This window comes from Xenopus tropicalis, chromosome 4 (assembly GCF_000004195.4).
Source record: "Xenopus tropicalis strain Nigerian chromosome 4, UCB_Xtro_10.0, whole genome shotgun sequence".
In the NCBI taxonomy this organism is placed as follows: domain Eukaryota; kingdom Metazoa; phylum Chordata; class Amphibia; order Anura; family Pipidae; genus Xenopus; species Xenopus tropicalis.
In genome coordinates, this window is record NC_030680.2 from 122,850,068 (window position 1) to 122,922,156 (window position 72,089).

General features: G+C 39.5%; 1 protein-coding gene across 1 annotated transcript; it reads right to left on the bottom strand.

The window, feature by feature from the left end:
- Window positions 1-15,888: 15,888 nt before the first annotated feature.
- cdc42ep1 (CDC42 effector protein 1) lies at window positions 15,889-41,829 on the bottom strand. The gene is made up of 3 exons (XM_002934216.4): window positions 41,603-41,829; window positions 24,750-25,578; window positions 15,889-17,578 (listed from the first exon to the last, which is right to left on the bottom strand). The coding sequence occupies exons 2-3, from the start codon at window positions 25,168-25,170 to the stop codon at window positions 17,034-17,036; spliced, it is 966 nt and encodes a 321-aa protein (XP_002934262.2). The 5' UTR covers window positions 25,171-25,578; window positions 41,603-41,829; the 3' UTR covers window positions 15,889-17,033.
- Between the last annotated feature and the right edge of the window lie 30,260 nt (window positions 41,830-72,089).

The following is a 72,089-nucleotide window of genomic DNA, read 5'->3' on the forward strand; positions in this document are numbered from 1 at the left end:
GATGTCACACTCACAGCACCCATCCATGGAACAGAATGCTCACTGCGCATGACAGAGAAATGTCAAAATCAGGTGATTGCCATATAGCAGTGATCCCCAACCAGTGGCTCGGGGCAACATGTTGCTCACCAACCCCTTAGATGTTGCTCCGAGTGCCCCCAAACAAAGTAGTTATTTTTGAATTCCTGACTTGGGGGCAAGTTTTGGTTGAATAAAAACAAGATTTCCTACCAAATAAAGCCCCCTGTAAGCTGATAGTGTGCATAGAGGCCCCTAATAGCCAATCACAGCCCTTATTTGGCTCCTCCATGAACTTTTATGGTGCTTGTGTTGCTCTCCAACTCTTTTTACATTTGACTGTGGCTCACGAGTAAGAAAGTTTGGGGACTCCTGCCATATAGTGACAGGGGGCTGTCGGGAGGGGCATTAAAGGGGATCTCCATAGGGAGTTGACAGATATGGGTCTGAGAAGTACATTCAGTAAGGCCTTAGTCAGAGTGTTGTTGCCATAAGCACTGTATTCATGAAGGGAAGCGCTGGAGGCTTCAAGAAGGACTCCCTATCCTGCTCCCTAACTCATAAATTCAAACATTTAAATAATCAACCGATTGACAAATTAGACCGCAAATTTACATCCTGAAACTACCCTGATCCACCTAAACTCCACTTACTTTCCCATACGTTTACACCCCTTTTCAGGTCAGTGATCCTTGACTGTCCCACAAAACACATGACCATTGAGAGGTATGCTCTAATGCAGGGATTCCCAACCAGTGGCTCAGGGGCAACATGTTGCTCCCCAACCCCTTGGATGTTGCTCTCAGTGCCCCCAAACCAGGGAGTTATTTTTGAATTCCTGACTTGGGGGCAAGTTTTGGCTGAATAAAAACAAGATTTACTACCAAATAAAGCCCCCTGTAAGCTGATAGTGTGCATAGAGGCTACCTAATAGCCAATCTTAGCCCTTATTTGGCAACTCCATGAACTTTTCACTGGCTCAGTGCAAGGTAGCGTTAACATTTCACCCCTTTAAAGTAGGACACTTATTGAATACATAGTTACATAGTTACATAGTTACATAGGGTTGAAAAAAGACCATTGTCCATCAAGTTCAACCCATCCGAGTAAACCCAGCACACAACCTATACTAACCAATCTATACACTCACATACATAAACTATATATATACAACCAGTAATACTAACTGTAGATATTAGTATCACAATAGCCTTGGATATTCTGCTTGTTCAAAAACTCATCCAGGCCCCTCTTAAAGGCATTAACAGAGTCTGCCATTACCACATCACTAGGAAGGGCATTCCACAGCCTCACTGCCCTCACCGTGAAAAACCACCTACGCTGCTTCAAATGGAAGCTCTGTTCCTCTAATCTATAGGGGTGACCTCTGGTGCGCTGATTGTTTTTATGGGAAAAAAGAACATCCCCCAACTGCCTATAATCCCCTCTAATGTACTTGTACAGAGTAATCATGTCCCCTCGCAAGTGCCTCTTTTCCAGAGAAAACAACCCCAACCTCGACAGTCTAACCTCATAGCTTAAATCTTCCATCCCCTTTACCAGTTTAGTTGCCAGTCTCTGCACTCTCTCCAGCTCATTAATATCCTTCTTAAGGACTGGAGCCCAAAACTGCACTGCATACTCAAGGTGAGGCCTTACCAGGGACCTATAAAGCGGCAAAAATATGTTCTCATCCCTTGAGTCAATGCCCTTTTTTATACAAGACAGCACTTTATTTGCTGTAGTAGCCACAGAATGACACTGCCTGGAATTAGACAACTTGTGATCTACAAAAACCCCTAGATCCTTCTCCATTAAGGATGCCCCCAACACACTACCATTCAGTAGATAGTTTGCGTTTATATTATTCCTACCAAAGTGCATAACTTTGCACTTATCAACATTGAACCTCATTTTCCAGTTTGCTGCCCAGTTTTCCAATTTTGTCAAATCGCTCTGCAAAGCGGCAGCATCCTGCATGGAACTTATAGTTTTGCACAATTTAGTGTCATCAGCAAAAATAGAAACAGTACTCTCTATGCCCACCTCCAGGTCATTAATAAACAAGTTAAAAAGCAAAGGACCAAGGACTGACCCCTGCGGTACTCCACTAACCACACTGGCCCAATTAGAAAATGTTCCATTTACCACCACTCTTTGTACTCTATCCTTCAGCCAGTTTTCTATCCAATTACAAATATTATGTTCTAGGCCAATATTCCTCAATTTGATCATTAACCTTCTGTGCGGTACTGTATCAACGCTTTAGCAAAATCTAAGTAGATGACATCAACTGCCATTCCAGCATCAAGGTTCCTGCTCACCTCCTCATAAAAGGCGACTAAATTAGTCTGGCAAGATCTGTTACGCATAAAACCATGCTGGCACAAACTAATAGTATTGTGAACTGCAATGTATTCAACTATCCTATCCCTTATTACCCCTTCCAGAAGCTTTCCTACTACTGATGTCAGACTAACAGGCCTATAGTTTTCAGGCTGAGAACGAGATCCCTTTTTAAATAACGGCACCACATTAGCAATCCGCCAGTCTCTCGGCACCATGCCAAACCTCAACGAATCCTGAAAAATTATGTGAAGAGGCTTGGCAATCACAGCGCTCAGCTCATTTAATACCCTGGGATGAATCCCATCCGGTCCTGGACCTTTGTTTACCTTTACATGTTCAAGTCTCTTTTGAATTTCCTCCTGAGTGACCCATGCGCCAGTAGCTAAATTACTAGCACTGGGTATATTAAAAGGGAAGCCTTCATTATCTGGCTCCTCAGATGTATAGACAGATGAAAAATAAGAGTTCAAAATTTCAGCTTTTTCCCCGTTCTCATCAACCAACGTACCTCCCCGTGATAATAAAGTTCCCACCCCTTCTTGCTTCATTTTTTTACTATTCACATAATTAAAAAATAATTTTGGATTCTTTTTACTCCTAGCTGCAATATCCCTTTCCATCTCTATTTTAGCTTGCCTGATAGCTTTTTTGCATGCTTTATTTGCTTCCTTGTACCTGATGAAAGTTTCCGCTGTCCCAGCTAACTTGAATGCTTTAAAAGCACGTTTTTTATTACCAACCTCGACCTTAACTCTTTTATTCAGCCATAAGGGTTTTGCTTTGCGATGCCTCTCCTTGCTTACAAGGGGAATATACTGTTGTGTATACCTGCAAAGCAATGTTTTAAAGATGTTCCATTTTCCTTCTGTGTCTAACCCCATGAAAAGCCTTTCCCAGTTGACACATTGCAGAGATGCCCTTAAACTGGCAAAGTCTGCACGTCTAAAATTGAGCGTTTTAGTTACTCAATACGAATGCTGCAAGTTGGATGCATAACTGCCCACAAATTCTTGATCCGTGCATCCAACTTGTAGCTTGTGTATTCAATAAGTGTTATACTTTAAAAGGGGTGAAATGGTAACCCTAGTGCACAGGGTTAATTCCCTCAAATTCCCAAATGCAATTGCTCTGTAAATGAGCACTGAGGGGCCCCTTATAGCTCTAATTCTTGCAACATTGCATTTGGTACTACTACTCTTTACTACTCTTATTTTATGTTACCTTTTAGTAGGAAGAGGACTGGATCAGTACCACATTGATGACATGGGGCAAGTGGACATTGATCCTATAAAAAGAAATCCATGCATCTGTATATTTAGCTCATTTGTATTAAAGGACATCTACACTTCTAGCGTAGGCTAAGGTGCTTGTATTTTCAGCTGCGGTACGTATATTCCAAGGCAGTGGGAAATGTTCCAGGTTTGAAGCCTTTTAGTGCTGCCCACGTGCCCTGTTCCGCAGGAGGGTGAGCCTCCCACTGCGCGTGTGCCCTGAACAATGCCCTGCATTCTGTACCAGCGGATAAGTGAATTGGCTACCTTACCCTGCTAATGCTCCATGTAAATAAGGGCTGATTGGGCAGAAGGCGTACAAGCAGAAGTTAAACCCTGGAAGGAAAATCTGTGTAATGCTATGTTTGTGCCAGTGCAAAGGCTGGCAGCTCGCTAAGAGCTCATTTAATTCATTGCCCTGAGTGCAAACTTTTCTCCTGCCGGAGCTGTGTCAGCTTAAAATAGAATTTTCTGTAGGACACAGTGTATGAGTGATTTTCTCAGCACAAAGGACTTTGTTGGGGGATGTGAGTATGTTTGTTCAGCTCTGTTTCAGTGTCAGGATCCCGGCATAAAGGGCAATGCCCAGGCAGCCTTGTGACTTCACCATTCTGGTATGTCTCTCCCCCTCATACTCTCATCCTGTACTGAGGAGGAATGGAATTAACCACTTGAATGCCCAACCAACTTCCAACTTTTGATATTATACTGACGCTACAAATATGCTGGCTTTGCATCTGTATAAATACCCTTGTGTGGGAATTAAAACTGAGCCCTTTTATGGAAGTTTATTTCCTATTCATGGAGTCTGGGTCAGGGGGATATTAGGGACTGAGGTTTGAGAATGCTGGGTGATGGCATATTGAAAATATAATGGGCATAAATTCAATGTTTAGACCAATATGGAACCTCAGCTGCCTGAAGTTGAACTTATCACAGATTTATTAGGGCAACATTCATTTTCCTACTCTGGATTAGATCGGAACCCAGCCAAGCATTAGCAAATCAAGAAACCTTGTGCTCAGTAAGAGTCCTCGGAGGCCTGTAGGGTTGAGGGTCCAGCCATGCTGACTGATTTTGATGTTCCTTGGTTTAATTCTTGGAAATCCTTGTGACCTTGGGGAATATAAATAACTGACTATAGGAAGCCGTTATGAATTTGCCCCAAAATGGTGAGTGCATATTAAAGGGCAAGTAAAGCTTAACTAAAGAAATAGGGCAGAAATGTACATTATGGTTTAGACTTATGTACCCAAGGCAACCACAGCCCTTTAGCAGGGAAGATCTGTGCCCCTAAAGATGCCCCAGTAGCTCCCATCTTCTTTTCTGCTGATTCCCTGCACATGCTCTGTGCTGCTGGCAGTTACCTGAGCTTAGGTACCGGCACAATATACTGTATATATAGAATATAAATATTACAATATAAGGCTGATACGTTAGTATTTAGTTAGTAATTAGGCTGTCTCATTACATGACAGCTCTGAAACCAGTGCAATTAGCATCAAAATGTAATAATCAGCTCTGTAGAATCAGCTTATATACTGTAGCAGGCAAGCCTCATTTTCTGATTGATAATTTGCTACGACCCCTAAGCTTATCTTCTCAACAGCTGCCCAGAGCCCACTGAGCATGTGCAGTGTCACTGACATTCCTAACAGAATCCAAGATGGGGATTAATCCTAGGAGTAGTAATGAGCAAATTTGTTTGGCAGGTTTCACTGCAAAAAAAAGCCCATAGTCTTCAGTGGCTGCAGTAAAAAAAAATGCACAGTATGAAAAAAGTTGGTGTGAAAAAACATTGGCTTCAATACGTTTCACATATTTTTGCTGTTTCACAAATGTTTTTATCTAAAGCGAAACGGGACAGATTTGCTTAATACTACCTAGGAGGCTTTGACTGGAGGGGATCACAAATTACTGTAATGTCCATCCTGCATCCAACCTGGTTGTGTGAGTACTTCATACTGATATTGTTTTTCTGAATCAATGGCCTCAATCATTAAGTGTACCAAGGGAGAACCTATTCTGTTTAATAAACCCTCAGGCAGTCCCTGGAGGGGCTAAATCTGCAACTTTTATTGGCCATTGTGAGGCCAGCTTAATACGATGGGACTTACTCCAATTGGTTTGTAGTGTCTACATTAATTAACAGTTTTCGTGACACAGGCACTTCTATAAAAGGTCATTGAACTATATAGTTGCTTGAACAAAGCAAGCCATTGGCTCACAACACTCAGGTTTACCAAGAGCTCAATAATGTATTTATTTATAATGCCTGTGTCATTGGCGGAAAATACAAATATGCCATACAAATTTATGTTGTCTGTGTAACACTGATGTTTGTTAGATTGAAAGGGAATAGCTCTACAGACATTTAGATGTGCTCACAGTCAGTTGGGATATCTAAATACTGCTCTAGGCATCTAGTAAATAAGATCCTTAATATAAAGGGGCAGCAAGGTGCTTCTTACTCGCGTCCTGAGTTTGAGTCCAGACTGGGCACCATCCGCAGTTAATTTGGATGCTCTTCCCATGTACACACGAGTCTCCTCTGGGCTCTGCAGCTTCCTCCCACCGTCCAAACAGGGTAATTGAACGAGGTCTAGCCACTGGTGAGTGGCAGGTAGGTAGGAGCTGATGTGCTGAGTAACCCAGAATGAACACATTAATGGCTGGATAATTAGCGGAAATCTTTGTAAAGTGAAATAATAGATTTCATGAGCAATATAAGGAAAATAAACAAAACCGGTAGAAGTACAGCAAGGCCCATAAGGCAGGCCTAGATCAGTGGCAAGCAGCAGGCAAGCAAGTTTGAGTTAACAGGCTGGAAGTCAAATCAGGGAATCCACAGAAAACGGGTACCAGGTGGGGACAAGAGAATAAGGAACAAGGCAGGGAACACAGGAACCAAGAATTGCAGGCTAGATCAGGCTCGTGGGCTTAGATGATCAAGCAACTGTGGGTTACAAAGAGCAGGCTTATAAAGGCCCCTAATTGCTTAATTAGTTACATATGATGCAAATAAGGCAGAAGCAGGAGACTGTGTGGAAGGGAGAATTACTGAGAGAAAGATTAGAGAAGATAGGCAGTACAAGAACTGAACCCCCTGAGTGACTCAGCTCTGTCATGTGGAAACAGTTAATCACACAGTACCAGGGTTCTATTCCAGACAGTTCATGACATATAGGGAACCAGTTGGCCTCCCCCTTAAAGCTCAGTAGTTGTACCTAGCAATCTACATGTGGCACATTAGCAATAATGTCAGCCTAAATACAAACAAACAACTCCCCATGGCATTTATTGTATCCATTAGAAAAATGACAAATTCTGACTGGATATAGATAGAATTAATGTATTATTGGTGACATTTCCAGTTCTCCCAGCAAAAAAATGCTCTGGTCACTTAGGTGTGAACATATCTACACGCAGCCATTTCCTGCAAAGTCCACTGCTTTGTTTGCTGTGTCTGCTGAACAAAGGTAAAAAAACATACTTTTTAGGTGGAAGTTGACTTTTTGGCTTTTTACTAAGGGGCCCATTAACTGATGTTTGTATTTTTTGTGTTTGCACGAATCATGGTTTTTTAGTGCTAATTGAAAATTGAGCAAAAAAAAAAAAAAAATCCAAAAATAAGACAAAATTTTGCCAGCTAAAAAGCTGTCGAGGTCATTTAGAAGTCAATAGGAGCTGTCCAAGGCAAACAAAAAAAAAAAAAAAGGTTTTTGTGTTCTTTTCATTTTTGTTCCACATTTTAATTCATTTGTTCGAAATTAGTTCATTTATGGTATCAAAAAACTCTAAAACCTCTAAAATCAGAATGTTGATAACCATCGAATTCCACCACAAGTTCATTGTGTATAGTGTTTTAATGGGCATAATTCTGCACCCAGCAATGCAATTAGTGTTCTAACCTCAATCTATATTAGATGTTTAAGATGTTTGCTTTCAAGAAGGTGACCAGTAAATTCTACTTGCTGATTGGTTGCTATGGGTTACTGCTCCTGGGCAAACTTAGTACTTTTCATTACATAACCCCACAAATGAGCAATTTTATGCCACTGTGGAAATGAAGGGGCTTACCTTGTGACAAGCTTTGCTGACCATTCATATCATAGTAAGCTGAGAGTAAACATTGCTCCTTTTCTACAACGCCAGAAGTTACATTGGTGGATAGATTTTCCATAACCTTACTAATGGGAAATCGGCCTTTTATTCACCTGTAGTGGGACTGGGGGTAGGTGCACAGATATGTCTGTTGATACATAGGCCTATGGAGTTCATTTGTTTAGAGATGTAAATTGTCAGTAATTGTTGTAAACTCAAAAGAATTTTTAAACTGAGACACTGACAACAAGAAATCCTATTATCCCTTAATATCTATCTCAAGCACATTACGCAATGCTATTTGTTGTAACAATACTGAGGGATATATGATAGAATATATAAAGCACATAAAGCAGATAGATCTGTAACTGTTGCTCAGTAAGCCTGAGCGACAGATGTAAACCCAAAGAATGGACATTCTGGTACATTATATATACAGTATATATATATATATATATATATATATATATAGAGAGAGAGAGAGAGAGAGAGAGAGAGAGAGAGAGAGAGAGAGAGAGAGAGAGAGAGAGAAAGAGAGAGAGAGTTTTTATATATATATATATAAACTACTCTATTTTTCTACACTAAGCCCTGTGAGTGCGGCATTCTTCCAATTTTGCTCTCTAAACTACAACTCTAATACTGCACCCAGGCGATCTGTGATTCCATCAGACATGAGTGCCTGTTGCTTGGACTTCTATATATTATTTTGCAGAATATTCTCTGAGATTATCATAGAGACCATGAAACTGCCCTTTGCAGAGCTTTTGCCCTTTGAGGGGGTCATCCCACATCCTGTTCTCAAGATGTTGCTTTTCTCTCCTTTTCCTCCTTCTTTCCACCCCCAGACGCATGCAGGGATCAAAGGCAGGCGCCTCACCAACATTTTCCATATCCAGTGACCACTGGCTGCAGAAATATTGTTCTTTTTTTTGTCAAACTGTTTTTATTTATTTTCAAGTAGAAGAACATAAGTTAGGATGCAACAATTGACAAGTTACCATTAAGCAGATCAATAGAATTTGCAGAAATTGTGTTACAGTATTCCGAATATGCTGCAATTACAGCATATTTTTTCTGTGTGATGTCGTGACATCTCTATTAAATATGAAGGAAGGCAGAGAGTCAAAGGCAAAAAAGAGAGAAAGAGAAGCAAGGTAGATATAGCAGAGAGGGGAGCAGGGGCTGGCCACCTTGCCCCTGCACCCCATACATGCACAATACCGTACGCGGGGGGAGCTGCACAATGGCAATCGGTAGGGGGAAGGGTGTGGATACTAGGGGAAGGCAGGAGAGGTACCTGCTCGGCACCCCCCATCATTGCACTTTAGGTAGGTGCCTTGTATGCCTACCCCTACTTCTGGCCTGGAAAGGGATGAGGAGGAGAACGTAGAGAAGGAAAAATTCACATGACTTTGTAGTATTGGACAAAGAACTTTTAAATTACTCAGAGTTTCCCTAGGAGATTGGATTCTGCCCACCATTTAATATAATGAAAGGGAGCTAGCAATTTATGTTTCTGGTGTTCCAATATCTCTGGGTATTGATTCCAAATCTCATAAAACAATGAGCCTTTGGAAGTGCCAAGACCCATTGGAGTTGCATTGTATATAATAATTTACTTTTCCACAGTTTTGAAAGGGGGTTGTGTGGCAGTCCAACATTCCAAGTTATAAATGCTGTAAAAACAAGAATTTCTGCTATTGTTGCCATTTATGGTATTATATGTGGGTTTAGAAACGTTGTTCTTTGTTTGTACAGTGTCAACATCTTCCTCTGAGTTTTACATTAAAAAAATCCATAAAACTTTGTAATAGACTTAAGTAAAGCTTCAAGGGGGCACATTATACCCAAGAGGTGGGGGGCGGGTGGTGTCACTCAGACGCGCAAATTAGGCAATTGGACCCTGTCAGGCTGGTCTGTGCCTCCTGGTGCTGTGCTCTGCTCTTTGCATTGGAGCTTGTTACATGAGCACTAAGGGTGCTCTTTTGTGCCCCTTATTACCCTAGCACTAAAGTAAATCATGTGCTGTAATGTAAATGGTCCCTAATAGATTTTATGAAGTGTCCTATTCTTAGTAACTTTTTTGTCTTCATTTTTTAAAAATAGTTTTTGAATGATTTGCTTTCCTCTTTCCTTTGTTTGACACTGGCAATCAAAAATCTGTTGTTCTTCAAGGCAGCAAATGTATTGTTCTATAATCTATCTATCTATCTATCTATCTATCTATCTATCTATCTATCTATCTACCTATCTATCTATCTATCTATCTATCATCTATCGGCAGCACAATTATATGATTGAGGAGCTGAACTTCTATTGTTACCCACAGCTATTATGTTCCTCTGTTAATGAGCCAAACTTCATTGTGATTGTGAACTCAAAATCACTTCATGTCCCCAAAGCTGCTGCTTCGTGTTTGATGCTCTTATTACATTGACTGACTATATTTTTTAGCAAAAAAAAATCATTGGCCTTGTTTTCTATGAGTCGGATTCTTAATACAAAGGATAAAACCTTCCGCAATGCTCTGAGTAACTGCCGTCTGAATTGTAGTTTATTTTGAAAGTGTTTGCTGTCAGATAAATAAAAAGCAACCATGAGAAAAGCAGAAGAGATAGAACAGCTAAATTTATCCCAAATTCTGTCTAGATACGAGCGGACAGTAAATATATCTGTAAATACAAGCAGGGCGCTGATTATGCTTTACTCTTGTTAGAGTCTGTGGGTTGACTTAGCCAACCAAGACTGTAACTTTCTGAATATCTTTATTCTGGGAAGGCTTTGTTAGATGTGCGGCTCTGTTTGTTCCACATGCATTAGATGTCAGATTTTGAGCAGTGTGCATCAGAGCAGCAGGAAAGTGTGAAGAAGGCAAACACAAATACGAGTGTACAATACAGAGAAAGGCTGCTTATAAGCTGGGTCCCCAGCCTGAGAGGGCTCACTTTTTAGGATATGTTAGTGATATGTTAAGGAAATGTTAATAATAATGAGTTAGATGAGGAAACATTGATAATAATGTGTTAGAATATATACATCAGGAATGTCCTATCTGCAGTCCTTCAGCTGTTGCTAGGTTGCCGGGAGTTGTAGTACAATAATAGCTGCAGGATAGAAATCCTGTTCCAAATCTATAACTCTGGCCCTTCTGCAGCCTTTACTTTTATATATGACCCATTACAACTGTATTTATGGGTTGGATTTATATATATATATATAATGGGAATATGGGATAATTATTTTGCAAACAAATTAATGCTGATTTTAAAGGAACAGTACACGGAAAAATGAAAAAGTTGTGAGTTTGCATCAGAAACCCTACTATAGTTTATATAAACAAGGCTGCTATGTAGCTACAGGTACAGCCATTCAAACTGGAAAAAAATAGAAAAGGCACAGGTTACATAGCAGATAACAGATAAGCTCTGTGTGACATACCTAATCTGTTATCTGCTATGTAACCTGTGCCTTTTCTCCTTTTTTTTTACCAGACTCCTTTATGCTCATTGGGAGATCCCATTACATATAAAACTTTAATGATATAGCAAAGTCAAAACTGATAACTTTGTTTAAATCTATAACTATTTTTGTCTGTTTTTTAAAAGAGGAATTCTGGTTTCCAAACCTTTATTTGTTAAAGAGCCCCACACAACACAGAAACTCCTAATATGTTAGATTGGAGGAAATCTTGGCCGGAGAGGAGGGACTAAAACACTGATGCTTCAAATTGTAACAACTTCCTCACAGCTTACAGACAGCATGCAGGAGCTACTTAACCCACAATGCATTGCACTGGACATTGCATTGCACTTGACATGACGTGTGCTGGGTATTATGTGATTTGGAGGATGCAGGCTGAAGGCAGGCTGAGGACAGTTGACTACTGTTACATTTTTTGAGTCTAAAAGTAGTCAGACAGTTCAGCATGAGAACAGGGGGCGGGGCTTAGGGAACTGTACCAAACCATATTATTACATTAAAAATCATGAAAAGGCTGCATATTTTTTATTGATGTATATTGCAAAGTTGCTTGATATTATGTTTATTTTTCAAAAAGTTTACGTTGTGTTTGAGTAGAGTTCCCCTTTAACGTAATATCTGAAATCATTGATGGACGCTGTCTATTAACCACAGCAGTGAGTGTGTTGTGTCTAACATCTGAAAATGCCACCAGAGCAGCTGTACATCCATTTATATTTTGATTTTTATAAACAATAAAGCCTCTTTATGACCCAACCTCTGCTCTATTTGCATTCATTTTACAAATGGTTAGTTTTGATGTTTCCAGCTTGTTGGCGTCATTCTCTCTAAACAAAACTCTTCATGGCCACTGGGGGTGCTATTTTTCTATTCTACAGGGTACAAGGGAGAGTCTCTGCCGCAATAAGCAGTGCTGCTTCTCCCAATCCTATTCAGAACAAGTGGGTAAATATGCACCAACGGCAAATACTATTCACTCAGGGAGAGGTGCCTCATTTCAGTTTGGTATAATGGTAGGATACAAATATCAGACATCAGTAATAGGATGTCTCAGTGTATTACATTAGATAAAAGTCAATAAAAACTAGAAATATCTAAAATATTTGTTTCAGAAAAAAATTCTTGTAAATCAGCTGTTACAGGGAATAGCAGAGCTGCCGAGGCATCTCTTTAGTGTCCTGCTCAGAAGTGCACTGAGGCTGCTCTGCCCCTGCCTAATGGTATGAGCTGGTAATGGCTTGGAAGATAAGAGCCGCACATTACTACAAGCCAACATGAAAGAGGACGCATATATTGCAAAAATGCCATTTTATTTTGCTTTCACAAACACATTTCTTTCAGTACAACATTTTCGTTTCCAAATATAATTGGCAATTCTGTTTTCTTTCGCCCTGCTGTGGCTGCAGTATAAATGAATTGTATATAAAATATATAGATATATGCCAGTGTAAAAAAATATTTGTTCCAGCCTGATCTGCTATCATCTGCTGTCCAATCCCTCACTTTAAATTACGGCTAGGTGCAAACATGGTCAAGGACTGTGACCCATAGCAACCCAATCTATGCTGTTTTAGTCTAATTAAAGACAGGAAGAGTGTTACAGGGATGTGTAATTCTCAAGCGATTGGACAGGGATGTGTAATTCTCAAGCGATTGGACAGGCATGTGTAATTCTCAAGCTATTTTGATCTATACCTTCCAACAATATGTTCCACTGAATGTTAAGTACGTTACTGTCTAAAGGGTTTGACAGTCATTTTTAGAAACAATTTATTGGTGCACAGGGCCGCCTTCAGAAACTTTGGGGCCCCCCATGAACACAAGCACGCAGTACCAAAATTTTGGCCATGCCCCTTGTGTGTGCAATATAGACAGCTGATTTTATGCTATAATAAGCAGTTCATATAAAAAGTTCCATTGATTAATGTACTAATAAGTCATTCAGTTTATTGGGGGTCAGTGGAGTTTTCCCTCAGTTTAACCCCTTCCCACCTACCTGCCCCTGCTCTGTGCTGTCATTGCTTGATGGAAGTTATGGAAGTTTTTGCATAAGTTGAGTAAACTGCGTAAGTTTAGGGGCCCAGTGATGTTGCTGTGGGGCCCAATAACTAGTCAGGAATAGTTCATAAAAATAGTGAAAATAATTAATGTGCTAATAATGATGTCAGTATTTTAATTGGGGGACAGTGGAGTTTATACCTAAGTTACATAAGTTTCTTTGAAAGTAACATACTTTTTGCATAAGTTATGTAAATTGCGTAAGCATAGGGGCCCAATGATGTTGCTGTGGGGCCCAATAACCAGTCATTCCCCTGCTGGAAAGTTCATGTAGGAGAGGCTGATATAATTCAGTAAATAGATCCCAATATAAACAGCTGATGTTATGTTATAATAAGCAGTTCATATAAATATTTAAAATTAATAATGTGCTAACAAGTCCAGTCAGCTCATGGGGGCAGTGGAATTTTTATTAATTGGGGTCAGTGGGGTTTGTCCCTGCAAAGCTTCTCTGCATTGTTTTTTGCTTGATACGCAAGTTAAGGTCCCCATACACGGGCCGATTGTAGCTGCCGATATGGGTCCCTTGGACCAACTCGGCAGCTTATCTGCCCGTGTAGGAGCAGAAACGAGGGGCCTGGCCGACCGATATCTGGCCTGAAATTGGCCAGATATCGATCGGCCAGGTTAGAAAATTCAGTCGGATCGGGGACCGCATTGGCTCGTTGATGCAGTCCCCGAACCGACTGCCCCATTGCTGCCGTTAGAATGGCCCTGGGGCCAAACGATCGAATTCGCCTACAGGTTCCCCGATATCACCCACTTATAGGTGGGGATATTGGGTGAAGATCCGCTCACTTGGCAATATGGCAAAGCGAGCGGATCTGCCCGTGTATGGGCAGCTTTACTTAAGTTCTAGACAAGTTACGTAGTTTTCTAAGCAGCAGAAGTTATATAAATTGTGTAGGTGTTGGCATAGCTTTATGTGTAACTTTTGCAATGTGACCTTGTCCCCTTACGAAAAAAGATTTCACGGGGCCCAGAACAGCTTTACCCCATCTTCCCCCCATAGTGGTCCTGTTATTATTAGATAATAGCATGTTTGTAGGTATCTGTTCATAGGATCCCTGGTAGGCAGTTTAATATTACTGTATGTTTCCTCCACATAGCAAAAGCCCCTCTCATGGTCCCATGCAATTTATAGTTTCCCAGCAGAGATTAGTCAGGGCATGATCAGACCACTAGACTAGAATGGGCCCCACTAAACACCACGCTACCGTTGTGTAATATCCAATCAAATGTTCCACAATAGTTTTGCAATTTCATATATTTTATTATTTTACAGTTAGTGGTTGGTAATATCTCCATATTGAAACAATTTTACATGGTGCCCCCACAATATTCCCCTTTAATGTGCTTATTTTCTATATACAGCAGACTATAATGCTACCATTCATACATATACCTTTGGTTAGAAAAGAAGAAAGGCATTTCCTATGTCTGTGATTCTGCTACATAGCAATATGGCAATTGTGGCTACAATGGTACATTCTATATACATTTGTACTAAATGAGTATAAATACAGTATATAGTTTGTGTGTTTATATTATATATTTATTTAGTCTAGTAGGAGTACTAAATTTGGTTTAGGCTTCCCCTCTTTTCTTTACAACAATCTCATATCAACTAAAAAAATACAATTACAGTCCTATATAAAATGTTCCTTATTTTATCTTTCTCTCTCACACCCATACACATGAATTCTAAATAGTTATATGATACAGAGATCAACAATCTGCTAATCAGCTATGCAGCATGTATCTTTTATAGATGTAGATATAAGTTGTGGATTTGTAAACCCATTCCCTTTAAATTCATGCTCTAAAGTTCACATGTAGCAGAAATAATGAGTAACTAGGCACAACATGGCTATATTTATCAAAACCTATTAGTAATCAGCCATGCAGCATGGGGGTTGTATAGGTTTTCAGCGTTAAGCAGACAAAACAGTGGCTATTATGCTATCTCTCAGTGAAGCCAGATTGTGTGTGGGGGGAGGGTCATATTTATTGAAATGTATTTTTTGCGGGGAAAACACTTGCATAATAAGAATAAAATGCTGTCTCAGTAGTTTCTGCAATCACATTGCCGTATTTACTGTATATACTCGAGTATAAGCCTAGTTTTTCAGCACCCAAAATGTGCTGAAAAAGTCACCCTCGGCTTATACTTGAGTTGGGTGCCATGGGTCCCTCCAGACTAGCACCCTCTGCCCTTTGTGTGCAAATTAGGCCACCTGCAACCAGACCCTCCAGTGCCCTGGCCTAGGCTCCCACTAGCAATACTTATTCCCTCTTACATCTCCTCCGGGACTGGGTCTGCTGCCTGTCTACTGGATTTTATTTTGATTTTATTTTGATTATTGAAACTTAGCAGTAGCTGCTGCATGTCCCACCCTAGGCTTATACTCGAGTTAATACGTTTTTCCAGTTTTCTTGGGTAAAATTAGGTACCTCTGCTTATATTCGGATCGGCTTATACTAGACTAGAGTATATACGGCATTAAAATTCTAAAATCAGTTAATCTGATTTACATTTTGTCATGCAGAAGAAACATTATGGTCATAGTAAAAAAAAAACAATTGCATTAGTTAGGTGATGAGCTTTTTTTTTTTTAAAGATTTCCACTTGATAAATTTTGCAAATTTTTGATGAAAAATTAGTTGTATCTCTTTTAATTGTGATTGTTTGAAACAAAAGTCAGTCACAATTTTTGGCTGCGATTTTCTTGAATGGTAGCGAAAAACAAACAAACTCGAATGTGAATAAGTTAGCCCCTTCAGTTCAGCATTTCCCCCCACTAAAGCACCCCATTTCAATTATTATTTTCTATTATAATAAGGCAGACCAAAGAGACTTTCCCTAAACAGCACTGGGAGCCATTTTTGGGCCCTAACCCATAGGTTAAGAATCCCTGTAAGTAGAGGTTCCTACTGTTTTACCTGCCATAAGTTGAAGGTAGATGTTCCTCCTGTTTTATCACACTTACTAATACAATTATTAAAGGCCGGACTACTTGATCCATTACATCTTTAAGTTACAAGTGCAATGCTATTGCTGCTCAACCTGCAATGATCCCTCATTTAGGGAGATGCTGAATAGACAAACCTGACCAATAAATGTACAGTATAAGTCAGATAAACTAGAGTAAAATGGTAATCACTGGAAAGCCATTAACTGAATGACTGAATATTTTCCATGTGTCAGGGGTTTGAACTAACAACTGTGCTTTTGGTATTACAGTTCCTTATATTTAGTTGAGCTTTTATTTAATAAGCAGCTTATAAAGACAACTTCCTCCTCAAAATGCTTGTCCTGGCCCTTGATTTTAGCCAAAGCTAAATTTTTTAACAGCGACTTGATCAGACCCTTATCACTATCCATATTTTCTCTGAATGGCCCAATGGCATCATCTCACATACAAGTGACCAGCTACATGGTAGTTAGTATGCTGAGCTTTACAGAAACCATAAGAGGCACCAAGAGTTTACTGAGTTTCTACCTCGTTGCTGCCCATAACAATGCTAATAACTGGATAAGTATATATCCTCTGGCTGTGGATAGTAGATGCCGCTTTCAGCGAGTCATTGGCTTTATTGTCAGGGTGCAACATATCATAAGATTTTTTTTATTGATGAATTCTAAGCTTTTAAAGTGAATTTTAGATAGCAAAAATAACATGTTTTGAATTTCCCCCAGTTTTATAGAAGCAAAAAAAAAACCGTTAAGTGTTTACATTTTAGAAAATGTTACATCTCTATTTCAGAACCATCACCACTGTCCCATAATTCTGTCGTAAGGCATCGGCTGCTTTGTTCGGACTCTGTAATTCCACTGTCCACCTCTATGTCCAACTCCATTTCCTCTTTTACGTTATCATGATCCCAAGATGTGGGCACCTTCATTTGTTGGGTGTCGCTGTGCCCGTTTAATGGTTCACACTCAGTGTCATCCATGGCAGCATTTAGGCTGGAAGTGTTGCTGTTGGTTTGTGGAATGCTTTGTTCATCAGGGCCATTGCTATTTCCACTCTCCTTTTCTTGGGGTGCATTAGAAAAGCTCATCCCTTCTAGCACCTCACTCATTAGAGATGGACCAAAGTCCATTGTAAAAGATTGCATTGAGTCACAGCGCCAAAGGCTGCAAGAAAGTTCCACCGGAACAGTGCAGGTGCTGCAGTCTTCACCATCTGCAAGGGCAATGCTTGGCCAGTCTTCATCAAACTTCTCAGAGCTGGTGTCGAACATCTGTGAGCCTGAGACGCGAGGAAGGGTGCACAACCCAGATTCTAATCCTGAATAGAGAAAAGAATTGAAAAGAGCTGGGTGAGGATCACCAGACAATAACATATGCACCCATAACAGTACAAGCTTCCTAGAAATTAATCCTAAATAAATTAACTATTATAAGGTGCAGAAACAAGATTGGCTGAGGGCACAATGCCATTAGTCTGCTGCCCAGTATGAATCTCTATTTGACGGAAAATTTGAAATGAATATATGAATATCTATAGTCCATGGCAGCTCAATGGGCAGATTTCAGATGAGTTTTTATGCAATTCAGTAGCTGTGACTGAAGGACCCATGAAACATGGAGCTGTTGGCAAGTAGTGAAACAGAATGGTCAAAGTTGACCCTTTCTGTGTCATTTTCACCATCTACCGTCCAAAGTTTTTTCTTTTTTGCAGGGTATCCAGACTAAAGTAGTTGCACCACTGCGCAGCACCACATGACACAGAAAGGGTCAACTTTGACCATTCTGTTTCACTACTTGCCAACAGCTTCATGTTTTATGGGTCCTTCAGTCACAGCTACTGAATTGCATAAAAACTCATCTGAAATCTGCCCATAGATCACAGGGTCTATATGGTAGGTACGCCATTGGCACCCTGCATCGGATTTACATTATGTTCAGTGTCCTCCATCCACCTCGACATCTCTGCCATTGTACAAAGGGTTCAAAGTTGAGCAGTCTGTACTGGAAGCCAATATATTTACTGGGGGCCATTTATAAAGTGCAGGGACAGGGTGCAAAGTTCATAAAAGGTGTGTATAGGACTCTGCTTTTGAGCCCAGTACACCACCTGCTCTGTAGCAAGGCTCTGTTGCAGCCTACAATTCAGGGCTCTGCACCCAATGCAAGTGCTTTCTGAATGAGCACTAATTGGTATATTTTTGCCTCCCTTAGTACTATTGCACTTGCATCCAGGCATTTAGTGCCCCAGAATAGACATCCCCCTACTGACACCCCCCTAGTGTGTCTAAATACTGAAGCAGAAGGGATTTCATACCTGTTGTTAGTTATAGAGTGAAATAAAAGGAAATATAAATTAACCCATCAGGTGACCCATCTTCTGTTTGACATAAATATTGTGTTCAGCAGGACCTTTTCAAAATTTATAACAATATAAACTTTTTTTTCCAGATATAAATGTTATTTGGCTTTATCCTGTATGGTATATCCACCAATAATGAATTAGAAATAGCTTTTATAGACTTTACCACCAGGGGGAACCTATACATCATTCAAAATGCTATCATTGTTTCAGTAATAAACATTTAGTAAAGACATGGAGCATTGTGGAAAGGTACCCCAAACTCCATATTACAAATAGGTCTTGTAAATGCTGTTTGTGTATGTTTTAAAGAAAAGTCGCTTATAAATGGAGAAGAAATATATCCTTCTGCTTTAGGCAATGCATTTTGTTTGCTGGAAAATTCATGAAAATGTCTTTTGAAATTTTTTTTTTTAACGGAATCATTCAAGTAGGTAGATCAACTTCCGTTTGATTCCTATTTCCCTATTCTTCAATACCAAAATCTCACCAGAAACAGTTATAATAATCAGGTGCCAGCGATGGTGCATTCCAACCCCATGTGCTCTGTACCATAAATGGAGGGGTGGTTTGTCTCTAGTATTTCCTGTCTGCTCCGTGCTGTTCCCACAGTATAATAATATAAGGATGCAGGCTGAAAGTCTCAGTAACTCATTATCAGAAGATCTCCCAGTTTAACTGCCTAGCAGGTTCAACTCTGCAGTAAAGGAACATAAAGTCTACAAAGCCCTGGAGAACCTGAGGGCCATGGGCCTCCAGTTGGACAGCAATGCTCTAATACATTAAACTCCTTCCTACTGTGTCTCATACCACATGGCACTTACTCCCTGTGTATTTATACTTATTTATTATATTTATTATAACACTTGTCCTCCCTGTGTGTAATTTTGTATATTGTACAGCGCTGCGTACCCTTGTGGCACTTTATAAATAAAGTTATACATACATACATACAACACCATTATTGTAGGATGTAACTGCCTAATTAATATCATGGAATGCAATACTTATACATATAGGCAGTTTAGTAAACTCAGAAGCAGGGTCGGACTGGGTCGCCGGGACTCCCTGTTGGCGCTCCCCCAGCCGTCGGTGTCCCTTCCCTGAAACATTCAGGTGAGGACTTCAGGCGGGTTGTGGGGGCCCCTGTAGGGGGTTAGGCGGGCACAGCAGGGGCCCTTGGGGGGTGCGGAGGACATGCCCGGCGGGGCACCCTGCACCCCCCAGTCTGACCTTGCTCAGAAGTTTCTAAAAGAACCCAATTTTATTAACTATTAGAATTTTACTGACAATGATTTGCAGTAAATCTTAGTAATAATACACACAGCTCTCAGTTCAGAGAGCAGCGACAGCAATGATATGGGCTGTGAATCCGGATGCTCCCTAACTTGCATGTCTGAAGGATGCTCAAGTTTTGGGATGCAAGACACTGTGTGCAAAGTGCAAACAAAATTTTTTTACACAGTGCACCCTACATGGTAAATGAACCCCACAGAGTATACTTGTTGGGGGGATTACAAGTGACAAAAGTAATGGGCGCCAGGTCACCCTGCAATGAAAAATCTTCAGAGGGGGCCCCTAACCACACCCCCTGTACCTGCTCTCAGCCTGCTAACTTGCCTTGTTCTTCACCTCCTGACTCTCAGGTAATGGTTTGGCCAGGGAAATATATACAATTATATATGAAGCAGATCCAACAGTCCAGGCCCCTCTGTACAGGGCTGGATTGGGATTCAAAATAGACCCTGGCATTTCAAGTACACAGAGGCCCGAACAGCCCCCACAGGCCCAATAAATATTCACTGTCAATGGCATCTTACAGCAGCCCCTCTGGCATTTGCCAGAATCTATAGATTGCCTGTCTGAGACTTTAATGTAATTTCATCTAACAAAGAACAAAAGGCAAAAAAAAGCAGCTTAGTAATACACCGAGAGCACAGGTAGTATAGCAGGGAGGGAGGTTTTGATTATGCAGAGCTCATTAACCATTTGCACTTGAAAGAAGATTAAGACTACAGGTATGGGAACTGTTATCCAGAATGCTCGGCACCTGGGATAAAGGATCTTTCCGTTATTTGGATCTCCATAACTTAAGTCTATTAAAAATCATTTAAATATTTAATAAACCTAATAGGATTTTTTTTTGCCTCCAATAAGGATTCATTATATCTTAGTTGGAATCAAGTACAAGGTACTGTTTTATTATTACGGAGAAAAAAATTTTAATTTAAAGAAATACAAAGTTAAAAGTCAGATACAGCATAAATATTTATAAAAAAAAAATAAATCTACGTAATATTTTAATAAATAAGCCCATTTAAGATGGCTTATATAAAGCACAGTTTTCTATGACCCTTCAATCATTTAAAGTTTAATTATAGTTAATCTGACATGCTTTACTGCTGCCATTTCAGAATTAATTAAGCAAGCAAATCTTCAAACTCTATTAATGATGGAGGAATATTTTATTCCCTTGAGATTAAACTACTCTGACATCCCCTTCACTGCTCCCTCATCTTGTCGCTCTCATACATACTCTCTAGAGTAACAGCATAGTTTCAGTAAATACATATTGTCAATAAATATCTTTACTGGATTTTTTTTTATTCCAGCTCCTTTGATGGAAATCAGAAATGAGTTACGTGGCAGAGCCATTACATCTATTGGCATGTGCAGCCCCAATATTCCCCTTCACCAAACCCCCTAATCTACCATTTGCCCTTATCACGCCCTTTGCCCAGCGCACCGCATTAATATAACTCACACACAAAAATGGGCTTATTTTCAGTTTTTGAATTTGTGATTTTGTTTTTTTAAATCAAATAAACTTTCATACCAAATGCTTGCCTATTTATTATTAAGGAAAACTCATTCGAATAAAACACTCAAATACCTTACAGTTTTTGAGTTTGCCAACTCCAAAAATTTGCGTTTGAAAATATGGCTTGACTTAGTCTAGGACAACTCCCACTGATTCTATAGAAACTTCCAAGTTTTACATTCAGGTTTTTTGCACTTAATAACTACCAGACATTTTGAACCATAACTCGAATTGTGTTTAACACTAAAATACTTCAATCGTGGAAAAAAAAAATCAAACTGGAACGTTAATAAATCACCCCCCAAGTCTTGAATTGAAAAAGCCACAGCCCAATTTCTTAACAGCAAATCACTTTCAAAACATGAACAGCCAATTATTATCATCTATACATAACATTACTTGACTTACGGCCAACCTGTTACCATTACCACGGCCATGGGAGCCACTGAAAGCTGCAGTAGTAGGAGACCAATCATGTCCCCCACTCTAGAAGACCTAAGGGCTAACCCTTCCCCTTTAGCTTACAGCTCCATGCCCACTTCTCACTGGTTTCTGACATCCATTCCTAGTGTCAAGCTTAACTTTCCATCCACACAGCACTACCTCTCTTCCATGTATTTATGTATAACTTTATTTATAAAGCGCCACAAGGGTACACTGTACAATATATACAGGTATTACAATAATTATACAAGTATTATAATAAATACAATAAATAATTATAAATACACAGGAAGTAAGTGCCATGTGGTATGAGACACAGTAGGAAGTAGTTTAATGTATTAGAGCATTTAAAGCATTTAAAGCATAAAGCTTAGTGCTGTAGGGCAGGACTTAACCTGCTGTTAATGGGTTGCCTATGCCACACAGCATATAGAAGTCATTCAGTTCAGAGATGAGTAAATGCTGGGCCTAAACCACATATTTATCATAGACAAACAGAATATTCCCGTGAAGCATGAATGTGGAGGACATGTAATGTAGTTGTGTACATAAGGCAGGGCTGTCTATCTGGAGAAAAGCGGGGATTTGGCCTGGGACCTGAGCATCACAGTGTCCTTTTGGGGGAAGATGTAGATAAACCTGCAAATTATATTACATTGTGCAACAATTTATAGATTTTTTCAGGATGTATATATATAAAGGATGATTCACTTGCTGGTCCATGTGACATCAAGTCACTAAGCACAATTTATAACTAATGAGATTACGAAGATACTGTAAATAAGGCTAACATTTCATATGTATCTTATAAAGATAATGGAATGCAGATGTAGCTATCATTTTTATTTTGTATTAGGAGCTACTAGTAGCAGCTACTTGTCACAGCTACAGAAATAGACAGATTTCTGATACTTTACTGATATAATAACAGAAATGGTGATAATTTACTGATAATTGTCTCAATGTGTGTTTAGCAGAGGCACTTCTCAGTATTGTCTATGGTAGAGTATTTTCTGGAGTTTAGTAGCCATGAAAATGTAGCTGCTTCTAGTAGCTCCATGTGTCTTCAGCCTTAAACCGCAGTGGCAATTATGGCAGAAATGTAATGCCATGCTCATGGTAAGATGATCATTTCTATGATGCCCTGCCTGCGATTAAACAGGGATGTAGGATCCTAATATACAGTCCCTGGGAAATATCCTTTTCTTTTCCTAGGATTTATATACTTCCAAGCATGGTATGACTGGTAACTTCTCATTTTTGGTTTGTATCCAGTCAGCACATTTTTTTTACTTGAATTACCAATAAACTCATCCTTAAAGAATCTCTTCACTGAGCCAAAACTTCACATCAGATCTATTTTTTCCCCTAATGATGATTTAATGGCTTAGCTAACCAATGAAAAGTATATGTAGAAGAATCAATTTCATGTTGTACAATTTAACTCATGGTACAAGCTCCTGCCATAGCATATTCACTTGCCTTTTTCTTATTGAGAAAATAACATTTTAAATCCGGTATAAAGGCAGTTAATATGAACATGGCAAAAGGTTGACCTTGTAAGGGAAGAGAAAGGCTTAATAGGCTTATTAGGTCAATTGTTCCATAAACCCCAGGTTCATGGGTTAAATTATATTTAAATGATGTTGTCATATTAAGAGATGTTTATTGTGGTTGCGGTCCATAAAATTCCTCGGAAGGCCACATGCAGCCCCAAGTCTCCAGACTATCATTGATGTCATGTTTCTTATTTACCCATCCCTCATTCACACATGTGGTTTCAACAACAGATTTAAAAACAGGGTAAAGGCGGCTGATAAATCAATTATTTGTCATATTTTTTGTACGTGAAATAGTCAGACAGTCCCTTTAAAGGAAACAAACAGACAATACATGCTAAATGCTGGATGTGAAGGTCATTGCCACATGCTAGGAAAGTGATTTCACTAAAGGCAGTGATGATGTAGCAACAACTGCAGGTTGCTCTGGATTTGACATTACTTTACAACTGGGTTGCTAGCTATGAGGACACTGGAGGAAGTGAGTCATTTTGGAGAGCATTTTGAGAAAGCAAAGGTACTAGGCTGTGTACTAACTGTGAGGTCATTTAACCCAAACATAACATTGTGAATTCATTCATTTGTTGTTAGGAATTTATTTGGCCTCTCTGGAGAAAAAAGTAAGCCCCTTGTGATAAATATCCATCCAGGGGTGACCAGGTCCCCTAGGCAACCCGGTCACACCCCCCCCCCCCCCGTGCTTTGGCGCTCATGCAAAGTTCCGGGGGTTGCGTTGCGATGGGTCATTGCCCCCGCCGCTAATGACAAGCCGCGGGGGCAATGACAAAGGAGGAGGACTAGGGGTAGCCACAAGAGGCCTCGGCAGCTCTAGGCAGCTGCCTCTTCTGCCTACCCCTAGTTCTAGCCCTGTATCCATCAATGGCAACATACCGTTAGGAGTAGGTAATCTCAAAGGATTGAAATCGTCATTAGAATAGTGATATTGATTTGTTGAGGCAACCTAGCAATGTACTTGCTTTGTGTCTGTGTTTGTATACCCGTGTTGTTGTACAAAGAGCACTCCGTTTTGAACTGAAGAGGATGCTCTCATAAGATAACCGCTTCACTAGATGTTCAGATTTCATATAATATATTCTTACATTTTTGTAGCAGTAGGTTAAATGGAAACATTTGTGAATTATTTGGCTTACTTAGCATCAAGTGCCTTTGATAATGGAGGAATAAATTGCAGTCAACTCGCAGTCTTCTCATTTTTGTTCATCTTACACAATTTTTTAAAATCTTTGTTAGATAAAATGAATATAACTTATTGGCGTTAGAATATATATGGCATATATAAACTCACCATAAGGGCTGTTTGGTTCTGAGAGGCAGTTCCATATCTTATCTCTGTCTTGTTTCCTCTCATAATCCCAACTGTGCTTTGTGAGCTGTGGCAAGGACACAGCATTCTTAATGATGGGGGAAACATCAGGTGGAGGAATGACAGGAGAATCAACTCTTCCCCTGTTTGATGCACTTTGTGGCGATATCCACCCTGCTTTGCGTAACTTTTTGGTTATGTAGTTCAAGTGGTGGTGTCTTCGTCTTTCTTGGAGTTGGGTAAGAAATGAAGTATCCCCAAACACTTCTCCTTTCCTGCCCACATGCATAATGTGGCGGAAGTCCCCCATTGGGGGGCTGATCATTTCTGGTTTTAATGTCAAACGTTCCCGCCTGGAACGAGACACAAGGGTTTTGATGACAGGCAGATTCCCTAGGCTCATTGTTCCTTCTGTTTGTGATGACTATTAGAATAAGGTCAAAGAAACAAGGGACATGTGATACTAGGAGCGAATCATTTTCTACTTCACGTTCAAGTTCCAGCAAGTACACTCTGGAGAATTGTGTTTCTTTAGCTACCAGGAATCCTGATTTGTCAGACACATTAATCTTGTATTTGGCACGCAATGTAAATTGTATAATTATTCTGGATCTATGGCTTCTGTAAGGTCTTTGTATATGGAGAATTCTTGGTGAGAATGGATACCTTGGACAACTTTAGACTGACTCTATGTAGTAAATACATATGAGAAAATCCATGTGCTTCTTGATTGCCAAAAGAGAAGATAACAGAAGGCACTTGTGATGCTGAAGGCAATGGCTCCTGGAAACCTATATGCCGAAATGAAATCCTACAAAAAAACCCAAAAACAAATCATTAGAAATATATCTGGATAGCAGCAGTTATCACCTAACAGAATATTATTGAGAGCAATAATACAGCTCTTCTTCCCCAGCAATTCAAAATCTGTTCATTGAGGGCATGATTTATCAACACTTAAATTCAAATTCTTGCATGAATTCAAAACTTTTTGCACAAAAACTCCTAAATGCAAATTATTGTTTCCAAAACGCGAATGTTCGATATTTATTAAGTAAGTAAGTTGTAAAACTTTGGCATGTACAAGCTTGCAGGTTAATATAGAAGTCAATATGAGATGCCCCAGGCAAAAAGCATGCAGTTTTTCAATTTGGGTTTTTCAAGTTTTTCAAAAATGTTTTGACTGATTCAGAGCCATTAAAAATGTTTTTATATTCTGATTTTTTAATGAATAAACAAATATTTACGTTTAGTAAGATTTTGAGTATATTCGAATTGAAAAGAAAAAAACTTCTAAAATTTACAAATTTAATAAATAGGCCTGACTGCTTACAGACTAGGGTGCAAGAGGGTTCCTTAATGGTTACCAGATCAAAAATATAGCACTTGGTGCAGAGAGCAGCATCAGGGGCTGCAGCAGAGTCCTGTCTTTACTGCCTGTCTTAGTAGAGGGTCCCAATGTGGGCCTGACTATCCCTAACTTGCACTTCCTGACTATCCCTAACTTGCACTTCCTGACTATCCCTAACTTGCACTTCCTGACTATCCCTAACTTGCACTTCCTGACTATCCCTAACTTGCACTTCCTGACTATCCCTAACTTGCGCATCCTGACTATCCCTAACTTGCACTTCCTGACTATCCCTAATTTGCACTTCCTGACTATCCCTAACTTGCACTTCCTGACTATCCCTAACTTGCACTTCCTGACTATCCCTAACTTGCACTTCCTGACTATCCCTAACTTGCACTTCCTGACTATCCCTAACTTGCACTTCCTGACTATCCCTAACTTGCACTTCCTGACTATCCCTAACTTGCACTTCCTGACTATCCCTAACTTGCACTTCCTGACAATCACTAACTTGCGCATCCTGACTATCCCTAACTTGCACTTCCTGACTATCCCTAACTTGCACTTCCTGACTATCCCTAACTTGCACTTCCTGACTATCCCTAACTTGCACTTCCTGACTATCTCTAACTTGCACTTCCTGACTATCCCTAACTTGCACTTCCTGACAACAAACTGAGCAAAATGTGCAAGAAAAGGGCTAGCTGTACCCTTTTTAACATTTTGCACACTCTGTGTTCCTTTTTTATGACCCCCTTGTGTGTTTTTGCTTTGATTAGGCCTATTATTTGTATTTTAAGACTGCAGAGCTGATATATTAAAATTCACAATAAAAAAAACCAAACAAATGCAGCAAAAACATTATTGTAAATATGTCCAAGTTTGAGTTTAAGAGTCCAAGTTTTTTCCAAATTTTGAACATTTGAATTAAAAAACCTTGGCAACTAAAACTAAAAGTCAAAGAATCCATTATTCCATTATTATTTCATTCTAGTAAAGGTACAGGATCTGTTATCTGGAAACCCGTTAACCAGAGAGCTTCAAATTACAGGAAGGCCATCTCCCATAGGGGCACATTTACTAAGACACGAATCTGAACCGAATTGGAAAAATTCCGATTTGAAAACAAACATTTTGCGACTTTTTCGTATTTTTTGCGATTTTTTTCGGCGTCTTTACGACTTTTCAGAAATTGTCGCGACTTTTTCGTTACCAATACGATTTGCGCGAAAAAACGCAAGTTTTTCGTAGCCATTCTGAAAGTTGCACAAAATCTGCCGATTTTTTCATAGCGTTAAAACTTGCGCGAAAAGTTGCGCCTTTTTCGTAGCGTTAAAACTTAAAAGGTGCGACGTTTTGCGCAAGTTTTAACGCTACGAAAAAATCGCAACTTTTTGCGCAAGTTTTAACGCTACGAAAAATCGCCAGATTTTGCGCAACTTTCGGAATGGCTACGAAAAACTAGCGTTTTTTCGCACAAATCGTATTAGTAACGAAAAAGTTGCAACATTTTTCCAAAAAAATCGCAAAATAACGATCATTACGAAAAAAACGCAATCGGACGCATTCGGCCCGTTCGTGGGTTAGTAAATGTGCCCCATAGAGTGCATTTTAATGAAATGATTCTATTTTTAAAAATGATTACTTATTTATCTGTAATAATAAAACAGAACCTTGTACTTGATGGTAACTAAGCTGCATGAATCCATACTGGACGCAACACAATCCTATTAAGCTTATTTAATGTTTAAATAATTTTTTAGTAAACTAATGGGCTTATTTATCAGTTTTAGAGTTTGTGAATTAGAGAGTTTTTTTTAGATAGATAGATAGATGATAGATGATAGATAGATAGATGATAGATGATAGATTGATAGATAGATGATAGATGATAGATAGATAGATAGATGATAGATAAATAGTATACAATACAAAAGATAAATAAATAAAAGTACAATGGGTTAGTGAATGTGCTTAATTATACAGGAAATCCACACTGCAGTTATTACAGGACATTTTTAAATGAAATATTAAAGTAAATCTGTAAAATCTGCACCACTTCTATGACGTATTTTTATTCTATATTAAACAACATGTGAAACTGACCGAACTAGAATAATAATCAAGATATTTCGTATTCTGACCTTTCCAGCAAAGTGACAGCTTGTTTATCTCACTGAAGATTCCATTGAAATTCTGTAACTGCTGCTCTCTGATATGTTTGGCATTCCTCGTTTCTGCAAAACTCACTTCTATAGTATCTAGCACTGGTGTACACTATAGCAACTGAAATATGACTTGCAGCTGAAAGATTGAGAGTTATGCACATTAACCCTAACTTAGTCCCAGGCATCAACAACCAAAAACAATTAGTGAGATCTTGACCCAAATGCTTGTGGGTCCATTTCAAAATCTAGGAGAGAGAAAGAGTAATGATTGGGCGGAAGGGGAATAACAAACCTGAAAAATGTGACTGAGGAGGAGAAAGACAAAGAAGTGACCTCAAAAGGATGGAAATTCTTTGGTCTAACTGTTGTGCTAAAGAAATAAAAAACATACTTTACTCTTGCTTTCATTAGCCAATGTTGAGATTTCATGACCTTTTAATTTATAACTGATAATTGTATGTATAATACAAAGAATACTGATAACTGAAAATATAACACATATAACTTTAACTATGTGTAAAAATAAGCTGAAATCCATTTTTTATACCAGAAGCTATAGTATCCATTTGGTTCTCTTTCTTGTTTTAAATCTTGATGGATGAGGTGCTGCTCAAACCCACTGGTCCATCCTCGGATTCATTTAGATTTTGTTGGAAGCGATTGTTAAGTAGTTGGTGTTTTTGTATCTATGTACTTGTGGCAACAAGAGAGTTCCATACTGCTTATTAGCTATAGTGCCACCAATATAATATATAAGCCATCCATCATTATGCTTATAGCAGTCAGAAGAAAAAGGTTTCAGGGAAGCGTTGATAAAAGGTTATATTTCCCAACCAATATGTCTATACAAAGGTTGAATGTGCAACGTAAGGATAGAAAACAGGGGTGTAACTACAGAGAAAGCAGACCCTGTGGTTGCGGGGGGGGCAGGTAGTGCAGGGGTCCCAGTAAGGCCCTAATTAATAATCAGTTTTACTATATATCTTGGTAGAATAGGTCAACTTGGCAATGTTTTGGGGCCCTAAATTGAATTTGCTGTGGGGCCCAGTGACATCTTGTTACGCCAATGTGGCCATAGTTAAATCTTGTCATTTGGAAAGGTCACGAAATTATTTGCTCAGCTCTAGTTGATCTTATCATTTTGTCCCTGACCCAGTGATTAGAAGATGTGGAGGGTAGATCCCATGAGCTGAGGCCCACATCCTTTTGTTCTGTCTGGTACAATTAATATCTTAATGGGCATTGAGGAGATATCCTTCAGTGCTCTGCCATCCCCAAAATAAGTGGCCGACTTGGCTGCTAATATCTCCCTGCACAGGACACCTTTAGTCTGTATCTGCTAACTGCAAAAGCCAAGGAAGCAGTAACTGCAGGAAGGCCAGGGCTACGGTTTTGTTGCACTGCATAGAGAGTCTGTTTCATTGATTTTATACTTCAAATGGCAAGCCACAATATCTGACAGAAATACAGTAATTGCTTGTAAACTAGCAAGGTTCTAACAACAAAATGCCATAGAAAATCTAATTTTTATGTATCTTATATCACATAGATGCAATTAGCAAAGCTCGGAAGATTAAAACCACTTACGTCAATGAGGCTTAAGGCATAAGTTAATATGCTGGATGCTGCTTTGCTGTTTTCAGCATAAACATAGAGCAAGCACTCAACCTGCTCAATATGTACATAATACAGGCACGGAAGTCACAATACTAACCATAATTGTATGAATATGTATGTTCACCAGTGAAAGAATGGGGTTCATTTAGTTAGATGCATGGTGAAAGTGCAAATAACTTTTCACAGATTTTAAAAAAGGCTCACATCCATCAAGTTCAACCCTTTATTATTCAAGTAAACCTATGTAACTGCTAGTAGATCCAGAGGAAGGCAGAAATCCCACCAAAACCTCTCCAGTTCACCTCAGAAAATTCCTGCCTGACTCAGGGGGCAATTGGAACAGTCACTGGATCAACTTTTAACAAAAATCTAATTTCAGTAAAACTGTATTTTCTCACTTTCTAAAAAGTCACCCAACCAATTTTTTTAAGGTATCTGCTTGTGCAACTGCTTCAGTGAAACAATTCCACAGCTTCACAGCTATCACTGTAAAAAACCCTTTAACATCTTTTAATGGAACCTCCTTTGTTCTAATGTGATTGGTTGCCATTGTGTCTGTTGGAAGGGCCTACTGTGGAATAAACCATCTGTGTGTTGTATACATAATTATCATATCACCATAAAGTAACTTATTTCCAGTGTAAAAATTCCCAATAGTCTTTCTTCATAACTAACACCTTCCAAACCCTTCATAAACTAAACTGCTCCTCTTTTGGAATTTGTCTATTTCAATAATATGCTTTTTAAGCACTGGAAACCAAAACTACACTTCTAGAATCTTTGTTTAGAGGGAGAATGACCCTCTTCTCTTGTGAGTCTATAGCCCTTTCAATACAGCACAATACCTTGTTGTCCTTTACTGATGCTGACTGACATTGCTTCCTATAACTAAGTTAATTATCCACAAACAGTCCCAGGTCCTTCTCCATAAATGATTTGCCTAACTTAGTCCCATTGAGGGTATTAGTAGCTTGTATATTTTTTTACCCTAAATGCATACCCTTACATTTATCAGCATTGCATCTCATCTGCCCCTTTGCATAATAAATTGTTTTGAGTTTGTCCAGCTCCCCCTGAAAGGATGCCTCATCCTGGATGGAATTAATTGGCCTGCATAGTTTTCTGTTTTCTACAAACACTGATACACTACTTTCTTGGCTCTACTTCAAGTCATTAATGAACCATATCCATATCCTGAGCCATGTGTACCTTTACCATGCGAGTCCTGTAGCCCAGACTTCTCTATTGTATACATTGAGAAAAAGAGCTGACTAAGCATATTTGCTTTTCCAAGTACCCTGTATTCAAAATATCTCCATTTCTTTGGCTTTTCTTTGATTGATGTTCTTACATCTGCCCCTTCTTACAAGTGCACTGACGGGCATGACGTCAGCCTGTGTGCAGACATACAGAAAGAGGATAACGGCACAAAACCCCCAAAGTTTGCATGTTAATGCCAAGATCTTCTCCTTGAGTCTGTACTCAGGCTGACACTATGTTTGTCATTGCACCTATAAAAAGGAGCAGATGGAAGTGCAATAGCTTTTCTCTTTCTGGAAGAAAAAAAAGAAAAAACATCCGCCATGTATGATACCTGTCTTAATAAAGTCATATGCTTATCTTGTACTTTTTGGACTTGGCACATCAAGCAAGCAGTTCCTGATTACAATTACAAGTGTTTAAAGGACTTGTAATTTTTGAATACTTTCCTCTTCTTTCCTATTAACTGCTTCATATCTGAGGTAATCTATCGGTGGTACTTAATACTTTTAGATTTCTTTCCTAAGGCCAGAGTCCCACACAGCAGATCACTACAAAGGTTGAGAAAAGAGGAAGATCTGCCATGTTTGACTCTGCCCTAAGGGAATAAATACATTTACTATTACTTCTATACCATCATCTGAAATGATACCTAATGTATACAACAATTATCTGTAAGTGTTAAATTCAAATACTGTGAATGGGCTTTTGGAATACCTGGCCTGTCATAACTATGGACTAGTTTGTTGGACACTGTACAGAACGGATTAGCCAACTGGCTCTTATCTACAGTCAAACAGTGATTATGTGTTGGCTAATGTCACACTTGGCATTTTGTGTCTGCCACTCTTCGCTAGACAAGTCACCGAGACACAACATGAATACTCTCTCCAAGTGTTGTTAATTCAGACGGGGTGCTTACGAGACACAGGCACACCTGTCACTGAAAATATGGCCATCTGTGTTGGGCCAAATCATTGACAACTTGTCTGTTCTTGTTTTTGGCTCTAAAAAAAGCTAAGGTAGATATTTTGCTGATATTTTTGTGTTATTAATCATTAGTTTTTTTGTTTAATTCAATAAAATCATCTATCTATCTATCTATCTATCATCTATCTATCTATCTATCATCTATCTATCTATCTATCTATCTAACATTTGTCTTTCTGTCTGTTGGTACTTCTACATAAAACAATTGTAATTAATGGGAAATGTTACTGAAATAGACCCTGAAGCCCCCCCCCCAAAAAAAAGAGACTTAATTCCTTTATTATGTCAAGAAAGGATCTTTTTGAACACAATAAACTGCACCATTTTCTCCCTTAAACTATATGGAGAGCTGTTAGTTTAAAGCAGTGGTTCTCAACCTGTAGGTCGGGACCCCTTTGGGGGTCGAACAACCCTTTCACAGGGGTCACCAAAGACCATCGGAAAACACATATTTCCGATGGTCTTAGGAATAATTTTATGGTTGGGAGGTCACCACAACATGAGGAACTGTATTACAGGGTCGCGGCATTAGGAAGGTTGAGAACCACTGGTTTAAAGTAACAGGTTGTGTGCTGGGTTTACTCGGATGGGTTGAACTTGATGGACAATGGTCTTTTTTCAACCCTATGTAACTATTTAACTATGTAACTATGTAACTATATTCTCCTTTCTCTTTTTGGGAACTCTGCACATTTTCAGTGTTCCCATTTTGAATACTAGATGCCACCATTTTCATACCAGTACAGGTATAGGATCTGTGATCCGGAAACCCGTTATCTAGAAAGTTGAAAGGCCATCTCCCATAGACTCCAGTTTAATCAAATAGTTCACATTTTTAAAAATGATTTCCTTATTCTCAGTTATAGTAAAACCTTGTACTTGATCCCAACTAATAATTAATCTTTACTGAATGCAGAACAATTCTATCCTAACTTAAGGTATGGAGATTCAGCTTTCTGGGTAACAGGCCCTATATCTGTACCTCCTTTTATTTTATCTTTTCTCTACTATCTTTTTATTGCGCTCTGTAATATCTATAGCATGTAATAAATCTGGGCTTTGGCCACATCCCAGCACTTTTACATGATTAGGATTAGGATAAGAGATATATATTAGTGAGTGTATGGAGTCTGGCATGATTTCTTCATTTGTATGAAGTAAAAATTGGCTAAAGTTCATATTCATAGCATCTCGTTCGACTGCTACTTTTATATTTTTCCAATCTGAACATAATTTTTCTATTTTTCCTGTACTCTCTCATCAAAACCCTAAATTTATTAGATTCAGACCTTTCTGTGATTCTTTTCTAAATCAGACTTGGGTGTTTCTTTTGCAAAAGTCACAAAGGATTTTGGCACAGATCACCTCCAAATATAGTTAACTGATATAAACAACATGGAGTAATTATTAACCAAAAATGCAATGATCAATGATTAAAACAGAAAGCAGCAGCCCAAATTCAGTGGAAAGTGCAGTGCTGAGGGTGCAATGCAGCTCACAGGGTAGCCAGCAACTACAGGGCCTGGTACTGTTCTATTCCCACCAGTCATATAAATGCACAGGTTACAGGGAGGGAAGGATAGTTGATACCTAAGTGCCTCCAGCTCCCCACCTAAACCCTTCAAAAAGTATACAGCACTCTATTCATCAGGGAGGCACAGGTATTTCTAATCCATTCAGGCAGTTTGCTCTAGTTTTTTGTGATAAACATCCTGCCCCAAGTGTGACATTAAGCCCTATAAAGATTCAAAATGTTTGTCATATGTAGAAATCATGTTTTTGATGTTTTTTTTATATGAAAAAAATTGAATCAATAAAAATTTCCTGTGTAAAAGCAGCGATTAGAACCTTTTGCCCTCTGAAATAAAAAAAACATTCATCTATCCAGGGGTGCTGCTGCCATGAGGAGTCAGGAAAACCTCTGTATCTGTAGGATTTCCAATGGCTACAGAAAATACTGTATCTACCTTGATATAATATTTGTGCAGCTGCTTCTTTATAAAGTCGGGGGGCTTCTTATAATTCTTATTTCCTCCATCCTTTAATGGCACAGCCATTCCTGTAGTGTGTATGAAACATGTCAGCGACGGGTTTGAGCCTAGATTAATAGCACGCTACTAAACTAAGCAGGGAACAGTCTAATTGTTAGGAGTCCCCAAGGGGCTGAGATGCCTCAGTCTGATGATAATACATCAATTACTTATGAAAGCAGGGGTTACTTATATTACCAAGAGTAAAGCAGATTTATGTATCTGCTTGTGTAATATCCCATCTAACATTTGATGTGGTCCACAGACTCTAATGGATGATTAATATTGATTATCTTTGCTTACAGCTGTAGGGTCAAACCCGGATTGGTTTTAGTGGAATTTGTTTTTATAGCCTGACCAGTTACCAGGGGTGGCAAAAAGCCACTTCTGGTAACTTAAAGAGACAAAATTCTGATTTTTCAATAAAATTTTAGCTCTACTATGCTCTCTGCACTAGCAATGCGACCCCCCTCGGCCCCCTTCAACCTGAGAAACCAAAACAAGGGGAGGGGGGTTGGCGGCATCAACTTGGCTGCCTCAGGGGGGTAAGGACCCCTGAGGTGAAGCTTCATTCATTATATATATATATACACATTTATTCAACTCATTTTTCAAGAATCTCCCCATTTTGAGTGATATATATATATATATATGTTATTCTATAACTATAAGGAATTTTAAGTTTCCTGTGCGTCATTTCTCACTTACCTAATTTTTTCCCAATTTTGACCTTTTTACTAAGTGTTCCTAGCTCACCTTACAGGTTTATGTTTGACTGTTATCAGCCAGTGGGTAAACAGACACTTATCAAATGGCATTCCACTGCAGCTACTGCACAAATCGCTGACCTCACATACAGACATTGCTGCCTCATGGGTGACCCATTAATCATCCGACTGTTTGTAGATTAAGTTTGAACCCTTTGGAGACTTCAAGTTTTAGGGACAAGATAAAGAGGAATACAATGTGCAGGCATCCATTGTGGCTCCAGAAGAGAAGGCAGCAAAAACACTTACCTCCCACCAATTGCATTTATTTCAGGTTGGCCCTGACATCCATTCCTCATGCCATGCCCCACACATAGAACCTATGCTATGTGTAGTACAAAGGAACAAACATAGTAGCAAATACAGGGCCATTTAGGTTGAAAGAAAGACTAAATAGTTTTAAAATGTTCTCCAGTCTCCTGCTACCTTTTTTCTTTAATAGCAGTCATTGTTTTAACATAGGTAGTAGCATAAGCACACTTAGATTCAGTAGGATCCAAGGCCTAAACCAAATACTGGATTTGGTGCATCTCAAGACACTGCTAGATGCCATAGCTCCCATCTCCCATAACCTTGGTCAGTATAAGCAGGTGACATATGGACAGTTTAAGGCATTTATATTGTGCAGGGAAGGGTGGAAAGTGCAAATAATTGCACATCTGCCATATTGTTACACTGTGTGCATTGCCCTGCATGCAGAAGAAATGCACTTTAAAGTGTTTTGATACCTGTGCCCCCCTGCCTTTTCAAGGTTCTTTGGTTATGGTTTTGTGAATGGTGGACTGGGAAGCAGCTGCTGCCTTTTTTAATGCTAGAACTATGCCACATGCTGGTCCAAGTCTTCATGAACATTAACAGCAGTAGATATTTAGACTTATATAATCTCTTTTAGCTGGATGAATAGCAGCATTTGTCTTTCTTGTCCTCCCTCTTATCAGCTCTTAATGGTTGTCTGTTGGGTACATATTAGCCTTAGGAAAGGACTTCCTGGATAATACAATGACAATATTCAGTACAATCTCACTCCAGCATCTTTTATTTATATATACAATCTATATATGTGTGTGTGTATATATATATATATATATATATATATATATATATATATACATACATACTTTACAGAGAGAAATTGTGCATGGCTACCAATAAATCAATACATACTTTAATGGGATTAATGAAGAGCAAACTATTTGACAACAGGAATTTTCCTGAGGATATTTGCCCCACTGATAAGCCTGAACTGTATCAGATAATGAATAAAAAGTGACGCCATTTCCATCACTACAGGTGTTATAGCTATGATAAAGTCTCCCAACCCCAAGCATTTCTTTCTCACTATGAAGAGCTCTTTTGTATGTGTTCTGATGTGCCCTGGCACATTGTACTACCTGGGAATGGTGGGTGCTGATTAATGGCTCCCATTAACCCATTTATCACACTATGGGGCTGATTTACTAACCCACGAATCCGACCCGAATTGGAAAAGTTCCGACTTGAAAACGAACATTTTGCGACTTTTTCGTATGTTTTGCGATTTTTTCGGATTCTGTACGAATTTTTCGTTACCAATACGATTTTTGCGTAAAAACGCGACTTTTTCGTATCCATTACGAAAGTTGCGTAAAAAGTTGCGCATTTTTCGTAGCGTTAAAACTTACGCGAAAAGTTGCGCATTTTTCGTAGCGTTAAAACTTAACGCTACGAAAAATGCGCAACTTTTTGCGTAAGTTTTAACGCTACGCAAAATGCGCAACTTTTTACGCAACTTTCGTAATGGATAGGAAAACTCGCGTTTTTACGCAAAAATCGTATTGGATCCGAAAAATTCGTAAAGAATCCGAAAAAATCGCAAAACATACGAAAAAATCGCAAAGTACCGATCATTACGAAAAAAACGCAATCGGACTCCATTCGACCCGTTCGTGGGTAAGTAAATCAGCCCCTATGTATACGTCAGCAGAAAGGTGTCTCATGAGATTTTTTTTTATAGTTTGGTCCAGTTAAAGGTTGATATTGAACATTACTAATCCCAAGCTTTGTTCCCACTAACCCTCCCTAATATCCCATTGTTTGCTTCTCATTGTCTCAGAGCTCTGTTAATTGGGGGAAGTTTACATTGGTTTTCCTGCAGACCTTTCCTAGTGAAATTCTTCAGAGCCCAAATACGACTTCCTTCCTTCAACTTTTCAGCCTGTGTGTCTTATCCATCACTAGGCATCAGCCTGAAGCAGTTAAATACACTCCCTAGCACAAGGCTAGTCTTATGTATTAGGAGTCAGTACTTTTTTCCCACAAGGCAGTCACTGACAGGCATGCTTTATTCAATCAGTTCCAGTTTAGTTTTGCCCAAAGAGATTTTGACCCCCATTTAAAATCTGGAAAGAGTCAGAAGAGGAAGGCAAATAATGCAAAAACTATAAAAAATGAAAACCAGTTGAAAAGTTCATAATAATAAGCCATTATATAACATACTAAAAGTTAGGGTGAACCACCCAGTCCTGAATAGAGTTGCCACCTTTATTAACTAATAATACTGTCCAGGGGATAGGGGAGGGGCTGGGCAGGGAAGGTAGGGGTGGAGTTATGATGTTAAATGGGCAGGGTTGTGATGCAAGAAGGGGTGGAGCAATGATGTGACGGGGTGGCGAGGGAAGGATCTGACGGTATAAAATATTTTGACAGGGATGACCTCAGAGCAAGAATTGGGGGCGGGCCAGGGGTGCAGAATAATAGATGATTACAGATTTACTGTCAAATACATTACCAGTAAATTTGTAATACTGGATCCGGCCTTGGTTGGTATTTTACCAGCCAAGGCCGACCAGGTAGCAACCCTATGTAGCAACTGATTCATGCCCATCTCCCTCTCGCACTTTATTTTTGAAAGAAATTTAATAAATTAGCTGCCCTTGCAATGAATAACTCACTTCAATGCTGATATCTAAATCTCCTTTATTGTAATCCTACTTAATGTAAGTCACCATCCTATACTTAACCCCCCTGGTTAAAAGGTGTCATCCTAAGAGATAATAATGCTTTGTGAAAATGAATTTGTACACACTGGGAGCAATTAATGTAGTCAGGCACCAGTTAGCACTATAGCAATTAGTGGAGCAGTGTGGGAGGTTGGACAGGAAGCCAGTTTAGATTGTGAAAGTGAATATATAGTTTATCCTTTAGTAGGGAACTCATGGATGACAGTTAAAAGACAGATATACAATAGAACCCCAATTTTACATTTTTCAGGAGACCAGAAAAAAATGGTGTAAAATCTGGGAAAATGTAAAATCAAGGATATGTATTATGCATTACATATTGGCATGACAAAAACAGTGTAAAGTGAGGTAAAATTAAAGTTGGGGTGTGTAAACTGAAGGTTTCACTGTATAAGCAGGTTGTGAAACTGCACTGAGTAGGTTTTAACTAAACAGTAATGTCATAGCAAAAGCAAAGTTTGATCCAGCAACCAACCAGATGTTGCTTTTTAAATAGCACACCAATAAAAACTAGCTACTGAATAGTTGGGGATTTGGAAATTAAAATGGAAAATGAACATTAAAGAAAAATAAATTATAAGTAAAAATAAAACTGAGCCCAGGGCTGTACCATCATGGCCCTGCTCCCTTCAGAAAAACACATTGCAGGACACTATCCACTCAGCAACAGGACCTGCAATGTACCCACACCCATGCGTCAGCCCCCCAAACCTGGCAATCCTTACTGGGACCACTTGACCCCATGTGCAAAGCAGCAGTTACATAGTCTGCTTCCCCAGTACATTTGCTAGTGATGAAGCCCCACAGTCACTGAGTCAATGCCCCTGCTGTCTGGAAGAAGTCATTATACAAAGGCTTATAATTAATGAATTAAGTTATATATAGGGAGTGCAACTATCCTTCTAAATGAGGAAGGGGCTTGAAGGAAACAGGTTTGTATCATGGTTATCATTTATTTATATAGTGCCAGCAAGTTAAGCAGTGCATTCATTTATAACAAACAATGGTCTGCAAGACTCAACAAGGGTCAACTCTATATAAAGTAAAGCTATCCAGTTGCAGCTCTATAGCTGTGTTTAAACTACAATTTACAGCATTAAGTTGCTGTTCATCCACAGCTTGGACAGCCAAGCTCTACAGTGTTTTATGCAAACATGGTCTGCTGGGATCTGAGCCATAAGAGTCAGTGGTCCAAAAGGAACTGGACCTAGGAGGGAACACTGAAGGGCTATGGTATAACTTACACTTTATATAGGTAAATAGGTAAATAAAACTAATGAGTAAAACTGATTATATGGCATTCCCCTTTAATTATAGTCTTGTGATACAGTATATTCACAGTATGAGGGCACATTTGATCCTGTTCTCTTTAATCCTTCTGTTTATAGTTTTATTTCTTACAGCCTATAAAAGCTGATATTCTGAGAACAGAAAAGGGAAGGTATGTAGCCACTATGAGCTCTCTAGAAGTTTCATGCCCTAAGCTGGCTACAACCTGACTGTAAAATGATAGTTTTAATGGCACTAATACTTTCCACGAAGGACCACCCACTTCTCCTTGGCTATTTTAATTCTCTGTCTCTGTTTGTCTTTCCCTGGTTTTCATTTTATGGGCTATGGTTTCGTCTTGTAAGCAGTTTCCTATGCATCTCTAGGGCTCACTTGAAAATATCTTTCATTCATTGCAATAGGGGAGATTTTAAGATAGGCCAAAAAAGGGCATCTTTTCTGGGCACCCAGCATCACCGGGGTGGGAGGATGTAGATAAAAGCACAAAAAGGGTGGCAGCATTCACCTGTCTGAAAGCAAATATCTGGTTGGTTGCTAATGACTTTGTACAAATATTTATTGCATTACCCCCCATTATTACATTATGCAATATTTAGTATATACAGTACATCAGGAATATGTCAGTTACGACCCTCTAGATGTTACTGATATACAACCACCAGCACTCAGATTGGGGCCCCAGTCTTCCTTTTCCTTCTCTTATATCTGGCTTTGCATAAGAAGAAGGGGACAGAAACAGACAATGGGAAGAGTGAAATGAGTTATAATAAAAATGGCTCAGTAAAAAAAAAGCACTGAAGCAAATGCACACTTCAGAGATGGTCAAGAAACAGACATAAGAACGAGTTTGACTTAAACTTATCCAGTGCAGGAAACCATATCAACCAATCAGGTGCCACGCTTCATTGTTCTAACTGCTCTAGCCTGACCAGCAAATTGTTGATTGGTTGCTATGGACTGGAACACATCTACCTCATGTCTTTATTCATAGAACTGCCATGCTGATTACCTTAGATGGTACTTTTATTAGCACTGTCTGCAGAGTCAAACAATAAGGCAGCTACTACTCATGTGAATACAATAAATACAGAAAAAGGAGTTAATTTATGAACTAAGTTGTTTGGTTTAGAAATGTTATTGATTTATCTACTTTGTACCTCATATCTGCCCAGCAATACTGCAGGTGTGGAGGTCTCCTTGCACACTAAGCGTGTGCCTGAAATACCAGGAAAATTCAGTGGGCACAGACATGAAATTGAAAGAAAATTCCCCAACTAAACAGCGGATAAATCCATGACATTTCTGCAATGAGAGCCCAAACCTTTATCAGAATAACTGAGCATTGTATAAACTGGAAGGTACATTAGAGTTTAATAATAAATAGGAACGCAAACGGACAGACTGTTTGTACTGGGAGAGATAACGGTGCTTTGAGGGAAAGTTTCCTACTGGGTGAATACACAGAAGTATAGCAAATGGCTGGGCAACTTGCTTTCTTACTGGTGCTGATGAACTACAAGTCTCAAAACCTCCTGGCATCTTTTGACTGTTGGTGGAATGATGGGAGCAACAATATTAAGAGGGGCCGCTGATGCCTGGCTGCCACTTTTCATGGGATAACACTAAAGGAATCTAGCATTAGTACATTTTGAATAGATGGGAATCAGCACAATAAAACATATAAATGAATACAAAAGAACATAGACATTCAAGACTATGTGATTAGCGTTAGAGACAAGAGATAGGAGGCCCCTGCCTTGTAGAGCTTACAGACTTAGTTGGTGGCTAACAGACTTTTATATGAGGACAGTTTCCACCCATGGTCTGAATATACACAGGTAAGTTTAATGGCTACATGAATATGTTAAGGACCTTAAACTGTAAGCTCCTCAGGGGCAGGGACCTATTCCCTGTGATATTGCTGCTATATAATAATAAGAGGGAGGAATATTTTGGCAAATTGCATGATTGTTAAACATTAAACTGCCACAATGTTGTCCCTGTAACATCTGGAAAATCTGGTATAGAAAGGGAAAAGATGCCGGCGGCTAAACAAAAGCAGCCTGAGGTTCCCTAATGGTATAACATTTTGTATGGCAGGAAGTTATAGCAAAGAAGAAAAGCAGGGATACAGAAAGCCTTGCCTCCTATGTGTTTATGATTATAGTATTTTAATACCTTGCCTCTGTCCTGGCATGCAGTGCAATTAAAGTACAAGTTAACATGTTAAAGAAAACTAGATTCTAGTTTCTTATTCCAAGAATGCATATCCAAATGAGCAGTTACATAGCAGTTTGGGACATTCCCTAATATACAACAGCAGAAGAAGTGAGCAGGAATTGAGTTGATATTGGGGTTACCTGTTCTTGCCTGTTTTTCACTCTATTCTCCTTTCATCACGGAGTCTCGCTGCCATATCATCTCCCTTACAGGCTGCAGTAGGAAAGTGGTAGCTGGAACTCCAGGCATGTAAGAAGCTGGTAGGGAAAGGGCTGGGACAAAGCAAAAGGCAGTGACCTATAGAGAGAGGAGAGAGGCTGTGAGACGAGAGGAGGGAAGTTAGAAAGTAAAGGGAGTAGTGCTGGGCTGGGAAGAGCAGGGAGACAAAGGGATACAAATATGAATGAAGAAATACAGAGAAACCCAGTTTAGAGGACAGAGAGGAAGGAGGATGAGTGGCTGCACAAAGACAAATCAATGAAGTACAGTAGATGAAGAAATTTCATTTACTGTCGCAGATCATGTTTTTTAACCATATTGTTGCAGTTTTGCCATCATGGTGCTCAACCCCCTGTATGTAATGAACTAGTAGGAAAGTAAATAGCAGAACAGTGATAGCATTAGTCCGATTCACTTGGCAGTTGCAGGTATTGACGAACCCAGAAAATACCCCTGGGCAGGGCCTGAACTAGGAGTAGGCAGAAGAGAGACGTGCCTGGGAAGCAATGATGAGGTGGCGGCAGGCAGGTACCTCTTCTTTCTACCCCTAGCCTGTGCTCTCTTGCCCCCGCCACTGCTTGTCATGTGTGGCACCCCCCCTCAACCAGAGAACCTCACCCCAGGGGCCCACCAAACCAAGAGCCCCAGCCATAGCCACCCCACCCCCTTGCTATGTACATGGGTGAGCAGAGCCACCTCAATAGTGATGGGCTAATTTGCCAGGCATGGATTCGTTGTTGCCTGCATCAAAAAATCGTCACACACGTAAAATAATGATGGGAGTCAAAAAAAAGTGCGACAAGCAACATTTTTGCCGTTTCAAGAATTTTTCCTTGTTTCGCGAATCTTTTCAAAGATTTGCAAAGTTTGTGGCGATGCGAAAGGGGACAGATTTGCTCATTACTAAACCTCAACAAAATATGGAACCTAAGGTGAAAAAAATTAGGTGGTTGTGCTTCCCCCGTACAAACACCCAGTGTGACATTCGCCTTAGAGCTCTCCTTACTCCCTCTGTCCTAAGACTTACTGTCCTTATAGTTTTAGTCACTTCATTTCTTTTAAGACCTGTACTTATTTCCTGTATTCTCAAAAGAAAAAAAAAAGCTCAATGCTGGTGATCCCTAAGCTTAGCTTCTCAACAGCAGCCCAGAGCACACTGAGCATGTGCAGTGCCACTGACGCTCAAAAGATGGCCGAATAAGATCCAAGATATGGAGGTCCGGTGGACAAATTTGAAGACCTGAATCATGATTGTTATAGGGCTGCTGAACCTCTGACCTGGCACTGTATATATATATACTGTACACAGTATTTCTATCCATGTTCGTTTTAACATTTAGTCCTTTCCTATAGTTGTATTCACTACTTCTGTCCCCTTTGTGCTTACTTTACCATTGATAATACAGCAGAACTAGGAATTCCAATAACTCCCAATAGTCAGATAGTGAGGAATGTCCAAGACATTCAAAGCATTTAAAATTTCACTGACCTTCAGATAGACCCCCCCCCCTCCCCACTGAATGCATTGGGCCCTATAGAGGGAAGGGCACAGTGCTAATGTGAATGTGAATCTCTGACTTTGCTCCGGGTTTGTTAAGAAAAGACAAGAACACATTCTTAATCTTCTAATTTGTCATTTTATCAACCCTTGGCTTCACCTATTCTTCTTTTCCCGGAATCTGCAGTCTGTGGCAACTGCAAGCCCACTACTTATAAATGCCAATTCTGTTTTGTCGCTTGTTTTATTACTCACTTCGTTTCCTAATTTCTTTTGTTTATTGCCTTTCCCTCTTGTTCGCAAATCTTTTGTCAGACATCAGTGAAGGGGTTAACTAAATACTTGGCATCTTTTCCAAATATGTATGTTCTTTCTTTCCAGTGTCACATAAACTCCACGCTCCTTCTTTTCCCAGATGGATATTTTCTCTCTCTCCCATGAGACAAAGGGGTGGGGAATGGAGGACTTTGGCCTCCTCTCCTAAAACTGTATTGTATACAAGACTGAAATGCTTGATTCTGGCTTATTGCAAACATTGGGTATAAGTAAAGTAGAAGTTCATATTGAGCTAAACTAATACTAAATAAATGATGGAACATTTTATTGAGTGACACTGAGGAAATATAGCGAACTCTCAACTACAAATCCCATAATCCCCTCAAGTGTTTTATATACTGTAATTCTGTCCCTCTCACTCCCTCTTTCACTGTTTGTACCTGCTTCCTTCATGTAAAGTTGTTTTATGGTGGGAATATAAATGAAACAGACTTTATTAATGTATCTGCTGAAAAAATCCAGACTTTTTTTTTCACTGATATTAATTATGTGCTGTATACACTGTGTGCGCCAGATGCATCAATACAGTCTGCTGTGTCTGTATATATGCTTATATCTTTCATTTATAATGATGAATGTCTAAATGGCACCTTCCACATGTTACTGGATTACATTTCCTGACACCAAAGGCTGATATTTTAGTTGACCAATATCTAGAGGGCGGCATGTTTGATTATACCTTTTAACATGTCTTTGGATGTATTTTGCTTAGAAACTCACTAGTAGGCATGGAAATTAGAAAGCAGCAACAGATCCACCAGGGGTACCTACAGTACATACAGGTGCATCATGATATATCCAATAAAGAAGAAGTAACAAGTATGGTTAAACCTAGATATATGTTATTCAAATATCTATACCATACATTTGCTGCTTATCCTCATCCATTGAAAGTAGGAACAAATAACCTTCTCTATTCCAATGTGTTCTGTTCCTTTGCAGTACAAAACTGGTTAACTGAAGCTAAAATATTTTTACAGAAAGGCAGATGGAGGTTCAGGAGGGTCACACAATTCCCTCAGCAGACATTCCCTCCTACAGCTGATACAGTCTGGATGTCACAGGGCAGACAGTGTGGGTGAAAGAACATTGGAGTCAAAGGCACTAGCTGGGCAGTGGAAAGGCAGCCAACCCAAGGGCTGAAACCAAGCAGCCATGGAATGTGTCCATAAGATCAGCCCTGGAAGATGTCCATGAAAGCAGCCATGGAAGGTGTCCATTAGAGCAGCCATGGAAGCTGTCCATAAGATCAGCCATGGAAGGTGTCCATAAGAGCATCCATGGAAGATGTCCATAAAATCAGCCATGGAAGCTGTCCATAAGATCAGCCATGGAAGGTGTCCATAAGTGCATCCATGGAATGTGTCCATAAGATCAGCCATGGAAGGTGTCCATAAGAACAGCCATGGAAGCTGTCCATAAAATCAGCCACGGAAGGTGTCCATAAGAGCATCCATGGAAGGTGTCCATAAGATCAGCCATGGAAGCTGTCCATAAGAACAGCCATGGAAGCTGTCCATAAGATCAGCCATGGAAGGTGTCCATAAGAGCATCCATGGAATGTGTCCATAAGATCAACCATGGAAGGTGTCCATAAGAGCAGCCATGGAAGCTGTCCATAAGATCAGCCATGGAAGGTGTCCATAAGAGCATCCATGGAATGTGTCCATAAGATCAACCATGGAAGGTGTCCATAAGATCAGCCATGGAAGCTGTCCATAAGATCAGCCATGGAAGGTGTCCATAAGAGCAGCCATGGAATGTGTCTATAAGATCAGCCCTGGAAGGTGTCTATAAGAGCAGCCATGGAAGCTGTCCATAAGAGCAGCCATGGAAGGTGTCCATAAGAGCAGCCATGGAAGGTGTCCATAAGAACAGCCATGGAAGCTGTCCATAAGACCAGCCATGGAAGGTGTCCATAAGAACAGCCATGGAAGGTGTCCATAAGAGCAGCCATGGAAGGTATTCTTAAGAGTAGCTATGGAAGCTGTCCATAAGACCAGCCATGGAAGCTGTCCATAAGAGCAGCCATGGAAGGTGTCCTTAAGAGTAGCTATAGACACTGTCCATAAGACCAGCCATGGAAGGTGTCCATAAGAGCAATGACTAACTTTACAGCTGTTGCACGCAGGAAAAATTAGGAACCATATTGTCAGGTGCTCTATACCAGAAACTCTCTGGATGCTCTAGGACGGCAGCTTTCAAGTGAAGACTATAGATGGATGCTGAGATGGCCTACAGTGCTAACATTTGTATGTACAGTAGTACGCAGAGGCTTTCAGGCTATGTGAGGTTGTCCTGTATAGTAATCTTCTAATCTAATCTAATGGGTGCTGCTGAAGCACAAGTAGATGATGGGTACATTTAGTAATTTGTTAGATTCAGTTTGAATTGATATTTACGAACAGTAAAAGTGAATTCTCTGGGCTTAAAGCTTTTGCTCCTCATGCTCCTTCAACGTCCCACTTCTTTTTTAACCCTCCCATATCCCTTTAAAGCAATGCTTACACACTGGAGGCCAATGAGCAGGTGTAGGGCATCTACAGACACCATGTTTATTTTAGTTTTATTAGCTAAAACTCTAAACAAGCATTGATCACTTGCGCTGCTTGGGTCAAGACGTGATCATTTGTGCACATTTGGGGGTATATTTATCATGCTGTGTAAAAAGTGGAGTAACACATTACTGGTGATGTTACTTATAGCAGCCAATCAGATGCTTTGCTTTAGTTTTCTAACTGTTGAATTCTATTTGCTTATTGGTTGCCCTGGGCAACATCACTGGTAATGCCATACATCGCTTATTACACAGCATGATAAATATACCCCATACTGTACATTTGCTCCTCAAGTTTTTGGATTACTGGATAATTACTTATACATAAAAAATCTGGAACAAACAGCTGAAAGCACAGGGGTAGAGGGGGTATCTTACTAAAAATTGCAATGCTTTTTTTAGTTCTAGTAACCCATAACAACCAGGAGGTAACCTTCCTGGGAAGCTGTTTCAAAGCAAATGTTTAATGGTTGCTAACAGAGCTGGAGCAAACTTTGCATTGGTTTCGTACACAACTTCCTTTAATCAGCAGCAGATTTCAAGTTCTGTTCCCATAGGAGACAGGGGCTTGGCACCACCAAGTTGGCATACTGGAATCGGACCAGCAGACTTTTCCGGTGAGGAGTCCTTCAGAATATTTTTAGGAGCATATGACAAGCACAGATGTGCTATGTACCATTCACCATAAACTACGCTGGAAAATATGCTCTTTTCCCAGCTTCATAAAAATGAAAAATCAGCACATGAGCAATGGCATTTTTCCACCAAATGCCAAAGTCATAAAGTAATTTCTCTTCTGAACCCTTTTACTTTTTACTACAGTTTTCTATTTTGAGAGCTTTTCCAAGTTATTTGCAAGCATATTTTTAAACTGCTAAACAGGGACCCAGGTGGACTCCCATATCTAGTGAGTGTCAAATATAGAAGGCTGTACTGGTCTGGAGGGAGGCCACTCCTTGCCTCAGGCTGTTGGCACAGCTCCTAATGGGGCATAGAGAGCTGTATGCAGAGTGGAATGCTATTGGAAATGCCCCATGGATATGGGACTGCTGGCTAAGCAGCAAGTGCTGCAGATCTAAAGGTCCAAAGTTTAGCCACAGAAAATATTCAAATGGCTCAGAACACAACAAATGTGTTTAGAAAAATAAAACTTTAAATACTCTTATACTGGAATTTTCCAATTCAACCATATGCTACAATATAACTTGCCCAAAGTCACAAAAAAACAGACACAAACCAGTAGCTCCATTCCAGTTGTTAAGGCTTTGCAGTTAAGTTAATTCTTATATATGAAAGCGTCATAGTTAAAAAAGGTAAATGCATGGAAATGTGCCCCAAATCATAGGACAACCCAATTCAGTTAAGAGATTCTGCTAAATGCATTTTGACTTTTCAAAACCTGAGCTGCTCTTTCTTGGGGCTCTGTAAATACAATTAGACCTTGGTGTTATTTATACCCTTTATGTTTGTGAAACCTTTAGAATTAATATGGTACAATAAGATTTTTCCATGCCTTTAGAACTGCATATCGGTTTATATTTGAGCAGCGGTTTTTGTTTAGAGAAAATGGTAAATTGCATTTGGGACTTCTCAAAAGAAAATCTACTTTGTTTTCTTCAGAAAGATTTAAACATAGATCTGTTAATGTGATTTCCTAGCATGAAGTGCATTCATAGTAGGAGTGGGGCGGCTCCAGAGCACACTTCACTTTCCAATATGCTAGAAGAGCTCATAGAGGCAAAAAAACAGAGCAGGTTGAAGAGGCAGGTTAGCTACACATGGCTCCCATAACCGCGAGGAATCATTTAGTCCTTAAAATACCATGTGGAGTGGGAAAGTGTGAGGCAGAGGAGAGAAAGGGAAAAGATAGAGTAAGAAGCAAAAGAAAAAATGAAAATATGTTGTGTATATAAAGTGGCTTTACCTTTACTCAAAGTACAATAAAATGTGTTCAGAGACTTTATTACATAATTATATTTTTTGGAATACAATGGGCTATCACACTGCTTTCTTTGTTATGAAAGAGAAGAATAGGTTTAGCCGAATGGTACAAGCGGGGTTTATTCATCAAATGGATGAATAAATGTTTGTTAGAAGAGAACCATAAGGGGCATTTATGACCACAGGGCAAGTGTGGTCACACTTAAATGGATGCAAATGCTGTGGTTATTGATTTGGTCCAAAAATTGCACTTTGCACCTAGTAAGCAAATCTTAACTGACCTTTTAGCCGGGGGTTTAGGGGTATCCAGAACAGTGTTATCCCCAAATCTCACCCTGAATGACTGCTGCATACGATGGGAAGAACAGGTCTACAAGTATATTAAGCAAAGTGCATTTTGGATACAATTGTCATGGTTTTCCCCCATAATATAGCATTTTTTCCCCAGAATTCCAACTTCATTGCAGTTGCAAGGGTGAGTTGCACCTGACACAATTCTGGCTGATGTATCAAAATGGATGCAATTGTTCTTAGGCTGATGCCACACGTGGCATTTTTCCGCGGCATTTTTTCTCAGCCTGAAAACGCCGTACAAGCCACACAGCCCGAGACTATGGCGTTTTTCAGCCTAGTACTGGTGACGTAAGCAAATCCCGTTTCCATGGTGCTAATAGTGCGAAATAGCAAAAAACGCTGCGTATTTCCGCTAGGTCTGGCAGCTGCCTTTGCGTATACATAGGAATAGCTTGCTTTGCAAATACTGGCGTATTTCGGCCTACGCTTGAAAAATCCGTGCTAAGGCGTTTTCTAGCGTATTTCCGCATCGTGTGGTTTGCTTCAAGTCTTTTCAAGCTATTTCTATGGATGATGATATCAGGCGTTTTTCAGCCACCGAGAGAATTAGAAAATACGCTGCGTAAAAACGCCACGTGTGGCATCAGCCTTATCCTTCATCTCAAATCAGATGCAGCTGCACTGATTTGTTTCAATTGTATCTTAGTTGGGATCAAGGACAAGGTACTGTTTTATACAGAGAAAAACAAATTCGGAATTTAAATTATTTGATTAAAATGGAATCTATGGGAGATGGCCTTCCAGTTATTTGGAGATTTCTGAATTATGGGTTTCACAGATAACAGATCTCATGCCTGTATGTATATTAGTATATGATGTTCCTGACCCCACTAATGCATCTCAATTTCAAACAAAACACCTGTATCTTGCCTTTACTTGTAGGTTCATTGTACCTTGTATTTATTTATCCCCTGATTTTCAGTCACAAATGGAAACTGGCAGTTTCACTGACCCTCACCTGTGGGAGCTGGATTACATTGCCTTAACAAAAAGTAGTTGAATGGTTAATGTAATGGTCTAGATTTCATGGGCTCAAGCCCACCCTGATTTACTCCCAACACTGTTACAGCTATATAAAAAGTCCTAAAAATCACGCTGCTATTTCAGGGTTATCAAGTACAGCAAATAAACATTCATCTCAATATTCAATGTAATTGAACAAACCTGTACTCCCCAATATACTGCTTCGCTATGCCTAAGTTGGAAAGCTCACAGTTTGGGAACCTGAGGGACAGAGGATGGCCATTAATCCTCACCTAGATCATAAGCCTTGATATAGGAATTTTAAAACCCTCTAAAATACAATCTCCTATCCAGAAGTTTTATGTTAACAATGGACTTTACAGTGTTGGGCCAACCCAGCCGGATGCCCTAGGCAGTGGCGGCACGAGGGGGCGGGGGGTTGCTGCTGTGAAGTAAATGACAAGCAGACTGAGCGGACTGTGGGGGGACGAGTTACTTTATACGAATTATATCCACATCTGGCATAATAATTAATTCCTAGTAGGTAACCCATGAGCCCATCTTAAAGTGTTAGTAGTCTGAACCTAGAAAATCATAGCTATTCAGATATTAAAATAAACCAAAATGTGGGCAATGATAACGAACTAGATTTAATTCATGTATGAAACAATAAACTCACTTTTTTCACTCTATTGTTATCATCACCTGCAATGGAATCTGGCCCTGAAGGCAAACAGCTAAACGGAAATAGCTTTTACTAATGTTCTCCCAATTATCAACACAAAAACCATAATTCATTGTGCCGTGTAGCTTTATATGCAGTGTCAGTGCACAATCTTATGTTAAAGGATTCTTTGTAGAGGAAAGGAGAAAGGGTTTCATTAACTAATACTTAAGTGTAGATTAGTGTGAAAAATAGCAGAATTACGTCATTATTTTATAAAAGAGGCACAGGAGAGTTCTCGGCCCAGTTTTCTGACTCCCAGGCCTTCTGTCTATTTTGGATGGAGCCCTTGATACAAGTGTATTTTGGTTTGCTAGCAGTCTCTAACTAAGTTTTGGCTGTGTTTTCAATAGCATTTTTTTAATGCACCCTGGGCAAGTGGACAATACAGCTACATATTTTTGGGAGTAGGGCAGCCATCAACATAGAGCAAGTCCATCTCCCTGGGCCAAATTCAGGCTGAAAATGTAAATATTAAGGTGCTACAATAAGGTACAAAGACAGAAGGTATATCAGAAGAGGGTGGGAACAAAGACAGAAGGTGAGGTACTGTAGGAGCAAAGGAGGTGAAAAACAAATTGGTAAAAACAAAAGAAGGAAAAGGTGGAAAGCCACCTACTTCTTTACCAAAGCTACCATTGGCTACAGAGCTGGGATTCAAAATAGGCCCCTGGCATTTCTAGAGTCCCAAACAGCCCCCTAGCATCGCAATATCTAGTGTCTGTCTGTGGCATCTTACAGCAGCCCCTTTGGCATTTGCCAGAAATCACAGTTTGAGAGTCCAGGCCTAACTAATACCCAAAGTAATGCAGCTCACCTGATGCTGTCCATTAGACAAGTTCAAGGAGACCTTTTAGCAAATGTTCCATGGGGACCAAGCTCAGTTGTGGCCAAATAAAAGAATCCAGATCTTTGGATTTAATACAGGGGGTAATCAGGGAAAGGCAGCAAGGTGTGATGATCCTCAGAGGCATATAGTTTCTCCACTGATACACTATATAATATGCATGAATATGTCACTTTTTATGTCACAGTTGTCTTGGCAGTGACTGATTAGTGGATCGGAAACAGAGATTGAGGCCTTTATTGCTTATCTTTGGGAGGTAACAGGATCTTATACAAATGCTTAAAAAAAGTACACATGTATTTTGTTTAAATATTTACTATACATGGCTGCATCATGTACTAGGTTTGGGGGCTGGGGCTGCCGTAATAAATCAGTTTTGTTTACTTTACATGAGGGGTCATCAGTCACCAAACTGCCCTAAAACAACATAGTCTGTGGAGGTATAAAAAGTAAGCCTGGCCTGATCTTTTGCATCTACCCTCTACCACTCTATGGGATAGGCCATTATTTGCTGTAATGACAGAGATAGAATACTGGCTTGGTCTCCTGAGATGTTCCTGTTCTAAGGTGTGTAGCTTCCAGGGACATCAAGCACATACATTTATCAGTATCAAGTCTTACAGATGAATACATATTATAGTTACATAGTTACGTTGGATTGGAAACAGTGAAGTGAACCCCGGCACTCATAACCTATACTGACCTATACTGTATATACATTCACATACTATGTAAAAACTATAGAGCAGTGCTAATGGCAAATGGGCGTTAATCCAAATGCCTTAGCCTTCCCTTCCCAGTGACCTGCTCCCCATAAAACTACATCTAGAGCTAAGAGGTTAGAAACACATTACTAGGGTAAATAAGCCTGACCAGTTTGCCAAGTATGTGGATTTTAAGGGAATATTTGTGCTGGAAAGGCTGAGTGAATGAACCCCACTGTAATTCTCACCATTAAATGGCCTACTATTTAGCCTGGCACACCCAAAATAATCTCCGGTATTTTTTATACTACAGTATAAACATTGTGTCACATAATGCCAACTAGTCCCTGCTCCTGCTGTACCCCCCTACCCAGTTTTTCTTAACTGGGCCCATTACACCCCCCCCCCCCATCCTTTCAATATGAGACATTGTCTGTGCTATTTAGGCTTGTACAGGAAGTGGACAAATCTCCAAACAATGGTGTGTTTCAGACACTGTGCACTGGCTGTGGCTTGGAAGGGGGGGCAGTGCGAGCACTGGTTTCCTGAGTGGGGTGGGCAGGAGGCAGGGGCACAAGTATAGGGGACCCTAAGGGACATGTCCGTCACTAGTTATTCCTATCCGTGTCTAGTGATGATTGGTTGTAAGCACTTTGGGGGGTGTTTTTATTTAGCCTGGATGTATGAGAGGAGTATGTGTGTGTAATGCTCCACGTTCCATGCTCTATAATGTGGAACACCCTCCCTGTCTGCTTTCTGTCTCTGCTTCTATTTCTGTCTTTTCCTTCCATTGTTTTCTTCTGTATATCAGGAATAATCTCCCACTCCAGATTTCTCTCATATCTTTCTCTCATCTGTTTGAATGCTGTCTCTTTTTTATTTGCTCTTGTCTTTCTGCCTGAATTTGTTGTATAACAATGTGCTGTTCCCCCTCTGTTCTCCTCTATGGCTGTTTCTGTTCCAAGGCAAAGGCATGACTAAGCGAGCCAACCTTTTCTCTTTCTCTCACATCATAAGATGCATTGCCTTTCATTGCCCAGCTTTTCCCATATTAGTGCAGCTCGCAAGAAATATGTATCCCTGGCTGGAGTAGTTATGCCTTATTCCCACACTTTGTATCTGTGTAGGAAGGATTACACTATGTGCTGACCTGGCAGTTAATAAATACTGTTGGCAGCTGGGCGCTGCTTTCATAGTCACTGTTGTTTCTCAATAGCAAGTGAACTGTGAGGTACAGTATCTGCATTTTGGGATATGCCTGAGAGGGACAAGGTGTCATGGCCAGATTCCGGCTTAGTCAGAGTAGGCAGTAGGCCTATGTTTTGAAATGACAGACACTGCCGTACAATATGCTTCAGAATTTCCCAGTATAATATAAACGCCGTCGTGATTTTTCGTATTTGTCGCGACTTTATCGTATTTTGCACAACTTTTTCGTCGCCGTTGCGACTTTACCGTATTTTGCGCAACTTTTTCATCGCCGTTACGATTTTTTCGTATTGAGCGATAGTAAACGGAGGAAAGACCAATCCGATTATTTCGCGACGGCAACGAAAAAGTCGCAAAAAATACCGATCATTACGAAAAAACGCATTCGGACGCTTTCGGTCCGTTCGTGGATTAGTAAATCTCTCCCTAGGTCTCATTTTAGTTGGACTGCAAGTTCTAAAATCAACCCTGGGGTCATATGCTCAGTATGACCAGTATCCAAGTCTCTTATAGTGGTGTTGCTAGTTCTAATAACCTGGGATACATCCCTAGGTTCATATACTCAATATACCCAGTATTCTAGGTCTCTTTTGGTGGTGTTGCTAGTTCTAATAACCTGGGATACATGTCTTAGGTCATATGACCAGTATCCTAGGTCTCATTTTAGGGGTGCTGCTAGTTTTAAAATCAAGCCTGTGACCATATGCTCAGTATGCCCAGAATCTTAGGTCTTATTTTAAGGGTGTTGCTAGCCCTAAAATACTAGGATACATGCCAGAGGACATATGCTCCCTGGTACTTATAGAAATACAAATGGGTCCGGTTTGCTGCAAATTTATCTAACCCACTGTACCATTCAGAAAGCCTGTGAACAGAATGTATTGGCCTGACTTCCATAAGAACAGGACATGCTTTTATTTGAAACAGCATTTTTAAGTTGTAATCAGTTGTTAACTTTCCGACTACCAAACCCAGAACCTTTCTGGAGTAGTATCAGTTCTAGATCCCAGTGGTAAAAGAGCCATCCCTGTTAGCTGTAATGGCTATTGTATCTGCTCAGTACAGGCCTCCCCTGTTGTAAGATCTTTACTGTATCCCTATTAGTTTAATGTTTGTGATAAAGCAGCCTCCCTTTCCTTACGCCAGATCATCTCATTCTTATCTACTTATTAGCCAGACCTGCATCTTACAGCATATAATTCAGGTTCTTTAGCATATTTTTTTAGTATATTAATTAACCTTATTTTATAGCATGCTGTAGAATTAAATCATATTTTGAATAATTTATGTTTAATTACAGAATTTCTACTAAGGTAGGTATAAAGGATATATACGAAGCTCTCCTTCCACTCTTCCACACACACATACAGTATATAAAATCTAATTTTTAATAAGTAAATAAAGTGCAAATTAAGATTTGAATACAAAACAAAACAGCTCTCGAAAAAAATTGGTACACAAATCCAGTTATTTAGAAGGGGCACTATACCCTGATATTTTTCAGTAGAATTATGCTTACTACAGGGGCATACCTATACAGGCCTTGATTTATGTTTTCTCTCTGTAGATTATAAATACCTGATATATTTTCTTACATTTCTGTCCTGTCATGGGGGGACTTTCTATTAGGCAGTTCCTGTGGGTGCTGCTGAGCTCTGAACATTATTTTACTTTGTGGGAATACATTTATTTTTTGTAATATGACATTTCCCACCACCGCTGATTACTTTTCAATGCAGTCTATGCCATGGCACGCCATACTGCACCCCACACTGCACATTAATGTAATCTGACTTGGTTGAGGCATTGCTAGAATTCAGACCAGGGACCTCTCACTTTCTGGCTAGTCTTCCATAACCACTGAGCTGGCCATACACATAAACATTGGTTTATCATTGTGGTGAGGTGGCCAAGTAAGCAGAATTTTACCCAGTTTGGCCAGCTATATAAACGGACAAAGTGCATTGATATGATTTTTTGGTGAACAATCAGAAGAAATCATCTGAAAGATCCTATACAAAGGAAGAGAAGATGCTGATTCTTCTAAAGGGACTCAATTGGCATCTTTAATGTAGGGTCAGCTTTAGAAAGGCAGTCAAGAGGTTTCTGATAAATTTAGGCTTAGCTGCTTTTCCCATGGTGTTTGATGGATCCCAGCTTCCCCCTTGGCCAATTATTACTAACATAACTGACTTCTGACTATATAAACATTTCTGCTGATCCTTTGTTTCCTCACCCTGAGTATCAGAATTTCTGACCTGCATTTTAACCTGTGGATTTTGACCTTGGTCTCTTTCTGACCTTGCTTGTTTGTTAGCCATTGATTAAATGCCCCATGCATGAAACATGTAAGGCTATTATTTATTTCATATTTGCTTAAAATAAAGCTTGCAGTTCCTTTTACTTGGCCGTGGATCTGCGAGTGCCTGCTATATAACTGCGATGCGGTTCTTTTTCATACTCTGTCCCTACTTCTCCTTGCCCGAAGGACTACTTTTTATGGGGTGTCAGTTTCCAGGGGTTCCCCAGATACTGGGCTTTCCCATAGCCCCCCAAGGATAACCTAACACATAGAGCCCTTGTGCATCTTCACAAGCTACAAATGATACATCTGTCTCTGAAGGAGATGGAATTTAGCAGCGACTAATGTAAAACAGTAAGTGCAGGTTTTCGTACAGTATCTAGAGCCGTCTGTCTCTCAATATCACAGTCATTTTTTCTGTTTATATTTCATCCTAATGTTGCAGCTAGGGGTCCTCCAGATCTAATATCCCCATTGTGCTTATCTGTGCAATTCAGCTCCCAATAAACAAACTGAAGGCTTCTGGAAGAGGGGCTTGGATACCCTCTGGTGGCCAAAGATATGTAACACATTTTTACCATTTGTAGCACTTTATCACCCCCTCAAGGTTCTTCATAAAAGCATCTGTCACAGATTGGCTGGATAAAATTCGTAAATCATAGATAACTGGTTGTCTGTTCCTACATACTCAGGAGCATCTGCCTTTGCTCTCATAACTATAATACTGAAAGACATTTGCAACAATTCATTGTGAATAGCGTGAGTGTCATGAATATCCCCAGTCCTCACACAGACCAGTGGCACGTGCTGCTAATTGTAACCGCTTAGTAGGAATAGTAAACTTTTTGGGCCAATACTAAATAGCAAAATTTGCAGTTTCACTAGTGGTGATTTTTATGTAAATCCATGCTAGAAATTCTCTTGCAGCCTTATTCACAAAGAAAAATCACATGTACTCTGTATAGATATCTGCATTCACTACAGTGCATAATTAATGGGAAGTTTAAAGGGGGTTTTTAGTTCATTTCTGGTTTGAGCAACTGGGCGAGAGAATATGTATCCCTGCTCGCTCGCACCTGCCTGCCTTGGCTTAGTTTGTAGCGTGTACGTGCAGATTTTAAGGTAGGTGAGTGACTAGGAAGGGGAGATTTCTATACAGCAAACCCTGCGGTCCAGTCTGCTTCCTCTATAGACAAGCCATTTTAACCCATGAAACCTGTTTTATACCATTCACAGATTTCCATTCTGTTCATTAACATCTAAGGGAAAAATGATGAAACTAATTTCCAGTGCTTGTCACAGATGAGCAAATTGATTTTACACACTCTGCCCAAAGAACAGTTTTGAGTATAAAGTTAATCCACCAGTGTTTTATTAAGCAGTATACAAATCAAGCCAAAATAAAGAGTGGCTGTGGCTTAACTACTGTACAGAAGACCCTGTGGCTGCGGCAGAGCCCAGGGGACATGGGAGCCCACAGCACAGGCTCTGTTTGGAAACCCCCTCCCTAAACCCTTCTGCTTCTTAAACTTGCCCACAAGTATGCAGGCAGGGGGGGGGGGAAGCTCTGTCCAAGAGTGTGTGCAAGGCACCACAATGTTTGGGGGCAACCTGGACCCCTTCATCCTCTCTGCACCTCTCATCACATTAAAAATCCAGCATGAGGTGCAGGTGCAATGGCAGCTGCAAGGCCCCATATGGCAGATGTTTAAGCCAGGGCACCTATTACAATAAAGCTCTATGGTGGAGTTAGTTAAGTCCAGTTCTCTCAACATGCCACTCTAATGGCAGATAAAAACAAAAAGATACAAATGTGTTTTATAGTTAATTATCGTGTACACTAATTGCAATTTCTCCCCATGCCCTACAGATGGTGGGTTGTTACAGTGCAGCACAATATATGTGTGTGTATTTTCTTTTGTTGGTTGAAAAAGATTCTCTTTGAATATGTTCTTGCACCCCCCACCAAAATGAAAGCCTTAATAGGTGCTAAAACTCAAGCAGTTTGTAAGTAGAACATAAGGTGTATAATTGCATTAATATAATGCACAATGGAATGTTTTATTTTGTTGGAAAAGGGACCATATGCGAGGACATATTCGAAGAGGATGTTTTTCTACCAACAAAAGGAAATATACACCATTTGTGATGAACTGTAACAACCCACTATCCTCTAAACACAATTTGGGGAGAAACTCCAATTTGTCTAAGCAATAATACATTTATGCCTTTTTGCTTTTATCCTCCTGTTTCTATGGCACATCCATATTGTATGAGCAAAAGGTATTACAGATATTAGATCCATTATCCAGAAAGCTTTGGATTACAGGAAGGCCATCGCCCATAGACTCTGTAATAAAGAAACAGTACATTGTACATGATCCCAACTAAGATAGGATTAATCCCTATTGGAGGCAAAACAAGCCTATTGGGTTCATTTAATGTTTCAATTATTTTTAGTAGACAGACAGAGAGAGAGATAGAGAGAGAGAGAGAAGACCCCATATCCGTAAAACCCCAGGTCCCAAGCATTCTGGATAACAGGTGCCGTAATTACAAGTAAAGAAGAAGGAGCACCACAGTCACCTATAATATTTATCTGTACAGTAGTAAAAGAAGTCTTGCTCAGTGCTACACCCTAGTGTGTGCTATGGCAATCCGATTTCCAAAAACTTTTGTATGTTTTTAATATTTGTGTATATTTCTTTATACATATTGCCTGTAATATAGCTCTACTCTATTGGAAGCAGAATAGTATTCCTTGTAAACAAGAACAAGAATCAATGTATGTATAGGTGGAACAATTTTATGGGACTATATACAGCTTTATTCAACATAAGCTAAATGGATATCTGCCCAAATTATTCATTTAATAATAAGTTTACAGGTTGTTACATTTATTTAGATTTTATGTTTATTTTTGTTGTTAATGTAAACGCTGAACCTCCCTCACTCTGGAAAGCATGTGGAAATTAGGGTGCTAAGCCCTCATCTATGACAAAGTATTTACAGAGAAAGAATACTTGCCCTGAATCTCTTTCACAGAATGCCTTTAATCTAGGAGCCAGGTATTGCCTTAACAATAGTACTTAATACTACTTAGTACTAGTACTTAAGATAATTTAGTCTCACTCTGCTTAATGTCTACTTTGCTCTGTAACTTCTAGTTGTGATATTTAAAGCACCCCACAGATGAGAAAGGGTGAGCTGCTGCATGGAAGTCATTTGCCCTCATTGAGCTGGAAAGAAGAGTGGGAATAAATGATTACTGCTTGCTCTCAGTTGAGTCTGGTGGGGCTTATCTACTATGAAACAGATTATGCTGTATTCAATAGGAAAGTAAATATATAGTGAATAATGTACCCCCTACTATAAAATATAAGGATATGGATAAGGATCACCGAGGAGTTCTATGACCATATAAAACACAAGGCCTTCAGCCTATGAAGCTATGATGCTGAGGCCTGTGAACAGGGCAGCCCACCTTAAAATCTGTTATGGTGTATTTGGTTGCCTGAGGTATATTTCCCACTGCCTTATATAAGGGCCTAGTATCAAATAATGCTGTGACTAGACCACTAGCTTAGCCTAATCTTATATAGTAAAGATTCAGGAGGGATAACATTGATTGATTAATTCATAGTTACATAGTTACATAGGGTTGAAAAAAGACCAGTGTCCATCAAGTTCAACCCATCCAAGTAAACCCAGCACACACAACCCACACCTACCAATCTATACACTCACATACATAAACTATATATACAACCACTAGTACTAACTGTAGATATTAGTATCACAATAGCCTTGGATATTCTGATTGATCAAGAACTCATCTAGGCCCCTCTTAAAGGCATTAATAGAATCTGCCATTACCACATCTCTAGGAAGGGCATTCCACAACCTCACTGCCCTCACTGTGAAAAACCACCTACGCTGCTTCAAATGGAAGCTCCATTCCTCTAATCTATAGGGGGGGCCTCTGGTGTGCTGATTGTTTTATGGGAAAAAAGAACATCCCCCATCTGCCTATAATCCCCTCTAATGTACTTGTACAGAGTAATCATGTCGCAAGCGCCTCTTTTCCAGAGAAAACAACCTCAACCTCGACAGTCTCACCTCATAGTTTAAATCTTCCATCCCCTTTACCAGTTTAGTTGCAGTCTCTGCACTCTCTCCAGCTCATTAATATCCTTCTTAAGGACTGGAGCCCAAAACTGCACTGCATACTCAGGGTGAGGCCTTACCAGGGACCTATAAAGGGGCAAAATTATGTTCTCATCCCTTGAGTCAATGCCCTTTTTTATACAAGACAGCACTTTATTTGCTGTAGTAGCCACAGAATGACACTGCCTGGCATTAGACCTAGATCCTTCTCCATTAAGGATACCCCCAACACACTACCATTCAGTAGATAGTTCGCGTTTATATTATTTCTACCAAAATGCATAACTTTGCACTTATCAACATTGAACCTCATTTTCCAGTTTGCTGCCCAGTTTTCTAATTTTGTCAAATCGCTCTGCAAAGCGGCAGCATCCTGCATGGAACTTATAGTTTTGCACAATTTTGTGTCATCAGCAAAAATAGAAACATTACTCTCTATGCCCACCTCCAGGTCATTAATAAACCCTGCGGTACTCCACTAACCACACTGGTCCAATTAGAAAATGTTCCATTTACCACCACTCTTTGTACTCTATCCTTCAGCCAGTTCTCTATCCAAGTACAAATATTATGTTCTAGGCCAATATTCCTTAATTTGATCATTAACCTTCTGTGAGGTACTGTATCAAACGCTTTAGCAAAGTCCAAGTAGATGACATCAACTGCCATTCCAGTATCGAGGTTCCTACTCACCTCCTCATAAAAGGCGACTAAATTAGTCTGGCAATATCTGTTACGCATAAAACCATGCTGGCACAAACTAATAGTATTGTGAACTGCAATGTATTCAAGTATCCCTTATTACTCCTTCCAAAAGTTTTCCTACTACTGATGTCAGACTAACAGGCCTATAGTTTTCAGGCTGAGAACGGAATCCCTTTTTAAATAACGGCACCACATTAGCAATCCGCCAGTCTCTCGGCACCATGCCAGACCTCAATGAATCCTGAAAAATTAAGTGAAGAGGCTTGGCAATCACAGCGCTCAGCTCATTTAATACCCTGGGATGAATCCCATCCGGTCCTGGACCTTTGTTTACCTTTACATGTTCAAGTCTCTTTTGAATTCCCTCCCGAGTGACCCATGCGTCAGTAGCTAAATTACTAGAACTGGGCATATTAAAAGGGAAGCCTTCATTATCTGGCTCCTCAGATGTATAGACAGATGAAAAATAAGAGTTCAAAATTTCAGCTTTTTCCCCGTTCTCATCAACCAACGTACCCCCCCGTGATAATAAAGTTCCCACCCCTTCTTGCTTCATTTTCTTACTATTCACATAATTAAAAAATAATTTTGGATTCTTTTTACTCCTAGCTGCAATATCCCTTTCCATTTCTATTTTAGCTTGCCTGATAGCTTTTTTGCATGCTTTATTTGCTTCCTTGTACCTGATGAAAGTTTCTGCTGTCCCAGCTAACTTGAATGCCCTAAAAGCACGTCTTTTCTTACCAACCTCGACACTAACACCTTTATTCAGCCATAAAGATGTTCCATTTTCCTTCTGTGTCTAACCCCATGAAAAGCCTTTCCCAGTTGACACATTGCAGAGATGCCCTTATACTGGCAAAGTCTGCACGTCTAAAATTGAGTGTTTTAGTTACTCCCTTATAGAGCTGTCTCTGTAGCATTATCTCAAAGGAGACCATGTTGTGATCACTGTTCCCCAAATGCTCACCCACACAAATGTTAGAGATGAGTTCATTATTATTAGAAATCACCAGGTCCAAAATAGAGTCATTCCTAGTAGGTTCTTGAACCACCTGAAATAAAAAGTTGTCATTTAGCATATTTACAAACCTACTAGCTTTTTCTGACTTAGCCACCCCATTACTCCAGTCAATGTCCGGATAATTAAAGTCCCCCATAATAACAACTTGACCCAGTTTTGAAGCCTCAGTATGATGTTTGTTGCATTAGGGATGCCTTATACCCTAACCCCCTTTGGCAGCAGGTCAGACATTCCTAATGTATATACAGGTATGGGATCCATAATCTGGAAACCAGTTATCCAGAAAGTTCCAAATTATGGGAAGGCCATCTCCCATAGACTCCATTATAATCAAATAATTCACATTTTTTAAAATGATTTCCTTTTTCTCTGTAATAATAAAACAGTACCTTGTACTTGATCCCAACCTTCTTACTATACTTTTGAAGCAAAACAATCCTGTTGGGTTTATTTAATGTTTAAATTATTTTTTACTAGACTTAATATATAAAGTTCCAAATTACAAGACCCCAAAAGACCCCTTACTTGGAAAACCCATGTCCCGAGCATTCTGGATAATAGGTCCCATACCTGTATACAGTGTCGGACTGGCCCACCAGGATACCAGGAAAACTTCCGGTTGGGCCAAGGTAAGTGGGCCCTCTTGCTGCTAAAAATTTGCTGGAGTTGGGCTGGTCCATCGGGATACAAAGGAAACTCCAGGTGGCCTGCTTCATGGGCATTCCCTATTCCTCTATGAGATTAAATGAGCAAAGGAAGAATAATAGTATAGAGAGAGGGCCCATGGCCCAAGGTCTTCTGGTGGGCCCCTGGCATTTCAGTCCGCCACTGCCTGTATATACAACATCCAAGGGGGGCATAGGACAAATAACCCCATTCAGTATTTTACAGAAGCCTCTGTCAGCACCGGAGTATATAAACTGGGCCTTACCAATAACACTGAATATTTTATGCAGTAAAGGCACAGCCAGTATCCTCAATAAAATGCCTTTGAAACGATGCATAAATCATAATTTTACTCCTGCATTTTCCTCACATTACCCTATTTTTCTTGCAATAGCTCAGGAATTGCATGTTTAAGCAGGTCTTGAGACAATTTCATTTGTGATTAGGCATAAAAATTTTACTGAGATGCGAGGTTAAGTGGAGTCAGCCTGCGTAAGTATTTATATGACTGATAAGCTGGATTGGCAGTTAAAAGTCTGTGTAATAATACACATAATAGCAGGGATGTTATTCTCAGGATAAAACTCCATTGTTTGCCTTTGTACCTAAATTGCTCATCTGCTGGCTGTACTGAAGTGTTCCTAATCATTCAGAAATCTTCCTACCAATGCATTGCAAGAGAATATAGCTTTTAATGGTTACATTTTAACTGTGAAAGAAAAAAGAAACCATCTTGTTTTCTTAACTCCATCTTGTTCATATCATTTAAAAAAGATGTGTTTGCTAAGTTTGCCTGACAGAGGCCCTCAAGACCCTTCCACCCATTGGGCCTGGGGACAAGGGGCCACGGGGCGTATTGGCCAATTGGGCCCCTTTGCCTGTTCTGTTATTAGAGATAACAGAGCTAACTACTGACTCAAGTAGTTTCAGAGCTATAATACGAGCATGTCTTGTGACAATAGCCAGAGAATCAGATTGGAAATCATTCCATTTAGAACTATCTGTATACTCTATTCGTAAGAATAAACGTAGCTGCAATCAAACTGGCCTATCCAACAGTTTCATCTTTAACATAACTTATTTTAAGTTGCAGATACAAGGCCTCATTTGTGAAGCTTAACAGAGCATGCAAAGTGCACAATTAGCCACATTCTAGCATTTGTTTTGTATTTTGCCCACTGCATGGGGCATTGCATGAATAGCGGCAGGCTGCTGTACCAGTACTGGCATTTTTCAGCTTGAGAACACACCATTTAATGATTGTAATGATGTATAGTGCTCTGCAGTTGGCTGAAAAGTCAAATGAAGCCATGTATGCGCATTACATTACAGGCCTGAGGACTGGCGAGCTGGGAAGGTGGGAGGTGTGCCAGTCTTGCAAACTGCCTTACAGGGAGCTCTTTACTAAAATAATGAATATCTCAAGACATAGTAAACGCAGAAAGAGAAAATCTACTTGTAAAAAAAAAAAGTAGTTGCTGGATTATTTAATCAAAATGACAGTTCCCTTTAAGACTGAACCTAAAAATGTCAATGCCTGAACAGATGGTGTCATTAAAAAGGCTTTGTGCCATTAAAACCCATTATTGCTCAGGCACAGATTTGCACTTAGTGCTACTGTTGGTCAATACATGTCCTAAAAATATTATCTCTGTTAGAACTTGGCATTCCCAGGTCAGCACGCCACTATAAGAAATTTTAAGACAGCAGCAAGTTTAAAAAAGCAAACTGGTGTATATGGAGTTGTCAATTACAAGGTAAATCTTTCCAAGAGAACCACGGAATGTTCTAAAAGCCTGTCAGTCTGTCTTGCCTCAGTTCTGAAACGGGTCATCTTGGTATTAATAAACCCTTTGATGACTTATTCTTTCTTTCTAAGATGCAACCAGCACGGGAGATAGATATTACCTGATATGTATTGGGAGATCTGGGTGGAAATGAAAAGTGTTAATTAGCATATAATTGGCAAATTTTTAAAATTATACCAACATGTGGAAGAACTATCTGTATAATATGTGAAAAAAAATAACTGAGAAGGATGTCCCATGGAGGTAACCTAGGCCTGGTGGGAGGGAGGTTCCAAGCCTATAAAATGGGAAGGGTACCATAACTCTTTTTTCTTTGGACTTCAATCAGGGTGGTGGGAGGACTTATTTAAATACCGGGGAATTCCCTACCAGTCATTTGAACTGAAGAAGCCACTCGGATGAGTGGTGAAACGTTTTCAAGAAAAACTCAGAAAAGCCCAGTTGTTTTAGACTTAATTCTTCTAGATACTGTATATCATGACCTGGATGAATGAGAATCCTCATAGACATATGATAACTATGTATTTATACATAGTTATCATCTCACCTCTTAAACTCCTCTTCTCTAGTGATGAATGAATCTGTCCTGTTTCGCTTCTCAAAACGGCAAAAATGTTACGCGTCAATTTGTTCCCATTTCATGAAACAATCCGTCAACACAAATTCTCCAATCCATACTACTAATCATTACGCTCATCACTATTTGAGATTATTATGGGACATATTGGTTTGTGATTATTATAGCATACATATGGTTGGTGATTATTATGGACACACTACTACACCAAAATGAGGCATGGATTTGCAACGAATTTCTATGTTTCGCCGTTGGCGGATTTTTTCAAGGGTGAAAAAATTTGCCACGCATCCAAAAATTGTTGCCCGCGGGCGACAATTTTTTATCAAACCAAATATATCCCATAATATTCACCAACTAAATATATCCCATTATAATCACCAACCATATCTATCCCATTATAATTACAACCATATATATCCCATAACACTCTCAAATCATGTACAGTGTTGGATTGGGGTGGCGGGGGCCCACCAGAAAACCATAGACTGTGGCCCTCTGTTCAAACAATGTATTCCTCACTCTTAACTCACCTTCTTTATTCTCTTAATCACTTCTCTGTACATATTATTACCTATCCTTCTTTTCATTTCTTTTCTTTGTTCTCATATTGAAATGAGGAATGACCATGTTACAGGCATACAAAGCAAATGGCGGGGAGTTTTCCTGGTATCCTGGTGGGCCAGTCCAACACTGACCATATATATCCCATAATAATCCCAAATCAATATATCTCATAATAATCACCAACCATATATATCCCATAATAATCTCAAACCATATACAGTGTCGGCCTAGACTGTGGCCCTCTGTTCAAACAATGTATATGGGGTATCAGGTAAGTAACTTTTGGCACCCCCAGTGATTTAACTTTCCTTTATATGAACTTTATATACAGACCATATATTCTCTTAATGTACTAATGCTTAATGCTATATTTCCATTGGTATATGTATGTGGAAAGGACTCTACAGAATCCTCAGATAAAAGAGCTGGATACATATTTTTTTAAAGACAGAAGGGTTAGGGGGGGAAAAGAAGAAGACTGTGTAGATTCCAGATTGCCTGTTGAGAAGTGACGTTGATATGAATTGAAGTACATTTGAAGTAGCCTCTCATGCTCCTGACAGTTTTACTGCACGCAGCTCTTAAAGCTCTGTCACATTTCAACCTTCAAATCATGCCATAACTTTTCTACTGGATCTAGTATTGGCTTCTAAAAGGGCCATTCAAGGAATAATCCTTTTTTTACGTAAAGGAACAGTAACACCACAAAATTAAAGTCTTTTAAAATAATGAAAATATAATGTACTGTTGCCCTGCACTGGTAAATGTTCTGTTTGTTACAGTAACGCTACTATAGTTTATATAAATAAGCTCCTGTGTAGCCATGGGGGCAGCCATTTAAGCTGGACAAAAGGCACAGGTTAGGGCTGTGACAGACGGGGAGATTATCCCTGATATGCCATCCCAGAACGTAAATCACCGGTGGGATGGCATATGCGGCGCAACAATTTGCCGAAATCGCTGAAGTTGCCTTTTGGTGCCGCGGATGCCATCCTACGGGCTAATTACATTCTAGCCGGGATGTCATATCGGATCTGTATGTGAGTGTATAGATAGGTCAGTATGGGTCTGTATGTGAGTGTATAGATAGGTCAGTATGGGTCTGTATGTGAGTGGATAGATAGGTCAGTATGGGTCTGTGAGTAGATAGATAGGTCAGTATGGGTCTGTATGTGAGTGTATAGATAGGTCAGTATGGGTCTGTATGTGAGTGGATAGATAGGTCAGTATGGGTCTGTATGTGAGTGGATAGATAGGTCAGTGTGGGTCTGTATGTGAGTGGATAGATAGGTCAGTGTGGGTCTGTATGTGAGTGGATAGATAGGTCAGTATGGGTCTGTATGTGAGTGGATAGATAGGTCAGTATGGGTCTGTATGTGAGTGTATAGATAGGTCAGTGTGGGTCTGTATGTGAGTGTATAGATAGGTCAGTGTGGGTCTGTATGTGAGTGGATAGATAGGTCAGTATGGGTCTGTATGTGAGTGGATAGATAGGTCAGTATGGGTCTGTATGTGAGTGGATAGATAGGTCAGTGTGGGTCTGTATGGGAGTGGATAGATAGGTCAGTGTGGGTCTGTATGTGAGTGTATAGATAGGTCAGTATGGGTCTGTATGTGAGTGTATAGATAGGTCAGTGTGGGTCTGTATGTGAGTGTATAGATAGGTCAGTATGGGTCTGTATGTGAGTGTATAGATAGGTCAGTATGGGTCTGTATGTGAGTGGATAGATAGGTCAGTATGGGTCTGTATGTGAGTGGATAGATAGGTCAGTATGGGTCTGTGTGTGAGTGGATAAATAGGTCAGTATGGGTTTGTGAGTGCTGGATTCACTTGGAAAGGTTGAACTTATTGGACTGGTCCTTTTTCAAGCCTATGTAACTATACTTTAGGGTTCCTGAAGCAAACACACAACTTTCACCAGTTCAGGGCAACAGTACATTATATTATAATTACTTTTTTAGTGTTGTTGTTCCTTTATATTGTCTTCAATCTATCTTAGTATGTATGATCTAAGTCATACATTGGTCTGTTAAGATATTTTATTTTTATTAATAAGTTGCAGAGTGCCCCTTATTGTTGATTGTTCCCCAGAAAATTCTAATTCTGCCAAGATTTTCAACAGTATAGTTTTGTTTTGCTACTAGGCTGTGCCAGCTGTGCACAAAATACAACATTATTTCACTTAAGACCAAATAGTTGTGTTCTTTTCTCTCCTTCTTACCCACAGGGTTTTAGATATTTCCACTTCTTTCACAAGTTGCATTAAACATACTGCTCTTGGGCCCTCTGGTAGAATATCTTTTCTTTGGCCCCCTAGTGGCTATTCTTCAAATTGCACTGCCATCCAGGTTTAAAGGATAATCCTGAATAAATTATAATATGTGTCTATCCAGTTGCTATGGTAACAAAGAACCATTATTTTTTAATTTTATTTTATGTGTATTACCAGTGTAGTAGGTCACAGTAGTCATTTAAATGGGTTCAACAGATCCCTATGATCCCTAAGTTTTCACATAACACAAACCCAATAAACCCTTGTTGTGATGCGCACATTTGTATGTTTTCATCTAGCTTCCAGTGGTACTCATTTATTTTACAGCTACATGGTATGCTGCACATTATGGTTTGGGTTCTGTACCAACCCAAGGCACCCACAGCCCTTTAGCAGGGAAGGTCTGTGCCCCCAAAGATGCCCCAGTAGCCCCCCATCTTCTTTTCTGCTGATTCCCTGCACATGCTCTGTGCTGCTGTCACTTACCTGAGCTTAGGGGCCCACTCACAATATTCTGTATATATAGAATCTAATGCTGATCTGATGATGCTGAACCTTTAAGATGGTGCCTTAAACCCAGTATATAAATATCGCATTTATAGTAATTTTTATTTTTAGGGTTTATTTCTCCTTCCACATTCCACACTACTTTACCTACTTCCATTTGTGTACATTTAACAAATCAACTATATTTTGGACATAGCTAAGTAATTGGTGGTATTAGAATTAACAGAGGTAGCAGAACAGATACTTAAAAATAATTGGATTAAAAGTTTACTTAAGGGCTTATCTGCCACAAGTAATTTAAAGGAATACTGTCATGGGAAAACATGTATTTTTATTTATTTATTTTTTTAAACTCATCAGTAGAGCTTCTCCAGCAGAATCCTGCGTTGAAATCCATTTTTCAAAAACACAGATCAGCCGATCAGTAGAACAATGGGAAGGGAGCAAGATAGCAGCTCCCAGTAGGTATCAGAATCGCACTCAATAGTAAGAAATCCAGGTCTGGCTTGGGACTCCCCCAGTTACATGGGAGTAGGAGAAACAATAGGTTACCTGAAAGCAGTTCTAATGTGTAGCGCTGGCTCCTTCTGAAAGCTCAGACTCAGGCACAATGCACTGAGATGGCTGCCTACACACCAATATTACAGCTAAAAAAAAAATACATTTGTTGGTTCAGGAATACAATTTTAAATGGTAGAGTGAATTATTTGTATATAAGTGTATATTATTTGTATAAGTAAACAGTGTCATTAAATAAAAAGTAAACCATAAAAATCATGACTGTATCCCTTTAACTTGTATATGTACACATATCTGTAAGGTTCCTGACCGCCGACTGTAAATTTAGTAATCCGTGGGAGCCCTCCTACCAGGACAAAGGCGTATATACGGGGACAAGAACGACACAACTCCAATGGAAGTTCAAACTTGTCCAGTTTATTCTTACGTGATCATAGAATTTATACCCCTTGTGTATGTACAGAAACAAAGGAATCATTATAAAATAAAGATGGAGTAGAACCTCATTATCTTCAAGGATGGCCTTCAAGGATGGCTAATGCAGGACAGGAATTTTAAGGAGGACACAAGGAGTAGAAGAGGCGTTAGTGCACAGATTAAGTTGTTTTTAAACCATGTATTTCGTAAGGTGCAAGCTGTGCAAGGGTACTATTTGGGAAAAACAACTATTATGGGATGTTCAAACCTTGCTGTTTGCTGTTACAAAATGGAGGTACATTTCTAAAATGGAGTATGATATGCTAAGCATCAAAGTGTATCAAAGTATCAAAATACAGGCATATATGAATATATGATTATATGAATATGAGAATATAGGGTGTTATATCAAACCTTACAATATCCAAAGTCAGTAACTTGGTCAGTAACTTGTTTGGTAGGACAGATTTTTTTTGTATTGTAAAATTATACCTTTTCATATTCAGAGCTTGTATCTATTGTATCAAGCACCTACAAAACTATTTTTTGATAACAAAACCCAGTGTATTCTACAGAGTTTATCTATTATCTGCTGTGTAAACATGAGCCTTTTTGCCGTTGGGCACACAGAATCACATCTATGTAAACTGTACTAGTGTTTCTAAAGCAAATGTAGGAGATGAGTGCTCGTCTATGCCACTGGCACACGTGGGCAATTCTCTGCCTGTGGATAAATGCCACTTAAGAATCTGCTTCTAGGCTTCTAAATCAAGTGAGTCTAATCTAATATGGCAGACACTGAAGGAATGGTCTGTGCTTAGTGATGTAGATGTGATTTCCAGGTGTGTACTAGGCCAACAGAGGACACGCTCCGATGGGGGAACCACGTGAAATAATTGAAATATTGTATTATGGTGGGAGTCCGGTCCTAGTACTTTTACCCATTTATTTAAAGGAGAAGGAAAGGCCAATAAAGAGTTAATCTCAAGCTGCAGGCATACCTTCAGTTCTCTCAATAGTGGCCTTAAAGGAGAAGGAAAGGCCAATAAAGAGTTAATCTCAAGCTGCAGGCATACTTTCAGTTCTCTCAATAGTGGCCTTAAAGGAGAAGGAAAGGCTAATAAAGAGTTAATCTCAAGCTGCAGGCATACCTTCAGTTCTCTCAATAGTGCCCTTAAGTCTCCCCATATTTCTCCCGTTCAGATGATCAGAAGCCAAACAGGAAGAGAAAACGCTGAGCTGTGTAAAGAAAGTTCCCATAATGCCTCACTCCTGCACAGACACCCAGACCAAGTGAACATGCTCAGCTAAAAAGACTATGGGGGAGATTTATTAAGACACGAACGCTCCGAGCATATTTTTGCTGATTTTTTTGCGCTTGCGCGACTTTTGATGCACGTGTGACTTTTTGAAAGGTTTTGCCGCTGTTTACAATCGTTTGGTATGAAAATTTCGTGACTTTCGGATCGCCAATACAATATTATCATGACTAATACGATTTTTTTGTAAACATTTTCGTGATATTTGCGATCTTCAGAAATTATTGAATCCAATAATTTATCTACAAAAGTCCCTAATCCCAGCCTGGATCCCCCTTGCTCCTCTCCTTCTCCAGTGAGAATTAATCTCGGACTATTCTGCTGATACTAATACTGGGAGTTGTGGTTACGTAACAGATGGTGTTTCACTGTTTTAATATCACTTCCAAGCTCAATCTCTTTCTAAAAATGAAGCTGAAAGTTCTGATCTGTAACATTTTGTTCAGACATTTTTTTTTTAATAAAAATGTGTTGTTACCGTTTATTAATTTCTAAAGGATATATTGTGAGTGGATTAGGGATGGGACATTTGTGAATAGAGAACATCTATTCATAGTCATATATTCACATTTAAGTAAGAAACAGGACAGTTTATTTTTCTACATGTTGAGATATATATATATATATATATATGTGTGTATAGGACCCGTTATCCAGAATGCACAGGACCAAGGGTATTCTGGATAAGGGGGTCTTTCCATAATTTGGATCTCCATACCTTAAGTCTACTAAAAAAATCAATAAAACATTAAACCCAGTAGGATTGTTTTGCATCCAATAAGGATTAATTATATCTTAGTTGGGATCAATTACAAGGTACTGTTTTATTATTACAGAGAAAAAGGAAAGCAGTTTTCAAATTCTGCATTATTTGATTAAAATGGAGTCTATGGGAGACGGGCTTTCCGTAATTTGGAGCTTTCTGGATAATAGGTTTCTGGATAAGGGATTCCATACCTGTGTGTGTGTGTGTGTATATATACAGTATATATATATATTAGTATATAAAGTCGATACATACATACACATATGCACACTGGGAATAATCTGAAAGGTTGAAGTTGATAGAATATTGGCTATTTTCAACAGTTTTTTTACTTTTCCCCGATTATAAATAGATGTTAAATAACAACTACAACTTCTCTCACTTCCCCAAGCAGAAGTTCTTTCACCCACCTTAGAAAATAATGGGATTTTGCCAGGTCTGAACTGGCAGAGCAATCTCAAATCTATTTCAGTCAAAGAGGATGTCAAAGTTCCTTATAAATAGGCTTAAAAAGAAAGAGGAGGAGGTAAAAGTCCTGTCAAAGTCATATTGGAGAAAAACATTCCTGTCAAAGATGAAGTTTTATAAAACGGCGAATCTGGAAATATTGGTGATAGTTTATGACTTTATAAAATCGGCCTAAATCTAAATCTTGAATACATGTTGGCAAGATGCATATGGCATATGGCAGCAACAGAAATCCTACAGAGAGATTTACAATGGCACCTTTACAGTTTCTGGATCTGCTCCTGCTCAAATGCAGGCAGGGAATTGTGGGAAACGGCAATGGAGAAATAGCTAATTAATGGCAGGTTAATTGGAAATCATTTATCCCACTGCAATAACTACAGAAACCAGTGAATCTTCCTTTTCTCCATTTGGCAAACCCATATGATATTTGTTATTTTTGTATGAAACCCTGCATGCCATTCACATTTCACAAGCCTTGATGCCTGGTTTTCCAATTGTCTTTCCCCGTCAGCGCTGATATCCCATCTGCTGAACATTTGTCCATCTCTCGCGCAAATTGGAAGACGGCCTTGGCCTCCAACAACCTGGAAAGCCTCAAAGGGGTTTAAAGAGGTTGGATTTCCATTTTATAAAGAGTCATGCTGAGCTGTCTTCTGATGAAATTCACTTATATAGAAAAACTAACAGAGAAACTCATTATATTACATGAAGTTGTATGCACAGGACTGAAAACTTTTCTGATATCCTGGTTTATGGACGCTTAAAATCAAAACAGAATTTAAAGGGGACATATACCATACATTTTTACAATGCACTAAGCCATGTAAAATATTAGTAAGTGCTTTTATTTTAATACCTTTGGGTTCAAATATGTCCATAACTGCTTGAAAACTGTGCTCTACCCAGACCTTTTGCAAGCTTCCTGTTTAGACTCTTCAGTATGTGGCTGGGGCTGCCCTGATAGGGAATATGCATAGGGTGGGCGGGGCTTTGCAATGTCACAGGCAGTCTGGGAGGGGTTTTCCCTGCTACTGTTGAGTAAAGCCTGTCAGTCAGTGCTGTGACCACTTCCTGTGGGAGACTGAAGCGACACTCCCATCTTTCATTTTGCTCTGGCTTCTGACCTGAGAGGTTGTGTGTGCAGCTCTCATATGACAGTTTTAGGTGGTAAAATGCTTTCAAGACAT

Excerpts from the sequence above, each read along its gene's own strand:
- cdc42ep1 (XM_002934216.4), bottom strand. The coding sequence starts at position 25,170 with ATGAGCCTAGGGAATCTGCCTGTCATCAAAACCCTTGTGTCTCGTTCC. Across the intron at positions 17,579-24,749 it reads AGAACCAAACAGCCCTTATG|GATTAGAATCTGGGTTGTGC; the intron begins GTGAGTTTATAT and ends TTCTCTATTCAG.